The sequence below is a fragment of the Asterias amurensis genome, chromosome 10, assembly GCF_032118995.1.
Source record: "Asterias amurensis chromosome 10, ASM3211899v1".
In the NCBI taxonomy this organism is placed as follows: domain Eukaryota; kingdom Metazoa; phylum Echinodermata; class Asteroidea; order Forcipulatida; family Asteriidae; genus Asterias; species Asterias amurensis.
Genome location: NC_092657.1, coordinates 9,223,602 through 9,288,932, shown reverse-complemented (window position 1 = coordinate 9,288,932; position 65,331 = coordinate 9,223,602). Strand labels below are relative to the sequence as shown.

The window sequence follows — 65,331 nt, the reverse complement described above, 5'->3', positions numbered from 1 at the left end:
AGAAACAGGCGTGTCTTCAAACGGCTAATTAGGTACAAATTAGTGAACCGATTTAGCTTCCTCCAAATTCAAGTGTGCCGAGAGGTATGGTCTATTAGAAGGGTACATTTACTTTACCGTGAAGGCATTCTTAAAATTAAGATTACACTGCACAGGGATTATACGGTTAACGTATGGTAGAAAAATGCGTGTATTCAAATGGCTAATTAGGTACTAATTAGGTACTAATTAGTGCACCGATTTAGCTTCCTCCAAAATTGAGTGTGCCCAGAGGTATTGGGTTGTGATGTTGAAGACTTTTCACGAAAATGTTCCTGAGCACCTCTACAGTTTGATTGAAGTTTGAACTCTACTATAGATTTGAAGTCTACTATAGATTCTCAGGAATTTGACAGTAAGCAAACATCCAGTATAATTAACCATCCATGGTGTGGCCACTAACGTAAACTGAAAACAATCGTTCTAGTTCAGGGTCAACGATTCGAGATCTTTTCAACAGCTGGATTGTGATGTATATTCTAAGGTTTTCCTCATTTACCACACTGTAAAATTGGTTTAGAGCAGCAAAGTTTTTCAGCGAACAAACAGCAAAGCACACCACAGCTTCCGGAGTCATTTTGTTGTATGCATGATGCTTGTGTGATTGGAAATTTTTGTTGTTTCTCAAAAACACTTGGCATGTGGTTCCAGTACCGATTTTGTCTTCCATTTTGGAAAAAATCAAAGAATGCATTTCCATGGGTCACCATCTTTTGCCGAGTACCCCGACTTTTACAGAGTGAATCAAAGCACATTTGCTTTTTGTTACAGTTGTCAATAACATAAAAAGTAAAGTGTATGTTTTCAAGAAGGGGGGAAAACATGACTTTTCAAAACTTGCCAGTCTGGAAACATGCTTGTGACACTGACTTGAATGTTTCGTTTGAATGTTGTCTATTGAGTATTTTGTTGGTATCATTTAACATTGCATAGCTCCAAACTTTATTTTTGTAACTTCCTCGTTAGAAATTTCACACAGCTGGGTGATATAGAAATCGACCACTGACTCACTCAACCATCCACGGTGGTAGTCTCGGTATATCTTTTTCAGGCGTTTTACAGCTGGTTTCAGATTAGAGCAAATCATGGCCAGTTGGTGAAATGAAAGGAAATCTTTAGTTCTAGTATCACGCAAGGCAATGCTGTGAAGGGTTGCAATCCACCAACAAGATGCGTTGTTATTTGAAATACCTCTTGGTAGTGACGATGAGTAGTGATTGACATTGCTTTTGACATCTTGTTTCTCCTTTGAAGTGTTATTTTTGGTGGAATGTTTTTTTTGTTTTTTTTTAGGCTTTATACTCTCCTCATCTGATGAGTCTAGAGTTATGATGGGTTTCCTCTTTCGCTTTTCTCTAGCGACTGGCTTAAAAATTAAACCCTTTGATGGAGGAGTTAAATATACTCCCTTGTTGTTAGGGTTCTTGTTTCTGACTCGCTTACTCCAAGTTTCACTGCTTAGCTTGATTGATTTGGCATTGATCCTTTTATTATTAGTTTTAAGAAAGCCTCGCAGAATCTCTACGAAGGGGCAACATGTCACGCTCATAAATAAGTACAAACTCGTCGAGTCTTCGACACCTGTTGTTAGCCAGTTTTGTCCTTTTAACTTCTCCCATGCTTTTTTTTATAATCCCTTGAGTACGGTTATCAGATGTGATTTCTGCAGTGATTTGTACATATCTGAGAAAGTTGCATATGGTTGAGAAGTACCGTGTCTACCTAAGTCAAAGATCATTAGCGAGGACCAATTCGGTATATTTGGCAGAGAGAACTCAAGTAAATAATTTATAAAATCTTTGCCATAATATGCATTACTTGTTAATGTTGACCTGTCTTTGTTGATCATGTTTATGTTTACCTTGGCAATAGCATTTTTTACAATTTCTTGAAAATGAATTTTGAAAGGAGAATTAGGAGCTCTTGAAATGTACTCGTCCTGGGTTATGTTCATGTTGTCAATTTCATTCCCTAATTGTGATTCAGAATGGAAATCCTCTTCAAGTGCGTCATCGTCAAGCAAACTACCTTCTGGTGAATCTTGATTGGTTTGCTCTACTTTATGTTTGAGTTTTTGATAATGCGTTTTGACAAGGTCTGTAGTAAATTTTGCACATGTTAAGATTGATACAGATTCAACAATTTCATTAAGGGCACTGATATTTGTGGCTTGAAGGAGCAATCCCATCCAAAACATTGCGTCACGAAAGTTTGTTCTGTAGTACTTCCTACATGCCTTAGCGGCATTTTTCATAAAATGACTTGCGCAGCACTGTACAATTGTCTTGGTTTAATCGGTATCATTCGCTGACCCATTAACGATCCTGTAGCACCCATGGAAATACTCCAAAACAGTTTCAGTTGTAAAACTTTTTAGAACAGAAAGTAAGAGAGTGGAACTTCCATCTATCATAAGCATGAGTGGTTGTTTGGTGCCATTGTGGCCATAAATACGTTGCTCTAATTGTACACAAAACTGCAACAAATGTGAAAAAGCGCTATGGTCTGTAGTCAACAAGAGATGCAATAACAAATGGTGGGGACCCTTTTACTGGATGTCTTATTACAAGGTCATACAATTGATATTTTTTTGAACCAGAAAATGTAGAGTTTTTCCGTATAACCGAACCTGTTGCATCAATATATATTATGTCCCTTGCTGCAATTCGATGGTAAACTCTGATACTGTGCTCTGAAAATAACATCACAAAGGGAGGACAAACTGAAAAACCTCATTAAATCCCCGGTATTTGACTTTTAGAATTACTTTGCTTGTCGTCAATATCTAGCAGACCATCTACTTCACTTTGCGATTTTGATAATTTTTTAGCCTCGCTTGAAATTTTTTGAAGCACTTGTTTCGACGGCGCGTTGTCCCGACATCCTGACAGAAATTGGCGATCACTTAAAGATTTTAGATTATCAAGGTGCTCGCGTCTTGGCATTTTATGTCGGAGTCCTTTTTTTAGAGCTGCCCTCTTATTAGTGCGAATATTTCTGGCCCGTCTCTCATTTTTATTATGTTTAACTTTTCCAGTGAATACATTATTTACTTTCAAATCACTTTCTGAATCCATTGTCAAGGTAAATGTCACAGTGCAATGAATGAAACTACAATAACCGCTGGCTTGAAACGTGTGTTTTGATGTCTTTCGACACAATTTTGAGGAAACGTAATGACGTCTAAACTGAAAGCAGCAGAATGGGTGTAATTTACTTAGTTCTTTACTAAATACATTTAAGCATTTCTTGGGGAAGGAATTGTTCTGTTGCTCCTTTCTAAGGTCTGACCATTCGGATTTATCAATATAGAAAAAACATTTCCGAACTTTAGGCAACTAAGTAGTTCAGAAATGACTGTTGTTCTCGAGAATGTTCTTATTTTCTGTGCACATATCTACACGGTCAACTTCAGGTATGAGGTGGTGCATATTCTCCGTCTCACTTGAGTCATCGTCAGAAAGTGGATCCATATCTACGTTATCTGACATTGACTTTGTTGTTTTGTTGAATTGTTTTTGAAACTGATCATCAATGCTAGGTTTATTTGGAAGTGAACATTCTGACAAATGGGTCAAACTCTGCTTCTGTTTGTTGCTAAACAAAACATCCTTAAGGAGCCATCCGGAGGATTTCGTTGATTCGTTTGATTTCACATGCACATCTGACAGGGACGAGTTATAGTGAATATCAGGTGTATAATTGAGGATGGATTCGAATCAGGTTTCACACTCTTTTTGTCCAAGTAAATAGAGTTTGTCCATCTAATTACTTTTGAAAAGTAGTTTGGTTTATCACTTGGTAACTGTGGTAGCTGCAGGTGTTTGTCACTTTCAGTTTGGTCTGGTGTGACCACAGGTTTGTATGTAGGCTGGTGCAGGGACCACCTTCCTCGCTGTTCTTTTCGCTAATATAATTCTCTCTTTTAACCCCTTTCCCTTTCTTTGGTGAGCACTATACTTTTGTTTTCGTGGGGGTTTAAATACTAATTTGCATTCCACTATATTTGTGTAACGTTTTAACCCTCTGGTTTGAGATACCATCAATTGGGTCTTCATAGTAACGGTTTTCCACAATTTGATTAAAATAAAGAATCTTCTTGTCTTTTAATTGAATTCACTTACTTTCTTCGTCCTGTGTTTCGAGTGGAAATGATCCAGGAATGCACTGTCATCTGGGCAAACCTTATCACACATGAATCAGTTCACCCGCAGTGCACACTTGTGCAAAATGTTTTGCCTGTTTATTATAAGCAGCTCTATAAAACTGAGCCACTCAACCACCAGAGAAACGTCAGCATAATCAAATCTCTGCTTTTGTATTCCTGTCAAAGAGTTTTTGTTTGTCATAGTCTAATTTCCGAACGTAACGTGAAACACTGGAATTAGTTTAGTCAAATGGTCAAGATCATGACGTGTCCAGCCCTTTAAAAAATATTGCTGGTTTCACACATACTTTTGGAGGATCCTTAAGTAAACATACTGTCCTGGCATCCAACTGTGATAATCCCTTAAACAAACAACCTGCTCTGGACGGGCCTGACTGGATGATTTCTGGAAATACTTTTAAAAGCTACATGAAATGGCCATTGGCAATGGCAATAACTGAGCAGTATGTGTATTTTAAAATAAGTACTTTTTACGTAATTCTGTCATTAATGGGTAAATTAAGCTTATTGTACATTGCTTCTAGATTTTGATCAGGCATTAACACATTATAAACATGTACAAAAGTGTTTTTTTTTTCTTTTCTTTCTTGGCAAAAGATATTGTAAGCAGTTCAAAGCCCAGTATGGAAGCTATAATTGCAGCTTTCTTGCAAACTGTGACTACTTTACAAGACCCATGCGCTCTTGGCTAGCTTTTATTAAAAGCATTCTAAGTTTACCAGGGAACGATTTCGTCCAGTATTTCTGCATGGACCGTTACGAAATTTTTTTTTGTATAGCAAAATCAAAATTTGCATAGCAGTCCATAAATTTTGTATCTAACAGCAAAATTTTAAAAATCTCTTAAACTGCAGACACATAAATTTGCGAAGCGGGCTAAAGTGTTAGGGCAAACATAGTACAGCCTATAGTAACTTTAGTCGTTTTTTTTGCCTTTTTTGTGTGTAAAAATTTAGGGCACCAAGGCAATTTTCAAAAATTTCAAAGGGCATCAAGGCAATCATTAAAAAAAGTTGCAAAGGGCCCGACGGCAATTTGGAAAAAAAGACAAAAAAAACAGTTCTTCCAATTTGTCCATTTCAATTTTCAATCAATTGCCTCCTAATTATCGTATTTATTATACCCAATATGCACTGAAAACTAGTCCACAGAAAAAGAAAGCATTCATCTAACTGAACAAAATAAACAAAATAAAGAACAAATCTTACAATACACAATGAAATAATATTTTTGTTCATACGGCTACTATTGGTCATGCTGGTTGTGTAGTTTGTCGTAGAGACGCTAAAATTCCCACGCAACTGCTCGGTTTTGGGCGATGTTGACAGAAAGATATATATCCATGTGCGCGACGACTATGCTGTACATGATGTATGTATGTACGTTATGTACGGTTTACTATTATGCATGCATCGTGGGGGAGCATGTGCAGACACGTCAAGTCGTTTTCTCAAGGCGTGTGTGTTTCTAGTTCGCGTAATTTTACCAATAGAGGGCGTTTAATCTCATAGACCTTATCGCAAATACCAATGCGCAAGCGCAGACTGTTGAATGAGGTGCATTGTGGGATAGATACGCATCAAGTTTTGCTACCAGCTAGACCACAATGCACCTAATTCCAAGCTTTACGCGCGCGCCCCAGTATTTGCGAAAAGGTCTATGCTATCGCATTGTTCTGAAGCGCCCTCTAGCGTTCAAAGTTTCTTGTATTTTTATGTTGCACGCAAAGAACAACGACTAGTGGGCTTGAAATCTGCTGTTGTGCGTGAAATCTGGTGCTATTTCTATGCGTGTTTGCTGACGTTCGAGGGCCAGTGCAGCGGTTAAAAAGACAAGTTATTTGTCACTCATAGAACTTCTTCCAGATGTTTTATTTTGTAAAATTAATTAAAAGAACAAGTTTGCCTTTAAAAAACGTTCGCATGCATGTTTGTCACTGACAGGGCCTAGCAGCACTACTTTATCTATAAACAGTATTAGTGCGCACGTACGGCGCAGCCGGCGGAACGAAAGTCGACACAAACAATAACCGTTCTTTGCTATTCATGGATGGATTTTTACCATTCAAAAAGAAAACCAATTAACTTTTTACAATTTTAATCATTTTAAATATTGTAACAATCAATATCTTAGTCTTCAATTGAAATAAATCCACATGGCAGGATGGCTTTGTCAAACCTTATCGGATTAGTGGTGATAACGATCTTAATCCCCCAACTCCCAGCTGATTTTTCTCACTTTAAAAACCTCCAAAAGTATGCGTCCCGACCCGACCCGACCAGATACAAGGTTTGGTCGGGTCGGGTTTTAGAGGGCCGGACACGTAATGTGACTTTACCCCTGACTTTATAAATAATTCCAAATCCCAGGCGGTCTATTTTCGTCGTCCACGCTCGTCGCCTGAAATGGACCCGGTCCACGACGCACCATGCTCAGGCTTGTTAAATTTTGGGAACAAGTTTAGACTTGTGCTAGTAGGTGACCGTAAGAAATCTATGTATATTGAACAAAAAACACCGGTCGAAAATGGAATAAGGACTTGGTCAAGTTAACAATTTTACAGTTTTGACTATTCAAATGAAGTTTTACGCCGTACCAATGATCTTTGAAAAAACTTCCCCGGAAATACAGGTTTTTAAGAATAATTACACTGTTTCTATAAGTTCTGATGCTTTTAAAATGACCATCAATAAAAGATATAATCTAAAGCAGTTTTGGGAAGTGTACAACTTGTTATTTAATTTTAATCGAATAAATCTGGGTTCATACGGTCCTTGAAAGTCCTTGAAAGTCCTTGAATTTCACTTTTCATTTTCAAGGCCTTGAAAGTCCTTGAATTCCGAAAAAGGTCCTTGAAAGTCCTTGAATTTCAAAATGTGCTCCCCCAAAAAATTATTGATATTATATTTTAACCAAAATGGTAATAAAATGTGTTTTTTTTATTCCCTTTTTCCTTGTTTCAAAACCCGTTCCGATTCTAAAATCGTAAAGTGAAATTGCACATTTTTATTTTTATTACACAACGACCGGCTGGACCAAATGTGAATTGGCGCATGTATGAGGACTTTGGTACTGAATATAAAACTGAACTGAAGCAAAATGTACTAAACCTTGGATCATGTGGTTTGCACATTGTCAATGGCGCCTTTGTTACAGGAGCAGTAGCAGCAGATTGGGATGTAGAAAGTTTTCTGTCGTCATTGTTCTATCTCTTCAAAGATTCCCCAGCAAGAAGAGAAGACTTTCAGAAGAATACTGGCTGTAGTGACATGCCTCTTAGATTCTGCAAGACTAGGTGGCTAGAAAATGTTCCCCCGGCTGAGAGGGCCATTGAGATCTGGGAGTCTGTAATAAAGTATGTAAAAGCAGTGGAAGGGAAGAAAATTCCCAAACCCACAAACAAGTCATATGAGGTTGTACAGAAGTGTTCAAAAGTTGTGCTGTTTCCTGCTAGACTTCACTTCTTCTTGTCAGTGGCAAAGATGGTGAACCCATACCTGACTGATTATCAAACAGACAAACCCATGATGCCATTTATGGCAGATGACCTAACCAGAGTGTTATCCAGTATCATGAAGAGGTTTCTGAAACTAGACAAAGCAACAGTGAATTCAGCTTACAATTTGATCAAGGTTGAAGTAGATAGTGAAAGCATTCAGCGGCCTGTTAGCACCATAGATATCGGATTTCATGCATCCAAGCTTGTCCAAGCGTTGAAGGTAAAGAAGAAGATCAGTGAAAGGCAGGCATTAGAGTTCAACATGGACGCAAAGAAGTTTCTTTCGACTATGACTAAAAAACTCATTGAAAGATGTCCGTTGAAGTATTCGCTAGTGAGGAATCTCTCATGTCTAGACCCAAAGCAAATGGTCAAGAACAAGGATGGAGCAACTTCAAAGATGAAACGTGTGATGTCTGTACTGCATGATGCTAAAAGGGTTGAAGATCATGACATAGATGATGTAGTCAGGCAGTATGCAGAGGCGTGTGACTCTGCAGCCAGTGACCCTGCCATGGCAAACTTTGACAAGCAGACAGAGAGACTGGACGTAGTGCTCTACACCTTTTTCACAAGCAAGCCAGCATTCAGTAGTCTTTGGGAGACAGTAAGAATGTTACTGATTCTGTCCCATGGTCAAGCCTCAATTGAAAGAGGATTCTCAGTTAACAAGCATGTTGAAGAGGATAATATGCTAGAACAGTCTCTAATCAGCTTGAGAGCAGTGTTTGACCATATCAAATATGTTGGCGGGATCAAAAACATTTCTCTTACAAACAAGTTGATTGTAAATGCAGCAGCTGGAAGGCAAAGGTACTATCAGTATCTTGATGAAAAGAAGAGGGAGAACGAGAAAGCTAAGAAAGATAATAAGAGGAAGGAAGCAGTTGATCAATTAGAGGAACTCAAAGCAAAGAGAGTCCGACTACAGAATGATGTGAAAAGCCTCCAAAAATCAGCAGATGAATATGCTGACAAAGCAGAGGCAAGAGGTCAGATAACACTTATAACAAAGAGCAACAGTTTGCGACGGACTGCTAAAGACAAAAGTGCATCCATAGAACAGTTGGATAGACAGATTGAAACTCAGCTGAATGCCATGAGGAATTCATAGAATTCATAAACTAACTACATTGTAGGTATGTAACTAGTGGATAATAAATGTATCAACATGTTCTACAAGTAAGTGGTTGAGCTAACAATATGTTTTAAATGTCCCAATATGGTTTTGAGGTAGGCAAATAGTATGATTGTTTAAAAATTGGTTGGTACATTATTCTAGAGAAGGTCCTTGAATTCTTCTATTATGGTCCTTGAAAGTCCTTGAAAAGTCCTTGAATTTGTTTGCTCAGAAAGTGTATGAACCCTGTAAATGATGTTTCTGAAAGCTGGGTTTGTTTGCACTTCAAGAGCCATTGTGTTTATGCACAGACACAAAACGTGCATTACATGACGTCATGGTGACGTCGTCCGAAATTTGGTGTCAGAAATGACATTAACAGGACCTGACTAGTGTATAGCTGAACAAAGTTTTAGGATCGGCGGTCTACTTTTTGAGATATGGTGTTAACTAGGTTTGCTAATAAATATTCATAAGCTTAATTAAGGCTTATTAATTAACAATTTTAATTTTTTTTACGATAAGAATTAAGCTTATGTTCTAAGCTTCAATTTGGTACAATAAACTCTTTCGTATTATGGTTTAGGAGATTAGGCTGCCACAAAAACGTGTACAAACGCTATGGGATTTAGGGGGCAACAAAGAATAACTAGACATTAAGTGTTTGTGAACAAACACGAAGCTGTTCCGTGTTGTTTTGCTTGGAGTATATGCTTCATTGCCCAAGGAATATATAACTGAAAAAAGGTATTAAAAAAGTTGTGTAGCTCTTATTATAAGGTCTTACTTCCCGGTTGACCCGTAAGTAAAGGTCAACATGGGCCCACAGCTACCAAAGACTAATCTGCAATGCCAAGGAGTCTATAAAATCGGTTGTGTAGACCTTGATATATAGTCCCACTTCCGGTTGACTCAGAAGTAGAGGTCAACTTGGGGTCACAGTTTTCCAAAGCTAATATTTATTGCCTTGGAGTCTATATAACTGAAGTTTGAACATTTGTACTTTTTTAGATATGGGCTCACTTCCGGTTGACCCGGAAGTAAAGGTCAACATGGGGTCAAAGTTGTTTCAAACTAATCTTGAATGCCCAAGGAGTCTATAACTGAACAAAAATTGATAATCTGTTGTATAGTTCTTGAGATATGGTCCCACTTCCGGTTGACCAGGAAGTAGGGGTCAACTTGAGGTCAAGGTTTTTTAAAGTTAATATTTTATGCCAAAGGACAACTGAAAATATTTTGAAAATCTGCTGTATAGTTCTTGAGGTATGGTGACACTTCCGGTTGACGCGGAAGTAGAGGTCAACTTGAGGTCACAGTTTTTTCAAATTAATCTCCAACCCCCACGGAGTCTTTAACAACAAACCGTTGAAAAGTCGGCTGTGAAGTTCTTGAGATATGATGCTGCAAAGATTTCCTAATTAATATGCAAATGAGGGTCACTGGTGGTTAAATAATAAATAATTTTAATATTTTTTATGATAGGTATTAAGCTAAACATCCTAAAGCTACCATTTGATATTATTTTACGTGTTTAAAAATACATAATTAATTTGTAGGATACTCCTTTATTTTCCTACTCCTGCCGATAGGGGGCGCTCTTATGAGACATTTCAATTGCACGATTTCTGCACCGTAATGTCTGTATCTGACTCTGTATTTGTATGTGTACGTCGCAGAGACCAAAACTGTCATAAAATGTCAAGCTATAATTTCCCCTATAGAACACGGCCCAGTTTTATGGCTCTGTCTGCTTCAACCAAACTCTGCCCATTTATTATACAACCACCATTCTCCGCTTACTGTGCAGGCGCTGAAATATCTGTGCAATTAGTTCAAAGCAAAGATTACATATGATAAGTTTCCCCGCGCACAAGCAAAAATATCTCTGCTAAGCTGTGAAATATGCTTTATGTAAGCGATAATATCTGCGCTTCGGATGTGTCAATTCTTTGCTTACGCAGTGAAGCAGAGTCAAATTGGACCAGTTTCACAAGATTTACCCTCATATGCTAACAATCTTTTTTGACTTTACATGTTTGAAGTGTAGGCTTTACCAAACCTACTTACAGGGCAAAATTACATGGTTGGCAACTACTTCCTTCAACTGGTTTCAACAGGTTATTTTGCAACCAGTTGAGCTACCAGTTGAATCCAACAGGTACCAGTTGGACACCAGTTAAATCCAGTTTAAACCAGTTGAAACCAGTTGACTGTTTAACTGGTTTCAACTGGAATTTTCACCTGGGTTTACTCTACGCATTGCAGGCAAAGTCTGCCTCGATTGACTCCACAAAAGGGGTAGGCGGAGTCAGCCCCTAAACAACTTTATCCATTTTTCAACATATAAATCGTGACAAACAATTACTAAAAAAATTGTTTTATTGTTCATAAGCATTATACTCTTATGTTTGAAAAAACAAAAATTATATTTCCAGGTGACTTTAAAAGTCTGGTTCTTCAAAATATGCACATAATCGTCATTGATCTCCATTATACTGATATAGTTATTTAAGTACAAGGGACTAGGAGCCACGCAAAAGTTGAACAGCTAAAAGAATGGCCCTGGAACATGAGTGGAACATTTCCAAATTAACGACGGCCGAAAAAATCACAAATTCTGATGATTATTACCCTTTTTCTTCGTCAGAAGTATTTATTAATGGCAATAACAGTGTGGGTAGCTGGTCTTCACTGCATGGTAAAGACCTTGGTTGATGGCTGGCCGCTGTTTATAAACCTCGCCTTCGGCTCAGTCCATTAACAGCGGCCAGCCAGCAACTTGATCATTACCACGCAGTGAAGCCCGGCTGCCCGCACTGTTATTCCCTAATTAATACAACTAATTTATCCTTTTTTTCCAGATCCTTTACAACGCTCCATTTAAAGTATCGCAAGAAACCGAAAACTCTTTCTTTCATGCCAACGTCCACACACTGCAAGAGGCAAGTTCACTACCAAGGAACACAAGAATCAGTGTCAAAGGCACTATTCAAACAGTAAGTTTACAAAATGATAGCCTTACCAGTGTATTTACTACTGTATCAACTATTATTTCATTCTGAAACATTGCTCTTGTAACACTCTATATTTTCTACTTTCATTCATTTTCTACCCAGGTGTCCCCTGTCAAACAAGGTGCATCATACCAACTACAATTTTGTGACATACAAGATGACAACAACAAAAAGGTACGGGTAAACCTGTGGGGGGATAAGTGCCAACACAACATCCCAGATCCTGGGACTTCTGTGTTAATTGAAAATGTTGTTACAACTGTCTACCAAGACAACATGGTTCTCACTGCAACACCAGAAACCGCCTTTTTGGTAAGATACTCCTCAAGATTGTAACTTCCTGCCACAATATAACACAACCTCAAACAAATTTATCCTGCCAATATTTAACTTCACATTTCAACAATTTCCTTCAAAATACTTCATGTACTCTGCAATTAGACTGACAGTTACTTACAACTTTTCTTTGCTAAACTTTCTGTTTTCTTCTTCCATACAGGAATCAAAAGTGCCTAGTACCTCGGACAACGTCACCATCATTTCAATCAGCGAGAAAAGGTATACAACTCTCTCTCCACACACTATTTCAATCTCAGCTCTTTTCTCACATCCCCATATCTTCCCTCCATCTCGAACTCTCGTCATCATGTACCTCTTCAGTCCCGCAACATATTATCAAGTCCTATTTCTGCATTACCCCTAAACCTTATATCATGATTTTTTTCCTGTAGGGGTGATGTCACATTCTTCGACCAACAAGACAAGGAGTATGTTACTACATTAGATATTGTCTCTACTAACATCCACTGCAAAACCATCAAGGACATCGTTCCTCTCTTGCCTCTTCCAGTAACAATCACCATGACAACGAAAGCGGGAAAGAACATCGTCACGACAATTACTGTTGATGACAGGTCAGTTTTACACTCATTCATCCAATTCTTAACTATTACTATAACCTCCCACAGCAGTATGAACCTAATTTGTCACTGAAACCAACCCATTTACCTTTCTTTCTTGATACTGTTTTCATACAGGTCTGAAGACAACTTCAACGATCCCCTACATGAGTAAACAGCACCTCCTATGGAACCTCAACTCTTCAACATATTTTTCTTCTTTTAAAAATTTGTTACATAATTAAACACAACTAAAAAAAAACCATATATATAGCCATAATGTTAAAGTTCTGCCTGTGTTACCTTTTTGAACAAACCAATACAGTTTTTGCTATTTTACAGCTCCATTACATTTACTTATTAAAACTTATATATACCATGCTATTTTTACAGTTGTAAGTTGTCAACTATGTTGTTTTTTTTCTAACCATGTTAAAGGGTGTGTACAACAATGGTACTAATATAAAAATACTGTTCACAGATTTACAGAAAACTTCCATGATATCAGGCCCATAAACAGAGGTTATTTAAGGGGAGCCAATAAAGTTACAATGCAAACCTCTTTTTTTTTTAGGGGGGGGGGTAAAGAGGGGATATTTTATTTATTGTTATTTTTGGGGGGCCAGACTTTTTGTCGTTCCTTTATTTTAGGGGGCTTTTAATTATGTCTTTTGTTTATTATGAATATTTTTTCTATTTGATGGGGGGGGGGGGGCAATTGATGAGAAGATGGTCATGTTGCAGAACTTCCCTTGGAATAGTTTTACTTGAAATTCAATAGTTTTAGTAAATGAGTAAATCAATACTCTATCCTGCTGGATAAATCTACTGTTTGAACAAAAGGTAAAACATATCTTGGGGTTTTTCCCTGTTTTCTCATTACTCGAAAAACCAACTCGGCTTTAACTTTCACAGGTTTCTTATTTTATATATATGTTGGGTCACATTAAGTGTGCATACAGATATTTGGCAATAACCAATGCTGTTCACAACCTTCACTTCAATTTATATTTGTTTTATTTATATATATACCTTCCTGTGGCATTTGCTTCTTTTCATGCAAAAACACTTCATCTACTGATTTTACTTTAAAAAGAATTTCACACTATATATATAAAAAGTATATACAATGCATAGGTAGTAATTCAAGTGCCCAAATTCTTTCAGCTACCTTGCGAATGACAAAATTACTTGAGCCAAAAACACTTCATAACATGTTCCATCTTTGGTTGATTTCCTGCCACTTTTTGTTCAGCAGAAAATTGTTCTGCAATATTTTGTGCCTTACTACATGTAACTCTATAACATTCGACCCAGAAGTAAAAGAACATAACACACAAAACTATAGAGTGTTATAATAATTTCAATAGAATCTCAAGACAAAAGCATACATTTGTAATCATTGATCTGTTTTTGAGACAGACATTGTCAATTATATATCACAATTTGGTGAAGATTTTTATAAATACTTCATGCAACGTTTCAAGTGCTAATCACAAACACCATGGAAGTAAACACAATACAAAATTCCTTCCAAAATATTTCCCCTGGAACTGATTTCTTTCAGACAAATGCCACTTAATAATTTGCAACATTCAAATATGTAAATTCCCTTACAAAAAAGTCCCATGGGATTTCCATGGGTTCCCATGGGATTCCATGGGAACTCCATGGGATTCTGACTTTTTCCCATGGTATCCCATCGAGAAGACCATGGGATCCCATGGGGTCCCATGTGAAGACCATAGGAACCCCATGGGATTCTGATTTGTTCCCATGGCGTCTCATGGTGTCTTATCGATAAGACCATTGGATCCCATGGGATTCCATGTGAAGACCTTGGGGTCCCATGTGAAGACCATGGGGTCCCATGTGAAGACCATAGGAACCCCATGGGATTCTGATTTGTTCCCATGGCGTCTCATGGTGTCTTATCGATAAGACCATGGGATCCCATGGGATTCCATGTGAAGACCATGGGGTTATGTGAAGACCATGGGGTCCCATGTGAAGACCATAGGAACCCCATGGGATTCTGATTTGTTCCCATGGTGTCTCATGGTGTCTCATCGATAAGACCATTGGATCCCATGGGATTCTGATTTGTTCCCATGGTGTCTCATGGTGTCTCATCGATAAGACCATTGGATCCCATGGGATTCTGATTTGTTCCCATGGTGTCTCATGGTGTCTCATCGATAAGACCATTGGATCCCATGGGATCCCATGTGAAGACCTTGGGGTCCCATGTGAAGACCATGGGGTCCCATGTGAAGACCATAGGAACCCCATGGGATTCTGATTTGTTCCCATGGCGTCTCATGGTGTCTTATCGATAAGACCATGGGATCCCATGGGATTCCATGTGAAGACCATGGGTTATGTGAAGACCATGGGGTCCCATGTGAAGACCATAGGAACCCCATGGGATTCTGATTTGTTCCCATGGTGTCTCATGGTGTCTCATCGATAAGACCATTGGATCCCATGGGATTCTGATTTGTTCCCATGGTGTCTCATGGTGTCTCATCGATAAGACCATTGGATCCCATGGGATTCTGATTTGTTCCCATGGTGTCTCATGGTGTCTCATCGATAAGACCATTGGATCCCATGGGATCCCATGTGAAGACCTTGGGGTCCCATGTGAAGACCATGGGGTCCCATGTGAAGACCATAGGAACTCCATGGGATTATGATTTGTTCTGGTTGGTCACAGTTGTTCCCATGGGGTTCCCATGGGTTTATGATTTGTTCACATTGAGTCATCAGGGTTACTATTGGGTCCCAGGGGAACACCATGGAAATACCATGGGGTATTGTGCGTTCCCATTGGGGTTATGGGATCCCATGGGATCCTACATGGGATCCCATGGGATCCTACATAGGCCGTACGATTTCAACTTAATTAAGAATATAGACATTAAATAAAAAATTGTTTCATCAAGTAAGAATTTTGCAAACAATTCCTCAAAGAAGTTTCAGAGAAAAACATCTTGCTCATTTCTTACTTCAGTAGAAACAGTAAGAAACACTTTGTGACTTAAGTAACAAACAGTAAGAAACCATTTCTTACTTCTTCAGTAAGAAACCATTTCTTACTTCAGTAAGAATCTGTTGATAAACACTTGTTGGTTTCCCTCAGGGCCGGCGGGAAGTGTAACTTGATGCTGTCAAATACATAACACTTCCTGTGTGTGTGGGGGGGGGGGGGGGGGGGTAGTTTGAATTCTAACTGACACTCATAGTCATTCATACTGCAAGCTGCTTGCACACACATTATTGTGTGTTGGTTTTTACACCAAAATGGAAGATATACTCTTTATTCAGTGGGAATGAAACATTACAGTAGGATCAACAAGCATGTCTACAACATGGACATCAACAGTAGCCAGAAAGAGATAAACATGGTGAGCTGTTTTCTGTAATTTTCTAAATGTATACGTTTTATAGTCAATGAGAATTGAGAAGCTAGTGTCACTTTATACAATGTTCAACAATGGAGGTACCTCCATGGTACATGTACAACCAAATGGAGCATAGCTCCATGTTTATAACCATAGTGTACAACAGTGTACAGTGTTTTAATTTCTTTTAGTTGTGAAATCAATGGAGTAAATTTTTTTGTTTTCAGATGCAACAGTTTTATTGATGGTCTGTCAGTTCACGTGGCTCCAAGCCCCAAAACTATAACATGCCGTGTGATGATTGCAAGATTGGTTACTCCTGGTGCGAGTGTAATTATTTCCGAGTCAAGATTCTCAACCAAGGCTGAACTCTTGTCAGGATTCTCAGGAACACACATCAGAAGTTTTACCAAAAGTTGATTTAAAAAGAAATGTCTTTATGTTAAAAAAATAAAAAAATAATGTATTTTGCAAACAAAATGTGTTCCTTCAAGCATCTTCAAGTCAGTTGTTTCAACAATGTGCTTGTTTACTCAAATCAAGGTGTGTACACATGTGACACATTTGGTTTCTTTTTATTCAACTCTGTTTCTTTGCATGCTGAACAAAACCTTTCATGCTCAAAGGTCTTAGGAAATTAAAATGCAATTGTTCAGTAAGTACAATGTATACTCCCCTCTGTCTTCAATTGCTGTAAATTTGTTGTTGAAAGTTTATTTTGCACACTTCAATGGTAGTGACAAACAGATTAAACAAATGTTTGTTTTGTGATATGTTTATGTCAGACTAATTATGATTGCAAATAATTTCTTTGTGATGTAAAACTTTATATTACATTGAATACCTGTGTTTGGTTTCCAAATTCCGGTTGCAATGTGCTCATGAACATTTTACATTATTCTGAGTGCATTGCATGTTAACTTAATACACGAAAGGTTTTCCTCCATTTTTTTTAACACCATCTTCATTGCATAATCAGTTGATATTTTACACACAAAAATGTTTGTTTATAGGGAAGACTGTGTAAGGAACTGTAGGTAAATAATGAGACAAAATTTAGCCGAAAATAATGTATTCAATGTATGCACCATCTTGAGAAAAATTTAAATGCATGCACAGAGAAAGGTCCCTCCAGCAATCAGTTTCTGCTGAATATCCATTTAAAGATTTATTTGACACAATTATCGTAGTATCAGACACGTGTTTAAGCACAATTTATTTTCTCTATTTGAGTGTCTTGTAGCCAGTCCATGTACATGAAAACTACTATATTTATTCGTTGTAAGCAAAATTGTATGCAAAATAAATTTAACGCTTCATTCTTAGTACAGCCTTTCAAGTTTAAATTTTGTTCGGTCTTAAATCTGTTAAAAGGTTTGGTTTGCTTTAGGCTCATCTAGCTCTGAGCACGGAGCTATCAATGACATTTTAATAACACTTTTTATTTAAAATTAAATTTATATATTCTCATAACGTTCAGATTTCTTTTGTGAACACTACTTAAAGATTCTTATAATATTCTTATAAGATTCTTATAAGTCTGCTCTTAGCAGCTCAATACAGGTTCTTATAAAATTTGAATAAGATTCTTATAATATAAGATTCTTATGAGAGTATTTCGTACAGGCCGTGGACCCCATGGGATCCTCCATGGGACCCAATGGGATCCTCCATGGGATCCCATGGGATTCTACATGGGACCCCATGGGAACCTACATGGGACCCCATGAGATCTTCCATGGGATCCCATGGGATACTACATGGGACCCCATGGGATCCTACATGGGACCCCCATGGGATCCTACATGGGACCCCATGGGATCCTACATGGGACCCCATGGGAACCTACATGGGACCCCGTGGGATCTTCCATGGGATCCCATGGGATCCTACATGGGACCCCATGGATCCCATTGGGATCCTCCATGGGATCCCATGGGATCCTACATGGGACCCCATGGGTTCCTACATGGGACCCCATGGGAACCTACATGGGACCCCATGGGAACCTACATGGGACCCCATGGGATCCTACATGGGACCCCATGGGAACCTACATGGGACCCCATGGGATCCTACATGGGACCCCATGGGATCCTACATGGGACCCTATGGGATCCTACATGGGACCCCCCCCCATGGGATCCTACATGGGACCCCATGGGAACCTACATGTGACCCCATCCATGGGATCCTACATGGGACCCCATCCATGGGATCCTACATGGGACCCCATCCATGGGATCCTACATGGGACCCCATGGGATCCTCCATGGGACCCCATGGGATCCTACATGGGACCCCATGGGAACCTACATGGGACCCCATGGGATCCTACATGGGACCCCATGGGATCCTACATGGGACCCTATGGGATCCTACATGGGACCCCCCCATGGGATCCTACATGGGACCCCATGGGAACCTACATGTGACCCCATCCATGGGATCCTACATGGGACCCCATCCATGGGATCCTACATGGGACCCCATCCATGGGATCCTACATGGGACCCCATGGGATCCTCCATGGGACCCCATGGGATCCTCCATGGGACCCCATGGGATCCTCCATGGGACCCCATGGGATCCCATGGGATTCTACATGGGACCCCATGGGAACCTACATGGGACCCCATGGGAACCTAAATGGGACCCCATGGGATCCTACATGGGACCCCATGGGATCCTACATGGGACCCCATGGGATCCTACATGGGACCCCATGGGAACCTACATGGGACCCCGTGGGATCTTCCATGGGATCCCATGGGATCCTACATGGGACCCCATGGATCCCATTGGGATCCTCCATGGGATCCCATGGGATCCTACATGGGACCCCATGGGTTCCTACATGGGACCCCATGGGAACCTACATGGGACCCCATGGGATCCTACATGGGACCCCATGGGAACCTACATGGGACCCCATGGGATCCTACATGGGACCCCATGGGATCCTACATGGGACCCTATGGGATCCTACATGGGACCCCCCCCCCCATGGGATCCTACATGGGACCCCATGGGAACCTACCTGGGACCCCATATGGGACCCCATCCATGGGATCCTACATGGGACCCCATCCATGGGATCCTACATGGGACCCCATGGGATCCTCCATGGGACCCCATGGGATCCTCCATGGGACCCCATGGGATCCCATGGGATTCTACATGGGACCCCATGGGAACCTACATGGGACCCCATGGGAACCTAAATGGGACCCCATGGGATCCTACATGGGACCCCATGGGATCCTACATGGGACCCCATGGGATGCTACATGGGACCCCATGGGAACCTACAAGGGACCCCGTGGGATCTTCCATGGGATCCCATGGGATCCTACATGGGACCCCATGGATCCCATTGGGATCCTCCATGGGATCCCATGGGATCCTACATGGGACCCCATGGGTTCCTACATGGGACCCCATGGGAACCTACATGGGACCCCATGGGAACCTACATGGGACCCCATGGGATCCTACATGGGACCCCATCCATGGGATCCTACATGAGACCCCATGGGATCCTCCATGGGACCCCATGGGATTCTACATGGGACCCCATGGGAACCTACATGGGACCCCATGGGAACCTAAATGGGACCCCATGGGATCCTACATGGGACCCCATGGGAACCTACATGGGACCCCATGGGATCCTACATGGGACCCTACGGGATCCTACATGGGACCCCATGGGATCCTACATGGGACCCCATGGGAACCTACATGGGACCCCATGGGATCCTACATGGGACCCCATGGGATCCGACATGGTACCCCATGGGATCCTACATGGGACCCCATGGGAACCTACATGGGACCCCATGGGATCCTACATGGGACCCCATCCATGGGATCCTACATGAGACCCCATCCATGGGATCCTACATGAGACCCCATGGGATCCCATGGGATTCTACATGGGACCCCATGGGAACCTACATGGGACCCCATGGGAACCTACATGGGACCCCATGGGATCCTACATGGGACCCCATGGGAACCTACATGGGACCCCATGGGATCCTACATGGGACCCTATGGGATCCTACATGGGACCCCATGGGATCCTACATGGGACCCCATGGGAACCTACATGGGACCCCATGGGATCCTACATGGGACCCCATGGGATCCTACATGGTACCCCATCCATGGGATCCTACATGGGACCCCATGGGATCCTCCATGGGACCCCATGGGATCCTACATGGGACCCCATGGCATCCTACATGGGATCCCATGGGATCCTACATGGGACCCCATGGGATCCTACATGGGACCCATGGGGTTCCTCCATGGGACCCCATGGGATCCCATGGGATTCTACATGGGACCCCATGGGAACCTACATGGGACCCCATGGGAACCTAAATGGGACCCCATGGGATCCTACATGGGACCCCATGGGATCCTACATGGGACCCATGGGATCCTACATGGGACCCCATGGGAACCTACATGGGACCCCGTGGGATCTTCCATGGGATCCCATGGGATCCTACATGGGACCCCATGGATCCCATTGGGATCCTCCATGGGATCCCATGGGATCCTACATGGGACCCCATGGGTTCCTACATGGGACCCCATGGGAACCTACATGGGACCCCATGGGATCCTACATGGGACCCCATGGGAACCTACATGGGACCCCATGGGATCCTACATGGGACCCCATGGGATCCTACATGGGACCCTATGGGATCCTACATGGGACCCCCCCCCCCATGGGATCCTACATGGGACCCCATGGGAACCTACCTGGGACCCCATATGGGACCCCATCCATGGGATCCTACATGGGACCCCATCCATGGGATCCTACATGGGACCCCATGGGATCCTCCATGGGACCCCATGGGATCCTCCATGGGACCCCATGGGATCCCATGGGATTCTACATGGGACCCCATGGGAACCTACATGGGACCCCATGGGAACCTAAATGGGACCCCATGGGATCCTACATGGGACCCCATGGGATCCTACATGGGACCCCATGGGATCCTACATGGGACCCCATGGGAACCTACAAGGGACCCCGTGGGATCTTCCATGGGATCCCATGGGATCCTACATGGGACCCCATGGATCCCATTGGGATCCTCCATGGGATCCCATGGGATCCTACATGGGACCCCATGGGTTCCTACATGGGACCCCATGGGAACCTACATGGGACCCCATGGGAACCTACATGGGACCCCATGGGATCCTACATGGGACCCCATCCATGGGATCCTACATGAGACCCCATGGGATCCTCCATGGGACCCCATGGGATTCTACATGGGACCCCATGGGAACCTACATGGGACCCCATGGGAACCTAAATGGGACCCCATGGGATCCTACATGGGACCCCATGGGAACCTACATGGGACCCCATGGGATCCTACATGGGACCCTACGGGATCCTACATGGGACCCCATGGGATCCTACATGGGACCCCATGGGATCCTACATGGGACCCCATGGGATCCTACATGGGACCCCATGGGATCCTACATGGTACCCCATGGGATCCTACATGGGACCCCATGGGAACCTACATGGGACCCCATGGGATCCTACATGGGACCCCATCCATGGGATCCTACATGAGACCCCATCCATGGGATCCTACATGAGACCCCATGGGATCCCATGGGATTCTACATGGGACCCCATGGGAACCTACATGGGACCCCATGGGATCCTACATGGGACCCCATCCATGGGATCCTACATGAGACCCCATCCATGGGATCCTACATGAGACCCCATGGGACCCTATGGGATCCTACATGGGACCCCCCCCCCCATGGGATCCTACATGGGACCCCATGGGAACCTACCTGGGACCCCATATGGGACCCCATCCATGGGATCCTACATGGGACCCCATCCATGGGATCCTACATGGGACCCCATGGGATCCTCCATGGGACCCCATGGGATCCCATGGGATTCTACATGGGACCCCATGGGAACCTACATGGGACCCCATGGGATCCTACATGGGACCCCATCCATGGGATCCTACATGAGACCCCATCCATGGGATCCTACATGAGACCCCATGGGATCCCATGGGATTCTACATGGGACCCCATGGGAACCTACATGGGACCCCATGGGATCCTACATGGGACCCCATCCATGGGATCCTACATGAGACCCCATCCATGGGATCCTACATGAGACCCCATGGGACCCTATGGGATCCTACATGGGACCCCCCCCCCCCATGGGATCCTACATGGGACCCCATGGGAACCTACCTGGGACCCCATATGGGACCCCATCCATGGGATCCTACATGGGACCCCATCCATGGGATCCTACATGGGACCCCATGGGATCCTCCATGGGACCCCATGGGATCCTCCATGGGACCCCATGGGATCCCATGGGATTCTACATGGGACCCCATGGGAACCTACATGGGACCCCATGGGAACCTAAATGGGACCCCATGGGATCCTACATGGGACCCCATGGGATCCTACATGGGACCCCATGGGATCCTACATGGGACCCCATGGGAACCTACAAGGGACCCCGTGGGATCTTCCATGGGATCCCATGGGATCCTACATGGGACCCCATGGATCCCATTGGGATCCTCCATGGGATCCCATGGGATCCTACATGGGACCCCATGGGTTCCTACATGGGACCCCATGGGAACCTACATGGGACCCCATGGGAACCTACATGGGACCCCATGGGATCCTACATGGGACCCCATCCATGGGATCCTACATGAGACCCCATGGGATCCTCCATGGGACCCCATGGGATTCTACATGGGACCCCATGGGAACCTACATGGGACCCCATGGGAACCTAAATGGGACCCCATGGGATCCTACATGGGACCCCATGGGAACCTACATGGGACCCCATGGGATCCTACATGGGACCCTACGGGATCCTACATGGGACCCCATGGGATCCTACATGGGACCCCATGGGATCCTACATGGGACCCCATGGGATCCTACATGGGACCCCATGGGATCCTACATGGTACCCCATGGGATCCTACATGGGACCCCATGGGAACCTACATGGGACCCCATGGGATCCTACATGGGACCCCATCCATGGGATCCTACATGAGACCCCATCCATGGGATCCTACATGAGACCCCATGGGATCCCATGGGATTCTACATGGGACCCCATGGGAACCTACATGGGACCCCATGGGAACCTACATGGGACCCCATGGGATCCTACATGGGACCCCATGGGAACCTACATGGGACCCCATGGGATCCTACATGGGACCCTATGGGATCCTACATGGGACCCCATGGGATCCTACATGGGACCCCATGGGAACCTACATGGGACCCCATGGGATCCTACATGGGACCCCATGGGATCCTACATGGTACCCCATCCATGGGATCCTACATGGGACCCCATGGGATCCTCCATGGGACCCCATGGGATCCTACATGGGACCCCATGGCATCCTACATGGGATCCCATGGGATCCTACATGGGACCCCATGGGATCCTACATGGGACCCATGGGGTTCCTCCATGGGATCCCATGGGATCCTACATGGGACCCATGGGGTTCCTACATGGGATCCCATGGGGATTCTCCATGGGACCCATGGGGTTCCTACATGGGATCCCATGGGGTTCCTTCATGGGATCCCCATACGATTTCCCATGGGATACCCATACAATTTCCCATGACAATTCACCATGGGTTTCCCATGCCCAATTCACCATGGGAATCCCATGGGAAAATTTCCCATGGGATTCTCATGGGACATTTCTGTAAGGGTTATAAACCAAAACACCTTGCAATTAAAACCTGTTATTATATTTGCTAATATTCTACAATAAATGTTATCACTTAATTTCCTCTGACTCAACGTTTCCAAGGTTTTATTAGGAGTACTAGACAATAAAACTAATAATTGGTAACCTTTACCCCATGTTGACCTTTACTTCCAGGTCAACCGGAAGTGCCACCATATCTCAAGAACTACACAACCGAATTTCAAACTGTTTTCAGTTTTAGACTCCTTAGGCAATAAAAATAATCTTTGAAAAACCGTGACCCCAACTTGACCTCTACTCCTGGGTCAACCGAAAGTGGAACCATATTTTAAGAGCTACACAACCGATTTTCAATTTTTTTTTCAGTAGTACACTCCTTTGGCATTAAATGTTAACTTTGAAAACCGTTACCTCATGTTCACCTTTTCTTTCGGGTCAACCGGAAGTGGGACCGTATCTTAAGAACTACACAACCAACCGGTTTTCAAACTTGTTTCAGTTAAAGACTCCTTGGGCATTCAAAATCGAGCTTGAGTTACCGTGACCCAGTATTGACCTTTACTTTCGGGTCAACCGGAATTTGGATCATATCTCAAGAACTACACAACCGATTTTGTGACATTGGTTAAATTTATTCCAATTAATGACCATGATGCCATGTTGACCTTTAACTCTGGTTTTAAAGCTCATTTCGATTCAGTATCAGATAAAAGACACGGTAATCACATGTCATAAAGCTGTTATGTGTGGGTTTTATTAAACCATGGAAAACTTTTATTAACAAAACATTCTGGAACAGCTGTGTGATTGTTCACAATCTCTAGTTATTATTAGCTGTTCCGACGTAGTGGTCGGAACAGCTATTGAAATCGTCAAGATTTTTATTTGTTATTAGCTGTTCCGAACTTTCAGTCGGAACAGCTATTGTTCTTATCAAGATTTTTATTTGTTTTTATTATTATTATTATTCTTTCCTTCTCTCAAAAAGCCATTGGATTAGTACACGCATTTTGTCAATTCGAAAAAAAATACTTAGCTTAGTACAAAAGAGTCAGATCTTATATCATATTAAAGCTTAGGTTATGAAGTTATAAAACAATCTAATTAGCTAATTAATTCGTAAATTCGAAATAATTAATTCGTTTAATTAGTTATAATGTCGTGAATATTTAATTAGGCAATCTTCAGACCACCATATCTCAAAAAGTATACAACCGATCGTCAAACTTATTTCGATTTTATACTTGTGGGGTACTGTATAACTATTTGATGGCATAACATTCCGGACGACGTCACCATGACGTCATTTATTGCGCGTTTTTGTATATGTGTACAAAACACATGGTGCTCAGATTGTGCTCAGATTACACAAGTTTTACTGGTCAAAAACACAATGCTTTTAAAATAAGTTTCCTAAAGTACTCAAACTGTTTTGAAAAGTGAAATACTTTCACTAAGAGTTATTCCAGACCATTAAAACTAATCAAGGTACAATGTATTTCCAAGATAATTAACGATGAAGTGACAAATCGGACCCCCATGGCTAGCTGGCACATTGTGCGTCAAAGATTGCCGTGGTTGGAATCCTATCCGAGAAAGGATTATGGATTATGGGTATACGTACGTTCTATTCGTTAAAAGGCATTTGAGACAAGTTACAACCATCGTTTACCTTATCAAAATTCCGAATTCCTCCATGGAAAAACGTAGTAGTCCTATTTTCTGTGTGGTTTAACTAAATTGTGGCACTGTACTAGTTTTTAGATCAACTTTAACGTATAGCGATCTCCGTGTGCTTGGCCACCCGGCCGGGCATGCAAACTGCAGTGAACACGCTGACCGGGATTGCCGATGTTGACGTTAACGGGCCTTACACTATTGTTTGTCATTGCAAGTCATTATTCACCCGATAACCACAGATCAGTTTATCAAAAACCATGCTATTACTTTGTTTGTCGACACGGGTCAATTTAACAATGTTTTTTGTTCCTACTTTTCTTTGTCGAGAGTGACGTTAAAATTAAATGCAATGCAAAGAAAAAGTTTGTGAATCACGCAGACTTTAAAAGTTACAATACGTTTTTAATACAATAGCATACGGACCAAAATTTAAATAATCCACCCAAAATAATTGTATGCCAATTAACCCGGACAAAAGTCTCCTTCACGCAAACGCAAACGCAAACAATTATTATTATGTTATAAAAGAATCACAAATTTGAAATATCCCGCGTGGTGCAATGGATAGTGCCCCTTCCTGGGAAAGGAATGGTACCAGGTTCGAGGAACGTGATAAATTAAGTTTTTTTCTCATACCAAAAATTAAGAATACTGGGTTTTTTTTACCGATATAAAATGCTTCCCGTATTTCAATGGATATTAAAAACTTTCTTCTTTTTCAAATTTAACATAACACACCAGTTTACATTAAAAAAAAAAAAACTTTTAAATAATAAACAGTGCATGTGCAGTAAAACGAAGCAATGTGACTAACCAGAAATAACACAGTTTGGAGCTGATTATTTATTTGCCAGGCTCACTTTATTGTGACAGTTCATAATCCAATACAATGTCTCTCCAACTATGATAAAGAGTAATGGTGTAGAACTACTACACATCTGGGCCCAGTTTCATAGAGGTGCTTAAGCACAACAATAAGCTAAACAAAACGAAATTATGCTAACCAAAATAAGGTTACCTGCCAAAATACCATGTCACATGTACGATTTGTGACTTGTTTCGTGCTTATTATTGCTAAGCAGGGAGTTTTTAAGCAGTATTTTCTGCTTAAGCAGCTCTATCAAATTGGGCCCTGCTGCAAACTTAAGTAGCATTGTCTTATTAACACGTTCTGTATAATTTACTTTATTTACTGGCAGTTCGTAATAGCTCATAAACAAATCCAATGTCACATCATATAGATAATGTATGTTTTTAGAAATGCTAAACATATTTTCTTTCTGCAGGGTTTACCCACACAATAAACAGTGAAACAAAGTGAAGCAAAACGTTCCTTGTTTGTTCTTTATTGTTAACTGTTTTAGATGAAACATAATTACTAGTTCTTAGTGTGACCATCAAAAAAAAATGTTCAAAGAAGATGTCTTTGCTTTATTTTAAACAAGCATTTGTTACACAAATGTCAGGTAAATGCATTTGGAATGAACTTCTGATATTTTGAGTCATTCTTTGCAAGTGACCATATTATAGTATGTGTACACTGACTGAAGACCAAGACCAGTCAGCATGGTTTTAAAGTACAAACCATAGGAACCTCTACATTAAAATAGCTAACACATGCTTAAAGGCATCGTACACGTTTGGTAATTACTCAAAATATATATTAGCATACAAACTTACTTGGTAACGAGCAACGGAGAGCTGTTGATAGTATAAAACATTGTGAAGTAACGTAGTTTTTGAGAAAGGGGTAATTTCTCACTAAAATATTAAAAGACTTCAGGCCTGAAGCCTTTTTTAGGCATCTGAAAGCACACAAATTTGTACAACAAGGGTGTTTTTTCTTTCATCATTTTGCAACTTCGATACCCAATTGAGCCCAAATTTTCACAGGCTTGTTATTTTATACATTAAGTTGGGATACACCAGGTGAGAATACTACACCAAGTGAGAATACTGGTCTTTGACAATCACCAAACGTGTTCAGTGCCTTTAATCCAAAGATATACACATACATTTTACTTATACTACGTGTGCTCTAAAACCCATGCATTTAGTGTAATAAAATAATAATAAAATAATATGCCTATTGCTGTTATAAAACAGATTTGTCAATACATGTTATTCGTCCTAAAAGGTTCTCAGTTAGGGATTTATCTCTGTGAAGTTTCAGCCTGGTACTCATCATTTGAAATACACATTATAAGGCTTTTTTTACTACTGGCCTTTAATTGCTTAGTGTGAAATTTAAAGAAGCTTAAGTTAAAATGATTACATACATGTCTTGAATTGAAGATACACAGGAACACCATGCTATATTTCTCTTAAATGAATGCATTCAGTGTACTGTATATGTATTTCTAAATCAAATTCCTTTGACAAAAGACTGATTTGTGCATTTTCTTTCACAGCTTACTTTTTAAATGACAATTTTTAACTATTAAAAAGGTGTGTCCAAGGGTAAATCATATAGTATAGAAAAAACACTTGATATATGTTGATATCATGTGTCTTACCAATGGCATCGTTGACATTTTACTGATTCTTAATTTCAGTAGTGCTGAAAACATGTCATGTCATTTGTCTTCCAGTATCTTTTAACTTACTTGTAAAGATCGCACTTTAAAATTTCTAAAATCTAGCATCGTATAACAAAACAGTCTAGCGGGATGAGCAACAACAAGGTACAGGGCACATAGTCACTCGCTGCGTGACTATGGATGATGATCAGGTGGTCAATTGTATATGTTGCTCATGAACACAAATGGCAAAGTTGCACACTGCAGTTGACACTATTCCTGTAAACATGAAAGAGATGGAACACCACAACAATTATTAAGTGTACAGTATTCTATGAAGACACTTTTACAATAATCAAGTCTGTAGCATAGCCCAAAATTTAAGGAAAGCCTACCTTTTTTGAGAATCTCAACACCAAGAATGTACATCCTTTAATATTCTTAAATATAGATGCAAGATGTAAACAGTTCACTCAAACATGATCATTACTTTAACACTTTCAAATCCTGTAGATTGACAGTAAAGTTGATTTCAGACATGTATGATATTTTACACATGTGCAAGATTTGTTAACATTTATTACAGTTGTAGCCCTTTCAACATCAAATGGACCTTGTGGACAGATGACATAATCTATATGCTGTAACATGCCATATTTTTAAGCTTGAACATCCAGTCAAATGCTTTATTTGCAAAACATATCACAAAGGACACTTACCAACAGCATGATATTCACAACATGTACAACTGTGAGATGACATGGTCCATGTAGATCATTGTAACAATCTAGCGCTGAGGTTCATCAGTACCCTCGGCATACAGTTCTAATAATAAATAGGTAAACAAATCACAAGTAAGCAATTGGTACATTAAACAAACATGGAATTTTCAGCATTGTCTCTTGCCCATGTAATTGTGCACATGGGTATATTTTTCCTCTTTGCTAATTTTTTGTAAATTGTTTATATCAAAATCAGCAAATCCCTAAGTATTACATACAATTTATTGCTGCTGAAAATGATTTCATAAGAGTCTTTTTTCAACTACAGAGTGTTGTATTCTCTGCTGCATTTTGTAAAGGGATCTCACATTTTGCAAACACGTGTAAATTTAATTTTGAACTTTGTCATTAGTACAATCAATCCAAGCACTCGCCTGCACATGAGGTGTTGTGTTTGTGTTTTTTGTTCTCAGTATAATTCAAGAACACGGTAGTGGAAAGATACACCTCAGTTCTTAACACATACAAATATTTGTTAAATGAAATAAGAATTTATGTTTAACAGTGAACAAACAACACTTGATCAGACATCTACTTTTTTTACACTTTTTGTTTTTTGCACTGAAATGATTATATACTTTTACTGTACCTTGTAATCACAGCATCTACACACATATCGTATATCATTCTAAATTTTGTGATTCATTTTTTTTCATGAAGAGTACTCGCATTTAAGTTTACTGGATGGGTGATGAAGACTCCTGGTTGAATATACAGAGTATGTGATGAAGACTCTCAGATCAGTATGGGCATGGTGTCACCCCACTGTCACACAGTAGACGGAGTATGTGATGAAGACTCTCAGATGAGTAGGGGCATGGTGTCGCCACACTGTCACACAGTAGACTGAATAACTGATGAAGACTCTCAGATCAGTAGGAGCATGGTGTCACCCCACTGTCACACAGTAGACTGAGTTTGTGATGAAGACTCCCAGATCAGTAGGGGCATGGTGTCACCCCACTGTCACACAGTAGACTGAGTATGTGATGAAGACTCCCAGATGAGTAGGGGCATGGTGTCACCACACTGTCACACAGTAGACTGAGTATGTGATGAAGACTCTCAGATGAGTAGGGGCATGGTGTCACCACACTGTCACACAGTAGACTGAGTATGTGATGAAGACTCCCAGATGAGTAGGGGCATGGTGTCACCCCACTGTCACACAGTAGACTGAGTATGTGATGAAGACTCCCAGATCAGTAGGGGCATGGTGTCACCACACTGTCACACAGTAGACTGAGTATGTGATGAAGACTCTCAGATCAGTAGGGGCATGGTGTAACCCCACTGTCACACAATAGACCGAGTTTGTGATGAAGACTCTCAGATCAGTAGGAGCATGGTGTCACCCCACTGTCACACAGTAGACTGAGTATGTGATGAAGGCTCTCAGATCAGTAGGGGCATGGTGTCACCCCACTGTCACACAGTAGACTGAGTATGTGATGAAGGCTCTCAGATCAGTAGGGGCATGGTGTCACCCCACTGTCACACAGTAGACTGAGTATGTGATGAAGACTCCCAGATGAGTAGGGGCATGGTGTCGCCCCACTGACACACAGTAGACGGAGTATGTGATGAAGACTCTCAGATCAGTAGGGGTATGGTGTCGCCACACTGTCACACAGTAGACTGAGTATGTGATGAAGACTCCTAGATCAGTAGGGGCATGTTGTCACCCCACTGTCACACAGTAGACTGAGTACATGTATCTGATGAAGACTCTTAGATCAGTAGGGGCATGGTGTCACCCCACTGTCACACAGTAGACGGAGTATGTGATGAAGATTCCCAGATGAGTAGGGGCATGGTGTCACCCCACTGTCACACAGTAGACTGAGTTTGTGATGAAGACTCTCAGATCAGTAGGGGCATGGTGTCACCCCACTGTCACACAGTAGACTGAGTATGTGATGAAGACTCCTAGATCAGTAGGGGCATGTTGTCACCCCACTGTCACACAGTAGACTGAGTACATGTATCTGATGAAGACTCTCAGATCAGTAGGAGCATGGTGTCACCCCACTGTCATACAGTAGACGGAGTATGTGATGAAGATTCCCAGATGAGTAGGGGCATGGTTTCACCCCACTGTCACACAGTAGACTGAGTTTGTGATGAAGACTCTCAGATCAGTAGGGGCATGGTGTCACCCCACTGTCACACAGTAGACTGAGTATGTGATGAAGACTCCTAGATCAGTAGGGGCATGTTGTCACCCCACTGTCACACAGTAGACTGAGTACATGTATCTGATGAAGACTCTCAGATCAGTAGGAGCATGGTGTCACCCCACTGTCATACAGTAGACTGAGTATGTGATGAAGACTTTCAGATCAGTAGGGGCATGGTGTCACCCCACTGTCATACAGTAGACTGAGTATGTGATGAAGACTTTCAGATCAGTAGGGGCATGGTGGCACCCCACTGTCACACAGTAGACTGAGTACATGTATCTGATGAAGACTGTCCAATAATAGGGGCATGGTGTCGTGACTAATGTGTTCATTATGTTGAGTGCTACTCTATCATCGTCTCTGTTTGAAAAATTAATAAAAACAACTTTCAATTATTTACCTTCATGATAAAGTAGTTATCTTAATATGTTACTGATATTTCAGTATCGATTTCCAGAAGCAATTCATTTTACGGGCAATAATTTTACAGGATTTTATTCCAGATCTTTTCATGTACTAATAGTAATTCATTGATAACTTCACAAATACTTGAATGGTAACACTCACATACTTTTCCCATTGAAATATAATTAATACTTTATTTGTGATTCTCGGTGACAATTTCTTTGTGCTTAAATTCTTACTGACAATCTTTTTTTGTTGCTTAAATACTTTTTGAATTATTAGTGCTCATTTCATATTGATGTTTTTAGTATTGCTCTTGCTATGTTTCTCTCAGTTACTCATTACAAATTCAATCTTAAATCAGTCATCATCTTGACTTCTGCCAATTTCTCATTACTGGAACTTTAACAACCATTTTCTGTTTTCCTACAAAAAGATGATCTTGTTTTACTTTTTCCTGATCTTTATTTCCAATCTGTATCACCTTCATTTTTGATTTTATTTCCCCCTACTGTTTTACCATTGTGAAACACTATTGGCTTACACCTGTTTGTTTGATTAGCATTAATTAAAGTAGGCTATATCAGTAATAAAACATCTTATTTGGAAGTGTGTAATTTAATTTTTCATTTTTTGTCACTTACTTTTAGTTTTCCTATGCTCTAATAATATCAGTATTGTATACTTAAAATTGTTCCCTAAAATAATGTTAACAAATGTTTTTGATGGCTTGTTGTCTTTCAAAATTGAAATTTAACAGCCTCATGGTAGCTATAATATGTAGGAATTACTTCAGATTCAACAGATTCTAAATCTCTCACATAAACATGATCAATCAATGTTCCCTTCTCAGTTGTAGCATCTTCAACACACTGCCTATAACCATGCTCACTCATCATATTCACAATGCTTGATTTACAATTACTCTTGACACTCAGAATATTTTCATTAAAGTCTCCCATTATTATACACCTGTTGGATACCTTGTGGAGTTCATTTAGAAGGATTTTCATATTAGATATAAATTCCCTGAGCACGTATGATACTGGTCGATAGATAACAACAACTACTAACGATACATTACAAATGATCTGAAAAGCAATATATTCAATGTTTTGGACAGGCAACATAATTCTACTTGTTGCTTGATTTGTTTTATTGTACACAGCTACCCCTCCATGACACTGTTGATGTAAAAATTGAGTCAGCTCACTGGAATTATCATAAGAAAGACATCTTGGTTGATGGTAGCTTTTGAAGTCATTTAATTGCATGTCATACTGTAATTGATCTTCAGTCCATGTTTCTGTTAGACATATAACATCTGCTTTCATCATATCATTGTTACATTTTAAATCCATATAATGAGCTTGTAATCCCTGGATGTTATGCATCATAATGGTCATACTGTCAGGTTTATTGCCTATACATTCTTCATCAATGAACCTTGGCAAACTATTCAATGCTTCAGCAACCGCATCGTTACAATATATATATTTCTCATCAAAACCTTCAATTACCAAACCTTCCAGTGATGTAACACGACTCAGACTCACATAAGCTTGTCCTGAAGCAAATGTTTTATCAAGAGAAACAATAGCTCTGTCTGTTGTCATTCCCTGTACTTTGTGTGCTGTGCATGCAAAAGATAACTTGAGTGGAAACTGATGTCGTACACATTTTTTACCAATTCCTTCCTCCTGAATCTCAATAGATACACATTCTTCATCATTTGAAGATGAAGCAGATTTTCTTCTCAGTTTCATTCCTACTTTGGCATTATCAAACTTCACTTTAATACACTTGGCTTCATCAGGTTTATCCTGTGACATTATTATCTGTGATACAGTTCCAAACACTCCATTAACAAGGCCATCAGATACATCAATATTTTTAGTCAGCATGACTGTAGCACCAACTCCAAGTAACAATGACTGTGGTAGGCTTCCAGATGAGTTCTTCAGCGGTTTTCCTCGTCTTATCTTAGCATTTCTTGTGTCTGTCTCATAATCCTTTGCTTCAATTAACACACAATCAGAACACTTTGAATGCAAGATCTTTAGATTTTGTTTATCCACTTGTTTGTTACATGGGTATACATGAAGAGCCTCATTCCATTCTTCACCTGTCTGACGTCCTTTCAACATTTTTATATCATCCTTCTGCAAGGCTTCATGTTTCTTTCTGACTCTTAATCTATTCAGTGTCTCTGCAAAGTTGACATCTTCCTTCTGTCTCATTATTTCATTCAGTTCAACAATCTTAAAATTGTCACTCCACAGATCACAAGTTACATTACTATGGTACAGAGATTTTGCTTTCACTGGAGGTAACTGATAGAAGTCTCCAACAGCTAAAATGCTGACATTTCCAAAAGGACTTTGATTCCGGCATTGCTTGATCTGACGCAAACGTCCATGGATATAACACAGTAATTTCTGACTAACCATTGAAACCTCATCTATAATCAATATCTGCAGCTGACCAAGTTTATTACGTAGTGTACTTATCTTTTCTTCACCAAGTGGTTGATAAGGTAATCTCATTTCTGTTGGAATTGATAATCCACTGTGAACAGTAGCACCATTGACATTAAATGCAGCCACACCTGTTGGAGCTGTTATTAATACAGGTACATCATCAGGGTTTTTCATCATTGATCCAAGTATTCGTGTTGCTTCATATTTTATACACTTCACTAACAAAGACTTTCCAGTTCCTGCACCACCAGTGAGAAATACTTGAAATGCATCTGGGCTTTTACCATTAGCCTTGTCCACGCACCACTGTCTTATTTTATAGAATACCTGTTTCTGTTTACAATTTAATAATCTCAACATTTTGAATGCATTTAACTTTAAAGTTCTTGATGAATGAACTTTAATATCACATACCCTTTCCTCTTTCTTATCAGGTTTTAAGTCTGGGATGTTAAATTCATCTTCACTTTCATCTATGACAGGTTGCTGTTGCTCGTTACATTCATCTCGTTCCTGTTCAGTTTCTGGACTAATTAATGCCCATGCATCTTCCTGTGCACCAAAATTCCCAAGATGTAATTCCGCTGCCTCCAGTGACTCAATATCTACTTCAAAACTTGAACGATTGCCTTCCACTACACATTTCACAGATTGTAAACGTCCAAGTATAGTAACAAATCCTTTCTCAAAGAATTCCTGATAGGTTTCGAATTGTGATGGTTTCAATTGCACATCAATACGGTATGGAAGAAATAGTTGTAAAATACTTTGATAGTATTTCTCTGCACATTTGGTGACTGAAAATCTGGGATACCTTACAACAGCAGGATCAGTTCTGGAGCGTTTCTGTACACATCCTAAATCATTCTTCAATGCATAGACAGGTGACTTTCTGTTTCCAGTGGGCACATTACAATCAGCCTGTCCATATATTACTCTGTACTCTGAACAAAATGATGCTAGACACATTGACTCAAATGTATTTGTGTCTGGTCTTGCTTTGTAACGATCATTCTTACTAATCATCCACACACTATCTTCATTGTCATCACTACATGTATCATCACGTGATTTGTTCTGAATTACACTCAAAGGCAAACTCATTCGCACAGGATTCTCTCCTAAAGGTATGAACTCAACCTTTCTAGAACACTCTTGAAGTCTTAATGTACAGCAACGATAGACTGCTTCTTGAGCTGACACTTCTCGGTTCTGCAAATAAACACTTCCAATTTGTTTCATACTCTGCTTAGCATCTGGATTGCCCTGTTCAGCTTCATTCTGTGCATGCTTCAATAATTGTACCATCTCACGTTCTGCCTTAGACATGTAGCCCACTAAGTAGCATACACATGCATATACATCAGTAACATATTGAATGTCCATGTTTGCATTCCAACATCTTAATAAATCAGGATTGTAGTGATTAACCCATGCATCTTGGGGATCTCTTTTTAACACAATGTTTACTTTTTTAGTAAGCACATCATTTGCTTCCTCAAAATCATCCTGTGTAATTCCAATCTTTGTGAACAGTTCATCAGTTGTCATGTGTTGATTTACCTCATCATTAACAGCAGTCCATACAGATTTCAACAATTCCTTTGCATCATCTTCAGTCAGTGTATTATCTAACTTATCGTCTTGATCATCAATATCTAATGGTACTGGATTAGCAACAAATGTCATTGATGGTGGCCTTGGAAAATTAAATCGACACTGGGTACCCTTCTTTCTACATGATTTTGAGTGTCGCTTACTATGTTGCTGTACACTACTTACAATTTCATTCAACTCTTCATCTTCTTGCTTTGGTGGCAATGCACAACTTACATACTTATCAACAAACTCTGCCACTTCATCATCACCGGATGTACTCAACTTAGGTGCATCTTCAATCCAAAATAGACAATGAGTATGTGGTGAGCCTCTTTGCTGGAATTCTACTCTGTAGAAATAGTCTTTCACTTTACCTATTGGTGCTGCACATGACATTATCACATCTTTCAAAAAGAAATGAAATCGTTTGTCAAACATTCTAGCAACAGTTACAGGGTTACTTCTCAATAACAGACATTTGTCATTCCAGTCCAATTCATCTATACTCCTTGGGTCACCTTGTTGTCTGAGTAGTGTATTGAGTAATTCAGGCCATCTCATATCTGCTGCAGAAAATGAACAAAACCATGTAGGTATACCAAGTTGTCTAACCATTGCTAATATATTTTTCTGACATGCACTCCAAAAAGGTGGTGTTCCTCGGATAGGCTTTAAGAACTTATATCCCTGGTCTGATTTAAGCATATCTTTCAACTTGTCTTTGTCATTAAGCATTCTAGCAGTGACCTTACTACCATCATTTGTTTTGCCTGAGCCTTTCCTTAATGCAATTGAGACACTGAATATAACTTGCTGAATTTCAGACAGATATTGAGCATAAAAGATATACTGCGTACTCTTGGCAAATCTGTTATCGACATTCACCAATCTATTGTTGAAATATCTAGAGAGTGTTAATCTAACTGCACGCTCATCACTAAACACTGGTTCACCACTTGGAAACAATACCGGGAAACATTTGGCTTCATTGCTTTCTTCCATCAATACCCTGATTGGACTATTCCCTTCACATGGTGCAACACAATACACATCATCAAAATACTGATCAAGAACTTCTTGTCCAATATTGGCAGGCTGTAAGCATGTATCCAGTGGTATTCCTCTTAATCTTTCTTCATCTGTTTCATCCTTTTCAATGTCATTACTGTTTTCAACTTTCTTTATTATTTCATTATCTTCTTCCACATCCTCCTGTTCACACAAAGAGTTATTCCAATCTGTGTCAATTTCAATATCATGATACCACTTATTATTCTGCTTGAGATAATGTAAGGCAGTTTCTACATGTTCCTTGTTCACAAATTGATATTGGAAATATCCTTTATAGGCCAGTTTCCTCTTGAGCTTAACACGGATCATCTGATCTTCATTTTGAGGTCTTGGTAAAGTTTTCACCGTTTCTGAAACATTTGATGGTACACATACTACTGGGCCATGCACACCATGTTGTCCACCTTTAGGCAATGCTATCAATTTTACAAATGGAATATTGAGGGCAATTAGATTCTCTTCTAACTTGTTCAAAATTGCCAACTCTTCTGGAATTTCTACCAGTTGTAAATTATTACAAAAAGCTTCTGCCGGTATCTTTCCTCTCAGTAATTTGCGATCACATGTATAACATATCCACAGACAAGACCTGCTTGATTCTGACACAGTACACAACAATCTACAATTGCCATCACATTTGTGTAGATAGTTCTCATTGATACTATCTGTATTTCTATATTTACTTTGAATACATTTGACAACTTGTTTACGAAATAAAAGTCTCATACACACAGCACAAACATACTCAGGTCCATTTGATATTTCCTTCTTGAAATCTGAAATCACATTATTTATGTTATGTTTCTTCCCTTTCTTCATAACTGCACGAGTGCTATTCTTCCTTTTAAGATTCTGCCTAAAATTTGCATCATCCTGGTACTTCTTTTTTGTCAACCCAATAACAGTCTTCCTAAACTGTTCATTGTTGTGATACTTGGATGCTGAAGCCTTCAATACTGTATTTCTATAATAAATGTCACTGTGGTATTTTTGAGCATTTCTGCGAATCATTGCACTTTTGTAGGCTGGATTATTCTGGTATTTCAATTTGTCGACATTAATAACGTTCTTTCTGAACGTTTCATTGTTGTGGTATTTCACTTTACTAGCTTTCTTCACACCACATCTGAATTCGTCATTTTCCATATACTTCATTTTGCTTCTGGTCTTGACATCAAATCTAAAATCATCATTTTCTTCATACTTCACTTTACTTCTATTCTTCACATTAGACCTGAATTGATCATTCTCCTTATACTTTATTCTACTTGCATTCTTCAATTCCTCTTGAAACTTGACATTAGTCTTGTATTTCTCTTTGCTTTTATCAATTTGACTCACCCTCTTTTCTTCACTTGCCCAATACTTAACTTTGTTGGTGTGTTTTTTGGAAGCAATTACTTGTTCTTTATATATTTCATCATTCCAATATTTCCTCTTCTGATTTTCGCTACTTTTAGCTTTCTTCGACTCTCTGTACTCAGCATCATTCTTGTACTTTTCACGTTTCTTTTTTTTACTTTTTTCACTTTTATTCATATCATCCAACATCAAACTTCTACTTTCATTACGTTTTCTTCTCATGTTTTCTTTTTGCATTTTTCTATTCTTCACTGCATTGACTCGTTTTCTTTTCTTTGGAGGACATTTTTTCAGAGGTTGTTTTCTACCTGTAGGCTTACCATTATCGTTACTTTTCATCTGCTTTCTACATTGTTTTGACTGCTTAATATCACCCTCTGCAGAGTGTTCAGCACACACATCAGATTTGGTAAAACAAGCTTCTTGTTCTTCATCAACACGACATGCCTCAAGTGACAACTCTTCAACGGATACAACTACATCATAGTGAACTCTATGTTTATGATTCAGATATATACCCATTTCAGAAACTACAGCACTTCTCTCAACATTCTCTGCAGAAAATCTATACCACTTGGATGATTCATCATATGTGTATATATCAATACAAAGCATATGTGCCATTGCCATAATTTCAATCTCTGTAGCCCAAGTACCACTATCAAACATTCTTTGTCTCATTACATATTCTGCAACATTACAAAATCCACGTCTCAAAAAACCTTCAAATTTATCTCCATTCTGCATCAAGTGACTGACACAACCAAATCTTATCTGTGTATGATTATCTTCGGTTCCTGATATTGCATATGAAACAGCTCTGAAGAAACAATTACCATCACCTGTAATATCTCCAATAATGCTGGGTTTACCCATGGCTTGACATTCTGCACTTATTACGCTACACATCAAATGTGATGATTCCAGACCAAATGTTCTACAAATAGCCTTCTTAGTTTCTTCATTCAATGGAATAAATTTCATTACACCAGGTCCTGATACTTGAACTATTTCCACTTCACTAGAGTCATCAAAAGTGCCATCATAACCCTCTTCTATTATTACAAACTTGCTGCTTCTCATGCCAACATCACATTTGCCCAATTCCTCATTATATGCACCTTGGTCAATAGTGTTCTTTGTTTTCCTCTTCATGTTATATTTTGCTGGTACACTACATGTAGGTAAGCCAAAGTCATTCACATCAAAACATAAATCCACAGTTTCTGGCATGCCCTGTGGCTCACTTTCATTTGCTCCATCTGTACTTGTACCTGTAATAGCTTCACCGTTAATACAAAGGGTTATACCAGTTAATTCATACTGTTCATGATTTGATAGATTAATAGATTGAGCCAACTTGGTACAATACCTGTACACACCTTGCCAGGTTCTTGCTTTCATGACAATACTCGTTCCATCTTGAACCATACAGCCTTGGGTACTTCTGGAATGTGAATCAAACACATAAAAAGTTCCATCTTGAGCAATGACTGCAAATGTATTTCCATTGAAACTTATAAAGCATGCATGATACTCTTGGAGATGCTGTTGTAGTGTAGCTCTCAATGGTAGCATATTAAATTCATTCAAGTTATGAGCATTTTCATCGAATGTACCTGATACAGACTCATGATACTCCATGCTATAATGTGTGTCAAATACATCTAACTCAGTTGGCAATTCATTAATCAACAAGTAATCATTGTTCATCATTGAGCTCTCTTGTAAGAAACCATACAATTCATTCCCAGTCCTGAGAATATTATCTATGTCACCACATTTCCAATCTTTGACTTCCTTTTTCATGCAGTACATAATTGACACTAGACTATTAGCAACACACTGTTTACCACGATGTACTCCAAATCTTTGATCTCCTTGATGAAAACTTCCTTGTGCAAATATTGTTTCATCTAATTGTCTTAATTGGGTTATTGTCTTAACCTCCAACATTTCCTTACTTTGATATTTTACAGACCTGTTATCAGCAACCACTACATTATCATCAACATTACGTGCCAAACTTCTTTTAAATTCACAATTCTTATGTTTCATTTCTTTATTCTTCATACATCTTTTCTTAGTAACTGTTCCTTCACTAACATTCTCCACATTTTCTTCAATTCTTCTCTTAGCAGTCTTATTCTCATCACCATCTGTTTTATTAACAAATACTTGTGCATTTCTAGATGGAAGAGTGCATCCCAAGTTACATTTCGTATCAAACGCCACTTTACCGTTATTTTTGTCCCTTCTTCCTTGGCTCTCCTTTATATCATTTCCATCATGTTTGTCTTTATTTTTCTTGTTTCTTAAATTATACCCACCAGTTTGCTGGACCAAACTTTGCTTTGTAGCTACAGCGAGACATGCATATGTGCTAGTCACTTCTTCCACACCTACATCATGTATCATGCGAACATCAATTTGTGCCTCACCTTCAGTTGCATTGACTTTCAAATCTTCAGCAAGTGACTCTCCTTCTTCCAAGTTGCTTAGTATCTCAAAAATGCTTTCATCTGTAGGAATTGCAAAATCATAAAACAAAGACACAGTGTAATTACATTTTCCACATTTGCAACACATCCATGATACTGGCTTGTTTACAAAACAAAGTCTCACTTTTGAAAATCCCATACAGTTTACATGATACACTGCATTACAACCACCACATTCTACAGCTCTTTTCTCTGGACCAGTTTTTTGATCACATACCCAACACTGACTACTTCCTTTATTCTTCTGAGTGCATCTCACTGTGTCCCCAATGTTTTGATTCTTACAGAAAATCCTTCCTCTCCTATTCTGCTTTCCTGGCTCTGATGCACTTTTCTTGCATGAAGTATGTCTGTGATGTTTTTTCCTCTGCAATACTGTCTTAGCCTGCATGTTGTTTACAACATAACTCAAACTTCTTCTTGTGTGACTTTCAATATTCTTTTGTGCCTTCTCACATTTCTGTCTCTTTTCTTTAGACATACGAATTTCCACTACTTTACCATTCTTATGCCTTTGAAATATCTTCTTCCGCTCATTTCTTCTCATTTTCTTTGTATTGGGTTTTGAAATTTTCTTCTCATGACAATATTCTATTACACATTCCAGTACCTGACTTCTGCTACAACAAGTTTGTTTCCTTGCCTTCAACACACCTACTGCTTTCCAATTCATTACTCTTCGTCTGTTCATTATGTTCACTCTCAAACTCCTCAGCTTGCTCACTTTTCTTGCATGCTCATGACAACCACTACTGACATTATTCACTAATCCAGCATCTTTGTCACAGCTTTCTTTATCAACGTCTTCCATATCTCTTCTCTTACTACCCTCTCCATTATCTTTCACGTTACCTTCTTTATGATCTCTCTTGTTGCTTTCACAATTGCCTTCATACCTTGCTTCTTGTGTGTCACCATCTTCAATTTCAAGCTTGCCTTCAGCATCTCCATCATATTGTCTTTCAGCAGTTGTCTCAGATTTCATTTCAGCTTTATATTCAGACTTTATTTCAGGTTTATATTGAGAGCTTAATTCAGAGTATAGTGCACCTTTTGTTCTAATAGCAAGTGTACTGCCTTGAGGAGGTTTCAACCTCAAGTCAGGTGCATCTTTTGGGTATACTTCCCTTCCTTGAGGAGGTGCCAACCTCAAGTCAGGTACACCTTTTCTATTGCTCATACTGCCTCGAGGAGGTGCCAACCTCAAGTCAGGTACATCTTTTATTCTGTCAGCTTTACTGCATTGGGGAGATGCACAAAACCCCAAAGCAGCATGAAAGGGAGATGAAATGTCATATGCTGGATGGGAAACATGGAAAGACATACAACGAGAAGGATGAAATGTACAAATGGAACAGGGAGTGAAATGAGACATTACATCAACAAACAGGTGACACATACATCCGTCCTGAGCTTTCACACAGTAGTTCGCCATCTCTGCAGAATAAAAAAAACATAATATGCAAACAGATCAATATAAGAACAAAATCATGTGCATACAAGCTCTAGTAAAAATAGGTTATATATCAAACATTAAAATTTGCCACCTTTCTTATCAAAACTATTCCCAAAAAACTTGCATGAATACAGGGTTTTTCTTGGGGTTTTGATTTGTTGTAATTTTACGATTTTGTACCTCAAAATTAATTCTGCGAAAACCAATCCCACAAATTATCGAAAAATGCAATCGCTCTATACATTCCAACACCAACCACAGATCCACAATGGAAGCCCAGGAGACAGAACTGTGCATTGAGAAAATTGCGACATGCCAGCCCCATAGGGCCTACAAAAGGGCTGTTGTTGCAATACATAAGCATTATCATTGAAACGGCACGCCCATAATAAGAACACAATGAAAAAGCTTACCCAACAACAGCCATTTTGTGGGCCCTATAGGACTCACATGTTGCATCTTTCTCAATACACGGCTTTGCCAGGGCTTTGCCCTCCTAAAATTTAGTTGTATGTCATTCGTATGTACAGTCGTATGTCAGGAAATAGAACACAGCGTTTCTACTGTTATAAATGTTACTCAACAAATTGGCTTCCACACCCCAAACAAAATGTACTTACTATACCACTCATGGGGAAAGACCCATTCATTAAATTCATTCCATCTCTAAGAAAACACATAATAGAACCACTCCCCCCCCCCCCAATAAAAACAGAATTCACAATATTCACTGGAACACTGCCCCCTTAAAAAAATCCTGTATGCACACCTAGACACGTATACGTTCCGACACCCCCAAGTTCAATAGCTAAGGTCAATAGCTAACCCCAGTTACAACAATCTTTTGGCAAGATGACCCTAGATACATTTGGGGAAAAGTCAGAAAATTTTGCGGTGATCACACAGTGTTAAAGAATAACAGGCAAAAAATTGGTAGGGCGGCACATTATGCCCCCCAAGTCCTGATCCTGATAGCGTTAAACAAACAATAATCAAGAGACAAACACAGTGTACGAACTAATGTTAAAATCAAGCCACTCCTATTTTGTGGACACCTCAAAATAATAACAGATAACATGAATTTTAAGCATGTGTGTTAGGTTTTATATTATTTAATAACCATATATTAGCCAAATTTGTTTAGAAAAGAAATGGTCAACTGCATCTAACATTCTAAAAATAAAATACAGGACCACACATACATTTCCTTGTTTATTCTTCAACAAAACAATTGACAAAATTATGATTTAGCCCAATTTGACTGCATCCTACTATAACAACACGCCAACAATGCCAACAACAAGCCCGTAGTGCTGATAACACAATGACAACAAGTTCTATATACTTTATTAAAACCCACAAATAAGCCAACGATGTATTAAAAAATATGTTTTTATGTCATGTAAATGTTCATGTATCACTTCGGGAAAAATCACTTTGTGAAAAAAGTTACCTATTTTTAACCAGAAAAAACAGATGGAGTACAGTTTTCCGCCATCTTTACTTGAAAGACCTCCCTGGACCATACCATTACGCTACAGGTGAGATTATTTCAATTCAAGATGGCGGCCAACCATACTCCATCCTATATCCATGACCGTTTTTTTTCCAGTAATCAAATCATAACACTGTGTCACAGGTTCTAAAAAAAAACTATAACAAAAAATAATCCCCGATGTAATTACCAAATTTAATTATTTCAATACCATATATGCTCTGTGGATATACAGATAGAAGTACTTGCCCTCTCAACAAAAGCATTGCTTGTTGTCGCATTTGAATAGGCAAAGTCGAAGTCTCACAAACACAATGAATTGTGGGATTGAATTTGGGTAAACAAACCCAGCATGTGCCAATCATTTCGTGTTGGCCATTGAAAGCTTAAAAGCTGTGCGATCTTATTCAAAGTCCCCCCAAGTTCGCTGGCCGAAGCAATTTGTTTCACCTTTCTAATTCTACTGTCATATTTTTTTTTTTTCAGATAGGAGGGCCTACTGAACATGCTGAAGTACAGATCGATTGTATACCGTTTTATTTTCTATTAAAAAATGGTACATTAACTCTTAAAAAATATGAAAAAACCAACCTACAAATGGACTAACGTAAAATACGTCCATTACTTTATATGCTTGAACTTTGAAGGTTTGTTTATCCAAGAAAATAGTCGTCAAGGTGCATACGCGTCGAGACTTCGTACGTAAAGCACTAACTAACGTTAGCACTAGCTCAAACTGTCCGTGTGTTCCCAACTCTTTCATCACAAATTATTGCCATTAAATTCATATCAATCTAACTCACACCGAGTCCCACACTACACTGGAACCTCTTTATGCAATTTAAAAAGAATAATACAGTTATTATATCCATTATTTTTGACTATTTAGTGCTCAGCGTTTTCGTGTGACCTACCGTTTCAGTTCTCTGGCATTGTTGTGCTATCAATCTCGTTCCTTTCTCCAACAACGTCATGCTATGTATTCTACTGTACAGCTCCCAGTAGCCCGACTATTATCAGTCAAGCACTGCACACACGATGCCATGGCAACGGGTTGCTCGGCTATGGCCAGCGGATAAACCACCGTCCTTTTACGATCGACCTGCCAACGCACTATGGAACGCAGAAGCAGCATAAATTCCAGACTTAACATTGTGACATCTTCTTAGATCTGCTCAGTGTTTACAGCTCTATGCGAAAAACCTTAGGAAGATTTATGGGTGCACCACCTAAATAGTCCCAAATTCGTGCCCCAAGCTACTTTTCTGCATCCCACAACTATTTTGGAAAATGTTTGATTTCGCGGGTCTAAGCAACTAATAATTAGTGTATTAATGCTTACTTCACAACCTGGGGGTTCTGTGCTTCCACTTTTGGGGAGACTTGATAAATTTTGGCTTCAAAGTTGGTCCTATTTGCTGTGGAACTGGATGGATCCTTCACTAAAACTGGCAGCATGTGCATTTTCATGGATGTTTTTTTGCTTTCGGGTGCTTAACAAAAATCCTAAACGATGACCACCCAAAAATTTAAAAAGAATTTGACAAAGTAACATTCAAATTTTCATACATTGACACAATTGTACGGATTCCTATATTGTTTTCACTGTGAGGTTAAAAGTTTTTCCACTCTGGTCAATACAACATTATTTAGTGTGATGCACCCTGATTGACATTGTCACCTATTACAGCGCCCTCTGTCGACATACATTACATCAGTTAATTGAATTTTTGGTTTTGGTTTTAATTTTTTTTTTAAACATAAATAAAATGAAACAAAACAAAAGTTTAAAAATACCACAAGACAAAAAGTCTTAAAATTCCAAAAAGTTTTAAATTCGAAGTCAAAACAGTTTAAAACTCAAAATTAAAAAAAAATTCCCAAGTCAAAAAAGTAAAAAAAATTCCAAAACATTAAAAAAAAATAAAAGTCGAAAAAGTTGAAAAAATCCAAAAAGGTTGAAAAGTGAAAAAGTTCACAAATTAATATTTTTAATTTGGTGTTTTGAACAACTATGTATTTGTTCATCGAACTAACACCTAATGTATAGTTTATGTTCTAACACTTGAATGGGCACCTAAACAATGTAAGCTCAAACTTTCCAACGGCTTTGCCCCCCCCCCCCCAATCCCCCACTTAACTTCACCCCTGGACCCCCCATATCCCATGTGCAATTTTTCCCCCAACATGTCCTTTCCCTCCTTGTACACCCTCCCCCTTTTCTAATCCAGATACCAAAAGGGGTAAACACAATCCTGGTTACAAGCCTGCCCGAATACAACAGACAAAGTGTAATCTACCAACACACAATACACATCATGTTGATTTTCAATAACACATTTATTCCCAACTCATTCAATATAACGATTATAAACATACAAAAAACAACTATTTAAAACTAACCATAATTTGAAAAAAATTATTGCTCTGGGAAATTACAAACTTCAGATAACTATTATGCAAATAAACAACATACCGTCAATACTTTGCAAAACTAAAATACAACTCCAATCCATAAATATTTAAATACTTTTCAACAACTGAATAAAAGAACAGTAACAATAACAAATAATATTACCTCTTCATTACATAATTTCCAGGATTGATCAATAAAACAAAAAATCCTCTAATTATACAACAAAACATCCCCAACAACACAAATTACAAATTATGTGATCTGAAACAATTTTACTACTTCAATAACATCATACACTTACATCTTTAAAACATACAACAATAAATAACTTGCAATTTATAAACACTACTTTCTACTTCCTACAAAAACCTTGTGTTACCATAAAATATCTTCTACATATGCTATCTCCACGATCAGATTTATCAAAATATACTTTAAGTCTGTAAAAAGAAAAACAAAATAATACTAATAATACAAAATATAAAACGACAATCATCCCACTAACCACTAGACTTAATGACTCAAATGGGGAGAAAACAAATCAATCACAAAAACCCCCTACAACACTACTACTTCATCCCAAACTAAAACACACTTAGATATAAGTAAACTTCAACATCGTTGACTACAACGCTTTTTACATTAACAAAAACCTTTTATGTAATATCACTAAAATAGACAACAGAAGCAAATGTTGTCTTGTGGACTTACAAACTTCTGAGATAAACTTCTGCTTTATCTCAAACATTAACATATCAAAACCAAACACCACAATTTACCAAGAATTCTTCAATACTTTCAACAAATACATCAAATCCAAATAACACTTACAAAAAAACTCCAATTACATCTTAATCCTTACATATTCCCACATTATTTATGATTGAAATAGAAGAAACATTCTTCATGTCTTCTACAAAACATCCCCCAAAACACTGAATTTAAAATTACAACGTAATCTCAAAATATTCATCTAATAAAAAACACCACACATCTTTAAAACATTACCACAATAAATAAATGACAACTTCTCTTACTAACTTTTTAGTAAAATCTCTTGTTACCATAAAAAAATCCTAGATATATTATCATCATGTTCACATTTATATAAATGCAATATGTCCATCAAAACAAAAACAAAGTCATTAGAATCGCAAATCCTTATAAACAAGTACACACATCTTGACTCATAAAAAAAGAACATGATGTTCAAAACTTTCATGGTAGCAACCTTACACTAAAATCATTTAAGTAACAGGAAACAATGCCACAAATTACATCAACCAAACATTCAAAGTGTTCACCTCTTGTAAAAAAAACTTTCCCTAAACAAACATCAAACATTTCTGAACAAAAAAATCAACAACAACAATCCAAAACAAAGAAACAAACAACAAAATCAAAAACAATAATATTTCCACAACTTTCACATTTACAAGAAAATACCTGTTTTCATACCATTATCTCAACATGTCTATTTTTGTTCTTAAAGTGGTAACCACAGACCTCCTATATATCTTGCTATCATTACCCAAACACCAGGCATATGAAAAGCACAAATTATTTATCAATGTCAAATCAATCTACTTAAATTAAGCTGTACCTTATCCAAACTTTTAGAAAATATTAAGAAACACTCCTCAATCCTGCTATGAAAATTTAAAAATAGATATATATATGATGCAACACAATACATAATAGTGACACATATATCATCACCAATATACAATCAAACCAAACAAAAACAACTACAAACACAAACCAAAATTATCATTAAAACAAAAACACAGATTCTGAACTTAAACACATATAAAAAACACAGTATTTTTCAATCAAACACAGTGTCCAAATTAAACTACAACTAATTTCAGTCTGGAATGGAACTTTTCTTTTTCCACTTTAAAGGGTTTGGGTCTTGTAGTACACATAACACAATGTCCACAGATTTACATTAAACTTACAGAGTTCGAAGATAATAATAGTAGAAAGCTTCCCTTAAATATTACTTGCTGAGGTGCTCTAGTTTTTTAGAAATGACATAAACAATGTCACAAAAATAATTTATTTTAGCATGTAAAACGTATTAACCAGTACTAGTACCAGTACTAATATATCCATACTAGTACTGGTTAATACGTTTTACATGCTAAAAAGTTTTCGTCTCCTGAGACAAAAACTATTTCGTGACACTGTTTTACTCATTGCTCAAAAACTACAGCACCTCAGCAGGTAATATTTTAAGGGAAGCTTTCTACCATCATTAACTTCAAACCCTGTAAGTTTATTGTAAATCTGTGAACATTGTGTTTTGTGTCCTCCCACAAGTACCCACACCCTTTAAACCACTATTTAAGCCTACACCATCATATCTTAAATCATCACTCTATTACATATGAAAACTCCTATTCTGCATCAAAATGTTTGATGGTTCTGTCAAGCGATCGATACGTAACATCAATAGTCACAGGCAAAATACCTTGCAAGTCAGCAATAGTGTCCAACTCCAATCTCTCTAGAAGCAAGGCTGGATCAACCTTGTACTCTGTATTCTCTTCTGTATCCAGATGCAGAAACCCACTGAGAAATACAAAACAAAAACACACATTCAATTCAAATTAACAATAACAAACTACATAACAATACAATTTCACAACCTTCAAACACTTCCCCTGAAAACTATTTAAAAAACCATAAAACAACAACTCAACACTATTTCCGTCCCTCTCACCATTCCAATCCCAAAACAATCCCAACTCATCTTTCCCCAAGCCCAGCCATCACCTATGTAGGAAAACAACTTAAACTTGTCATGTCTGATTTTGATGGTCAGACCCACCTCCCACTCAAAAATAATAAAAAACATATCACGGTTTTTTCTTCAGGCATAACAACAAACAAAGACCTCACCCCTCCCTCCAAAAATTCCTGGATCCACCCCTGATTACAGTAATCAAGTACATTAGACAGACACCCAGAAGAATACAAGCAAATACAAAAGTACAACCATTTGGACAGCCAATGTTAGCAAAAGCAAAACTATTTCAGCCACGTTCTCTGACAATGTCAACAATTGTTCTGTTATTTCACTGTTACAATCCACATTAACACAACCACCTGACACATACCTTGAACTTCACTCTTGAAATGGTACTACACAATAATCACTGTATAAAAAAGACTTATTATACAAATATTCAAAAAATGAGTGCAATGTCGGAAAATATAATCATAAGGTGAAATCTTGACTATTTCATTTTACGAGACGCAGATGAGTGAAACACAAAAGCCAAATTTCACCAAGTGATTGTATTTCGCCCCCGGCATAAACAAAATGCATACAATATTTGTTTTATATAACTCACACATAAACCCTTGTCATTTAATATTTTTTTCACAATATTGACACAGAAACCCACACTCCAATCCACACTCTTACAATTGTACAAACCCTCTAAACAATCAGGGTGCGAAATTAAGAAAATTTGCTGGTTGACCCAGGGCAACCAACAACTGAAAATCAGGTTGCCCGCCAGTGAGTTTGGTTGCCCGAATATAATAATATGCGACTATACTGATCAGTGGTGTGAATGTTGCATCTGCAACTATAGATTCATAAAGCTTTATGTGGAAAATTCAAACGATCTTTGGAGCAAGCACAATAATAAGTAGGATAGGCTTAAATTCTTATTTTCCATAAGGTTGCCCGACGGGCAACGATTGTTTGATCACAGGTTGCCCGATGATTTTTTGGTTGCCCCGGGCAACCGGGCAACTGTTAATTTCGCACCCTGAACAACTTTACAAAATCCACGCTCAATACCAACCTTGTCACTCATAACATGAACTAACCTCTTTTACACAAACGGGCTGGGGAACAAACATTTTGGAAACAAAGCTGATAACATGGGTTCACTGACCGCAAAGCGTCCAACAATTATGTTAATATTGCACACTATCCAATATTAAATTTATGAACTGCATCAGGAGAACAAGTCCGTACACGTTGCATTAAATACATGGCAAAATAATGGATGACACGTGCAATATGTTGCACCAATCAAATGACAAGGATCTGTCTATGTGGTATATAAATATCAAATATAACATTGTTAGACACCCCAGCAAAAATACAAGGCACCACTCACATCATTTGCTGTCAGTCCCATGGGCTTTTCAAATTCTCAATAACAAATACATGACAAAAATGTTATACTTACTCATCACCAACATTGAACCCATCAAACGTCAATGTCACTCTCTGATCGGTGTCAACAACCTAAACAATAACAAACACATTGTTGTATTCACAGAACCACACAACTCATATATAAAACGATTGAAGTACAGCACATCTAACTTAATATAAAGAATACAATCAAACATTGAAATCTTTCTTGTAAAAATGGTGATAAATCTGATTTTATCCTTAAAATTGTACATTCTCCCTTTCCACTTTGTGTTCACAAAGTTTTCTATCTTGCTAGAGCCGAAGTGTTTCACAGTGTTTTCACACTCCTATGCTGCTCAAAACAACCCAAAACATTAGGTATATGTGTACCGAAGGCCCCCTCAAAATGTATTCATGAAATATCCAAGGTATCCTTTCCATAACAGACCTTGATACTTTACCATTTACTGAGGGTAATTTTTCAACTTTGTGATTTTACCTCATTTCAGGTCAACAGTATTGGTTATCATAGACCAATGATTACATTTGGAATACAGAAAGTAAAAAAATACTTCAAGAAAATACATGTTATTCACCAATTTCAAAGTGAATTTCATACACGCCAATCGCTACTCTAGATTTCCCTTTTCGAGGTGGTTTACTATAACTAAACTCACTTAAAGCGATATCAAACAGAAAACAATTCCTTCAATTCCAGCCAAATCCTGAATTCAAAAAGATCTAGGGTAATTTCAGAACGAATATTTCCAGTGGTACCACCATCATTTTCACAAAAAACCCTGACAAACCAACAACCAAGAACACACAATTACTGATAAACAATGATAAACTACTAGAAACTAACTTGCATGTAGAAAAGTAAACAAATATTTGTCATTTGTACTTAGTTTACAAACTACAAATATTAATGTACAATATCAAACAGATACTCACAAAAATTCCATAAATCACAACACCAGCAACCAATTGCATGATGATGAACTCTGATACAGAAACATTTGTCACAATTATCAAGTACGCCCCCCCCCCCACAAAATATTTTTTATACCAATTGTACACTACAGCAAACCTACATCATCTCTAACGCCCACCAAACCTCCTCCCTAAAAGGAAGGACAATTTCCTTTTATCAATATAATTGCCATTATTTATTATTTGTACACAATACAGAAGACATGTGTTGCATAAAACCACACATTTGTTTCCTAATATCTCTACATATTTAACAAAAACTTAAAAATTTTGCATTTATTCACAAGTTCAACCCAAATCTTAATTAAATAAATTTTAATGTAAATTTCAATATAAAACCAGTTTTCTTGTTTTTGTATTTTTCAATCTTAATCTTGTTACTGCATATTTTTGCTTGTTCTTTTTGAATGAGCTCCTTTTAATTGTACTATTGTTGCAATTTAACCCTATGGCTGCCAAAGGCAATATTTTTTTCATAAATCACTCAATAACGATAAAAAACAAGTTCAGCATAAAGAAAACACAACATCACAGGCATAATATGTCAAAAATATCAACATGACAACATACAATAACAAAAAATCACACAAACAAACACAATAATTTGAAATCCACAACTGTAATTACCTCAAGTTTGGTATGTTGGGTGGAATTGAAGTTCAAAGTGTTGTTATACATCTTACAGTACACGTTCTTGACCACAACAGAGGTATCTACTTCACTTTCACTTGACCGTCGCCACAAATTGACACACAACTTCTTCTTCTTATCTTTCAGATCTTCTAACTCTACTTCCCTTCTTCTTGAACGACTACCTTCCTTGATTGGCGACACCTATACATGAATATTACAAAATACATATAATCACCATGCACGTTAGATTGTTCCATCTACCATGAAAGAGACAACCATAGGCAATGTTCAAATTCCCCCAGAATCACAGACTGCAAGAAATGCTGCACTTGCTTTCATGTGTTTATCGTTCAAAAAACAGAAGTGTCAAAGTCTCTAGTGCCTGAAAATTGTGGAGACTTTTCATTAGTTTCACATGAAAATGTCTTTGCTGATAGTTTTACTTGCGACTTTCATTCCAACACGACTGTAATCACAGCATGTTTAAACTGGCCTGCTCCGGCTCCTTTCCCAAACGGGCACAACTAGCACTCCCGATCCGTCACTAGCTAGCTCGGTTCCCTTCTTCAGCCGGCGACATTGATATAGTATACAAATATTGACTGCTTCGAGTGCTATGGTTAAACTACGATGCCCGAGGTGATACCCGGCGCATGCTATTTTCCCGAGGCGCAGCCTCGGGAAAATAGCACGCGCCGTGCGCCTCACGAAAATACCACGCGCCCGGGATTACCAAGGGAGTCGTAGTTTAACCGTAGCACGAGTAAAAGCAGTCAATATCTGTTTTATAACACCCCAACAGACTATTTATCATCCTCGTACACGTAACGTAAATTCGCGCATTTCAAATAAACATTTTCCGTTGTTTTTTTTTCTCTCTCCAGTCTTTTTATGAATGGACAGCTGGGAAAAAACAAAAGTTGAGGGGATTTTTTTTTAAAACCAGAATTCAAGGTTAAACCGGAGAAGTGGCATCTCTGATACTACCAATCTACCACATTGCAAAAACCACCATTTCAAACTACAACAACAAACATACAATGTCCCTAAACCACAAAACTTCTATGTATAAAATTAGATAACCCCAAAACACAGCTTAAAAAGAACATAACACATAGTAAACACTACAAACATCAAAACCCAACATTAAAAACCCAACCTAAAACTGACTCAAACCTAAATGACCCTACTGACTACATGTACATACACAAAACATCAAAAAACAAATACACAAACAAATAAAACCATAGACTTCATAAACTCACAATACAATATAACTCAAGAATAACTAAAAATACCATAATGGTCACATACCTTCACGACTACACCAGTCACTGAAAATCTTTCATAAGGACTCTTCTTCAGCGCATCACTAACACCTACAACAGGTGAATTCATGAACTCCTTATAGGCATCACACTCAAAATCAAAGACTTTACCGCTGTATATCTGTGCATCAAATAAAATAAAACATTTTAGTGTTTTACAATATATTTCAAAACCACAAAAACAAAAACAAAAACAAAAACAACTAGAGCTGAGTTGTATTCGTGAACGAATAACCGGCTGTTTCACTAATTGCCATCTTCTGATTACGTCATAATGATATACCTTGTTTTATTAAATGAATTGAATCATAGGCTACATTGCTACAACATGATTTAGCATTTGAAATATTATGACATACGCTTCATGATATATGATTTTTTAACATTAAATGCTTCAAATTACGTAATTTTAAATCTGATGACGTCAAGATGACGTAACTTGTTTTATAAAATAAAGTGAATCTTAAGCTACAATATGAAGTATCATTTGCAGTATTATAACATTGGCTTCATGAGATATAATTGTTTTAAACATAAAAGGCTTCAAAAATTCAAAAATACATAAAAAATCACAAGATGACGTCTACTTAACGTCATTATAATATGCACACTATTACATCATTGCCTTTAGTCCCTCTAAATTTCATTTGAATCCCAATTAGGGAACTGTGCAAAATGGCCGTGACAATGTAAACGTGTAGAAAATTAATGGCTTTTTTTGCTGACAAATTAAAAAGAAAGAACAAAAGAAAACAAAGAAAACATTTTTTAACAAAAACTATAGCTGTTTCACACACTTCGCGGCGAAACAGCTAAAACAAAACAAAACCACACATCATATACAATAAACCTTGCTAAGTCAAAACCATGGCTATGTGTCACAAATACACTCATATATCACAAAATGAGTACAAACCAACCAGGATTTTTCCATTTATTGAGCTTACAAAAGTCCAGTTTTCCCATCCAGACAGCACAAGGGTATTAAAATACTCAGAAAACACAAACGACAAAAATTTGAAAATCATAATTTTCAGGTAATTATCACACTCATTTCCATATTTAGGCAACGTCCTCAGCAACAAGATAACTGCACATGTATGATCACACACAAATAACGAATTGTTATGCACTGACACCATCATGTACACTTTCCCCTCAATTTTTGCAATACTCACCTTTGTTTGCGCAGCAAGCTTGATAATCTTCTGATTACTTGCGGAACAAGTGACTGTCGCATTCGTGAGCTTAAGAAAAGCATCTGCAACAAGAAAATTCAAGTGCCGCTCCTCACTTGTATACAATTGACGCACAGATTGATCCATTGTCACAACATCAATACAATGACAGGAACCACGCTGCTCCACTTGTCCCAGGGTTCTCACAAAAACCGTTGACATCTAAAATATAAAGACAATAAACAAACCAAATTATACAGGTGATACATTTCTACTCATCACAATCTACCTCACCGAAAACAAAACACAATAAAATCATCTGTTCTACTACCCCACCCTACAAACATAATGTCGCTTCAATGTCCACCACCAAAAATTGTCAATTAGTCCTAGGGTACATGTAGATTTCTTTTTTCAAAATATACAAATCAACATTCATATCCAGTAATAGGACCATTTTTCAGACCACTATGTAGTGTTTGGGTGCCAAACAAAAGAAGAATGCAAGAAACCTTCATGAAATACAAAAAAGCATAATTTTTTTAGTATTTGAGTTAACAAAAACAGCCCTACAGGTACATTTGTACCATCTAATGATGTCACCCCAAGACATGGAAGAATTCCCAAATGATTTCTCCGGCATAAATATTTATATACCAAATCAATAACTCACTAATCTCCATGTATCCAGTGAACAAACATGTGAAAACATCAATGCTGAAATCTTTCAAATATTTGAAAATATAGCATGAAAAAGCCACCAACATTCATCTTGCACCATAGACTTGTAGACAAATTACAACTTGCAATTTGAATACTCATTAGGCTTTTGTGAATTTCGTAAAGGTTCCTTGCATTCTTCTCTTTTTTTTGACAGCCAAACACCACTGAGTGGTCTCCCCTCTCCAGTTTAAAACCTTTCTTCAGAAAAAAAAACCTTGAATAGGAAAAAAGATGATTTTTCAAAGTCCAACGTGTCAACCCTATTGCATAATACACTAACATCCGCAACATCAATATGAAGTTTCCCCTGAGAGACCAAATGATTACAAAAATAATACAAGATGGTGATATCGTGACACAGCTTAACGTTATGGAAAAAAAACATAAATACGTGCACATAATCATGTGATATCTTTTTTTTTTACATATGATTAAAAGACATAACGTTAGACTTCTTTTGGGCACTTCTGGTACATCCGCCATATAGACCCCCTACCCAAATATTAAAAAACAAGTACAGTGCCCAAATTATTTGGTCTATAGACCCATTGCACAACGCGCAGCGCACATACACGCGCATCTCCTGTCCACCATTTTGGGTGTCAAACGTGCACAAAAGGAATGGACTCCCAAAAAGGCAGAAATGGTAGACGCGCGATGTTTGAAGGTGCGTAAACACATGTACCATCATTTTGTACATTTTTTGACACCCAAAATGGCGGACAGGAGACGCGCGTGCAAGTGCGCTGCACTTTGTACAGTGGATCTATATCATGATGTAAACATGCATTACCAATTGACACGATGTAACGTTACATCATGTACAGTTACACAACACAAATGTAAGGAATAAAATGAAGTACAATCATGTAGTACACGATTTTTCTAAATGGCCGTGAAATTTGCAATCAAAGTAACACGCATTTTGCGACCTTTGTCTGTCTGAAAGCGTTTTGGACATGGGCAGTTCCACGTCATGGACATTACGTTTTGAGACATTTTTAGAACTTTGTTGGTCAGTTAAACACACCAAGTAGCTTTGATTTATAGTTTTGTGCTTGATACTAGTATCTTGTGTCCTAGTAAGTCAAATGATACTATGTATTTGGAAAAGTTCAAATTAATTAAGGAGTCAGAGCACAGCTAACGAGCGTCATGGACATTACGAAAAACGGAAGTGGGTTTTGGGTACAACACACTCAATTCCAAAACTCTGTGAAGTTAAAGTTCAAAATTTTTAGAATACCTTTTTATTTGCTAAACAGGGAAGTAGTTAACATGAACATTGATAATATTTTTAAGAAAACCTGTCAACTTTCTTGTTACACATCTTAATAGAGCGTCATGGACATTACATTTTGGGTTATTTTTAGCGTCATGGACATTACGTCAAACTTGTAAAATGATGCATCATGCTTTTACCCTGAATTTGTAAACCCATGTGCTGCCTTGCTCTTAATATGGGTTTTAAACTATAATGAATGTCCCTATCTTAATGTTTAACCTCTTCCAAACATTTTTAAGAACCAAACCTCCCCCAGAATCTCACTTAAACCCCGCCCCTCGGTAAGTCCCCTTTTTGCACTTTCCGTCCACATCCAACCAGGCTGGCTTCTGCCTTGGAGTAGTTATGATAGACCAGAGATGTAGGTATACATGAAGTAACCTTTTTTCTAATTATCTTTAACATAATTCCCTTTTATGTGTTTCTCACATGGTAATTGTTCATCTTGAGTAATATACTGAACATCTTGCGTCAACATTTTGTGACGACAGTAAATGGAAGTTAAACATTAAAGGTTTCTGTAATTTTCAAAGTTGATCTGGATACTGCTATGTTCAAGACTGGGTGAACAATTCCCAGAAGATCAGTTAAAATGAGTTGGGAGGACTTCTTGGGAGGAACAGGTCAAACGTAGATGCTTCCTTAGTTTTCCAAATACGAGACAGTCATTGAGGTCATCCTCTACACATTCCACCTAGATTGACCTGCAAAACAAGAACAGAGAACAACAAATGAAGGAAAGATTGGCTGCATAGGGCTTTGTTTATCACAATCATGTTTCCATGGTTTGTCTTGTTTTCTCTCTATACTTTTTCTGCCTCTCTACTCAAGTCTTAGCCATTCTGAAATTATGTAAAAATAAAAAATTACTTTATGTATGACGTCTTTGTATCCAAGCTATACGTAGATGTGTACAAATCTGCACTACGCCTAGGCCTTGAGAAGTCCTCTTTGATGATAAAGTCTGTTTATAATGTCCTACATTCATCTAAACATGTCTCACCAACAGTTCACATACATTTCAATGTCACTTGAATGTTTTTAGGAAAGAACAGTTCCATGAGAAAACTCACCTGAAAATCTCGGATTTGAGCTGTCAGTTTGTAGAATCTGTGCACGATGTTGCCACTAAACGCGCTGCTAAAAAAGAGCTCGAAACAAATTTCTGATGAGGTCTATGACAAATGTTCTCTTTGACTAGTCCAGGTTTACCTACAATAGGTCCAATTGATAAATTGCAGCATTTACCTTCAAAAAGGTAAGTTTCATGTGACATGTAATGTCCATGACGTAATGTCCATGACGCTAAATGTAATGTCCATGACGCTCGTTAGCACAGTTGTAATTAATTTTTTATGAATTTTCTTGCATTATAGGATTAGCCCCTAAAAACTAGCTTTGCGTATGAAGTCTCATGAAAATATCTCTTACTGGCTTTAGAATATAAAACTAAACACCATATAATGTCATGGACATTACATTTCATAATTGGTAATTAAGGGCTAATTAAAACGAGTGGCAGCACCCTGTGAATAAATTGACAATGAAGTTTCTTTAAAATTGTGAATACTTACCACCAGTTATATGTTTTAAGCCAAGAATAATTGAAATGTCATCTAAAATGTAACCAGGAGAGCATTTTAGACAATTGTGCCAATCATTTCCCAAAAATCATGAATTTGGCTAAAAAAAAACTTTTTTAATAAACGATGAAAAACATGGAAAACCAAGGAAAAAAAATGAAACAAACATAGATTTGAAATCACTGGGTATCACTCTTTCTTGCTACTTTAAATTTAAATCCACAAATTTGACTTCAATTTTTTGGGCCGAGGACACTTTTTGGTGGAATTGCCCACATGTATCGAAGGTGGCCTGTAATAATGGCAACTGATGAGACCATGGAGGTAGAATAGACTGATTTTAAAAGAGAGCCATTTATTTACAGCTCAACAAGGTGTACTACTACTAGGACTCGAGTAGGCCTACCCCGCCGCACAAATTTTTGAAGATTTCATCGGCGGGTCTCTACACGTTGTAATGGGCTGGATCTGGATCTGTGGCTAAGCCCAAGGATCAGGCATCAACAAGTATTTCAAAATCCATCAGCCACACTGGGGCAACACACACGCCAATGCTCACAGACATGTCATGCATGTGCTCCCATTCCCGACATCTTCATCAAATATTATTGCCACTGCACTAAATTCATATCGATCCAAGTCACACCGAATCGTACACTACACTGAAACCCCTTTATGCAATTTCAAAACAATAATTCTCAAACTTCCTCACATATCCGTTATTTGTAACCATGGTCAACGTTTTCTTGTAACATGTCAACCTTACCGTTTCAGTTGTCTGCCGTTCTTCGGTTCTGCTTTCATTCAATCTGGACCGGTCAATCTGGATCCTAGTAAAACTAAGAGTATGTACATCGTCATGCCCTGGTGATCATGCATGTATTATGTGTGTGCTGTACATACAGTACTACTAGTAGCCCAACTATTTTTAGTCTGCTGCACACACGTGTGTGCACCAGACAACACGCGGTCGGTCAACCAAGAAAGAGACCTATGGCCGGCTGGTAAATCAAGGTCCCTTTTACGATCAACCTGCCATAACGATGGAACGCCGAAAAGACACAAACTCCAAACAAAACATTATGGCATCTCCTAGCTCTGCTGTATATACATGACACATGTTTATACAATATATATATACAATATATATATATCAAATAATACACAAGGGAAACTGACTGGGTATATTATATACATGTGTGCAATGCAAATAGCCTTAGATGAAAAGTTGGTTTACATTATCACTTGTTACAGCGCCCAGGCGTCCACATACATTATATCTATTAAATTCAAATAAAAAATATACATACAATTTAATAAAAAACATAAAATACAAAGAAAAACATAACAAACAATAACAAAACCAATCAGAAACAAAACAAACGCAAACAAAAACAAAATAACGTAAAATAGCATAACATAATAAAATAAAACACAACAAAATAAAAATAACACTAGTTAAGAGTTGTTTTAAAAAATACAACATGAAATGAGACGAAAGATGAGATAACATGACATGACATCTCATGACATCTAATGACATTAAATGACATCTCATGACATAAAATGACATTAAATGACATCTCATGACATTAAATGACCTTTAATGACATTAAATGACATTAAATGACATTAAATGACATTTAATTACATTAACCCTCTGCTGCGTTAGACTACCAGTTTCAAACTGGCTAATTATGCGGTTTTGTTAATTACCCTAAGTGTGAAATCAGTAGAAATCTCATTTTTCTTGACTTTGTTGATTTTATGCTTGGAAAACATATTTTAGAGTTTGAGTGGCCTGGGTAAGTTTGTTCACCTGCTGTATCCATTACAACCGGCCGGCAACGGCTGCCCCTTGGGAATTCTCTATGCGCATGCGCAAAGAAATGTTTAGCCTCAGGGGAATTGATACCCCAGGCCGCCAACTCTAGGTAGCTGAAAATAAGGATTGACAGGCCTGCGGTCCTATGAACGGATTATTTATACTCTGTAGTCTGGTCTGTGTAGAGGATTGCTGTTGACAAGCTGTGCCCACAAGCGGTGCCTTCGAAGTGCCTGGTTTTGAAGTGCTTTTGAAGTGCCTGGTTCTTGAGCAATATCTGTATTTTTACTCATGTCGGCGCATATTGAGCATTTTGGAACTAAAGTGATGTCTGTAGTCAATTGTTTTGATTATTTACAATCTCTACTCCCCTCTAGACCATCCGAAAGAATGGGGAAATGCTAAGTAGCATGTTTATTGGGGGTATAGGCCCCGTTCATTGAGTTACGTACTTCCAGTTTGAAACTGGTAGTCTAATTCCCCGGGGTGAGGTTTGTTGCTACTGCGCAGCCCAGAGTTAAATGACATTAAATTACATTAAATGATATTTAATTACATTAAATGATATTTAATTACATTAAATGACATTAAATGACATTAAATTACATTTAATTACATTAAATTACATTAAATTTAACATAAAATAGAATCACATCAACCCAAGCCAGGCAGGCCAAACTTCAATAAATTAAATTAACTCAAGTTCAATTGTTACATAATTAATTTAAATTGAGTTTAATTACATAAAACCCTTCTAGCATAATGTACATTTCTGCTTTATTGTAGTTACCCCATAATGACCACTACTTTTAGAGTTCAATAGCAACTTCAAAAACATTCTTTGTTTTAAGAAGCTACATCAGATTTTCTGATCATTTGACCCACAAATTTTCATTTAAATTTTAAATAACTATTTTAAAAAATTATAAAGTATTAACCTTAGATTTAAACTATTGCACGGAAAACGGCAAATAGTTAGTGATAGTTAATTACAAAATAAATGAATTATTATCGGGATCCCGACAATAATACACGTGGCCTTTAAATTCTCAATAATTATCCACACACGCATGCGCAAGTACTTTTTGAAAAACAGTTGTGCACAAAAGACATCACGGAGTTGTTGAGCAGAAGATATTTGCCCATCCAATGAGGATTCAGTAACACAATCAGAGTGTTTAAAAAACGTTCCATTTCATATTTCTTGGAAATAAAAGTTGAAAGTCAATATTTTTTCATTACAACAGCGTCTAAGCATTCAAAATTTGTTCGCACACGAAATTCCATTTTTTGTAAAAATCAGCCACAAATCTGTCCTAGCACCATGATCACACTTCCTTTAAAAAAAAACTACTTTACGTTGGCTTAACAAGGGTTAACAAGGTTTAACAAAAGACAACATATCCCCAAAAGTCAAAAAATTAAGAAATTCCAAAACCCCACAAAATAAGAAATTCGAAAGTCAAAAAAGTTAAATTCCAAAAAGTCTAAAAAGTTAAAATTCCAAAAAGTCAAAACAGTTTTTTTGTAGGTTGTTTTAAGGCGTTTTAAAGGTATTTTTAAGTAGTTTTAAGATGTTAAAGGGTTGATTGAAGGTGTTTTAAAAGTGTTTTGAGGTAGTTTAAAGTTGTTTAGCGGTTGATTGAAGGTGTTTGAAAAGTGTTTTGAGGTAGTTTAAAGTTGTTTAGCGGTTGATTGAAGGTGTTTGAAAAGTATTTTGAGGTAGTTAACGGGTGTTAACACGTTGATTAAAGATGTTTTGAAGATGTTTTCAGAAATTCTTACAAGTTAAACAATTTCCAAAAAAGGAAAACAAAGTTCAAAAATTCCAAAAAAGTCAAAAAATTAACAAATTCCAAAATCGTTTAAAGGTTTCTATCTTGAGATTGTTTCAAGAAGTTTGAAAGGTGTTTTGAAGTATTTTAAGGTGTTTCGGAACAGCTTTGTGTTAGTTCACAGAACTAACACCTAATGTCTAGTTTATTAATATTATTATTCATTTGAAATATTGTTTTAATCATATTATTATTATTTTTCTTCGTTTATTAATTTCTTTTTATTTAAGTGTAGTTATTGGTTAGTAATTTTAAAATGTATTTATTCAATTTCGACTATCTGTACTTATTTTGTTGTATTTTGTATAGTTCACTCATTTAAAACAATAAAACAAATGAGTACTACATACCGGTTTTCACTGATTCCTTTCGGTATTTGGAGGCTTCCTCCTTCATCTTACTGTTCATGTTCTGCCATTTCTTCTGAAGTTCCGGCACATCTCGACGGACTGACGGGAAACTTGAGTTAAGGGCCTCTGCAATTTGTCGCCATGCTTCGTGCTTAATTTGGGACGTGACCTTTGACGAAAATTTCGGTCGGAGCACATCGGCCCGCTTCTCCCACTCACTAAGAAGGAGCAACTTCTCCTTCTCGGAAAAATTTGGTTTCCGGACATTTTTCTCCTTCAAGGTTGCGGCCATTGTTGTAATACAATTCGTTACAACTGTCTAAACTATGTAGTGCTAAAACGCGCGCGTGTAACATTTTTTTTAAGTGTTAAAACATACTATTTTTCTAGCATTAATACATGCCTAAATTCATATTGTGCGTGGACGCGCGCGTTCTAACATGAGGCCAACGCACAAAATAACAAAGAAAACACAATTAATTTGTTTCAAACTATCCACTCCCTCCGTAATTTGTGGCACCGTTGTCGTGAAAAAAAATGTATTATAACATTCTCCGTCTCGGGGTAGGCCTAATGAAAATTGATTGATTGCTCCCGAGTCATCATGGTAACCATTGATGACGTATGCTTCGTGCGCATGTGCACTTACTTGATCTAAACAACTTAACTTGTTTTGATTTAAGTGGGGTACTAAGATAAGTGGGGTACTTAGAAGTTTTGTGAATAGCTACTTAAGCGCCCCACTTAAGTTAGCGGGGTGCTTTTGACTTAAGTGAAAACGTAAGTACTCCACTAAGTTAAGGTTCGTGAATACCGCCCCAGACCTCAAACATCCTACGCCTTGTTGGTACCACCAGCCCTCCTAAACCCGAAACAGCTTGCCCTGTGGAATGACAACACCAACAGCCCAATCAAATGTGTCACCAAAGAGAAACAACTTTCTACAAATGATGTTACTGTCAACAACAAGGGACACACACATTGATGTTTGTACCCACCCAGCTATTGTGAAATAAATACATAATTATATGTTAACCGAAAACAACACAAGTTGTTTTAACACTTTTTCGCCTAATATTTTACACTAAAACTATAAATATAATTGCTAAATTTTGCCAAACTGTCATAATTAGACATTTATTGTTTTTTGTTTTTGTGATCATTTGCAGCTCATTCCACAGAAATCAACAGAGAAGAAGACTGGAAATAATCACAGTTGAAGACACAACAGACACAACAATCGCATTCATGCGCCAGTATGAGAATGATATCTGCAATCTCAACATGCAGAAGACACTGGCTCAAGACATACCAAATATCAACAAGTACAGCAGACATTCTCAGTGCTCTAGAGGACTACTCAGTTTACACGTTTGTTGGTACCACGTCCAGCCCTCCTAGACCCTCCACTGCTGCCCAACCTGGACGGTTCACTGCTGGGAAACCTAAAGCCCCCACTGACAAACCTGGGCCATTCATTGCCCCATCAAAAGTTTCCAAGATATTGTTCAGAACATTATTGGTCATTCCTTTGGCCGACCCTCTAATGCATAATGATTATGTAATGATCACCGTATGAAGATAATCCAGTGACCTATTTCAAATGTGAGCGTTCCTGAAGACTATTTTTTTTTTTAATACAAATTATGACAAACTTGTAAATTGTATGTAAATTTTATTTGGTCCAATTGTAAAAAGAATCATAGTACACAATTAACCTATAAGATCACGGGCTTCGCCCACCCCTAATTATTTAAACCTTAAAAAACTATTCAGTGTATTTGAAAAAAACACGTTTTTAGAAATTGTGTATTTTAGTAGTTTACACATATCAACATCTGCGACTGAGAGTCAATGACAGCCGACTTTTTGTCTATGCTTTTGTTTAATCAACTGACAACCAGCAAAGCCCACAAAAATAGCCTTAATCCACAAAATGCATTAATAAATCAACTACATACCATTATTTCGTGTGAAATTCAATCGCTTTTTCAGACAAATTGTTTGCCAATACAAAAGAGAAACGTATGCGCCTTCAAAACCTAACATTGTAAATGGTTGTACTGTGTACAAATTGCTGAACAACTAAAAAAAAAAAACAATGAAACAATTGTCAAACAAAATTAAAATATTAGTTACACACTTGAGTTTAATTCACCTTGTTCTTGTATGTTGTTTTACTGTAAAGTTATAAAATGTTTTTATTGTTTTACTGCAAGGCTTTGTAAAATGTTTTGAATAAATCGAACAATTAAAATGTATAAATCAACACGTCAAACAGTATGTAGATAATGAGCAAAACAATTGTAACATTTTGAGAATCACAGGTCATCTCTCTTTCTCTGTTATTAAACATTTCTGCCACTCGGAATGACACTTTGTTCACACCAATGTGTTAAGGCCAATGATGATAAAACTTGAAACTGGCGGAAGATAAGTGCCGGTGACAAATCTCTGAGGCCTTACATCATACATGTACATTTAGCGTGTACGAAGTTATCTATCACTTCATAAGTTCTTCTCCGGCCATCTACGCAAATAATAGTTATTAACATTTATCTTTCATTAGGTGTTCGGCCAACAGCCGAACAACAAGTGTTATTGCTCTGTTTTTTTTCTTTCTGAATTTTCTTCTTCACAAAAAGAAAAGCTTGTATGAACTTGAAACTTACCGCGTGCAAAGATCTTAGTGACTAAATGAATCCACAACTTCAGTGGAATGATGACGTAATTGATAACGTCATTACGTCTTGAGAACCATATATGCTACATACAGGATCTTTGATGCATAACAAAGGTTTTGTAATGTTGTAAACATTGTATGCAAATTGTGACCTCATTTAACCTTTACCAGAAGTTAAAGTTTTGGGGGCTCTAGAGTCTAAGTGAGTAAAAATATGAACAAACTTTATCAACGCATATTATTTTGTTTAGCTCGTGAGCATTCTAGAAATATGATATATGATGTCATAGCTACGCCACAACGACAATCGTTAACTATGTCGACATTTTTTTAATTTTTCTGTCTCCAAAACTTGTACACGGACGTGAAACTTACAATATACCTAGACCACAGTGTGTACATGACAAAATACATTTGTTTTTGAATTACGACGTCATCAATGACATCAATACATTAAATTGAAGTTTTGTATTGAAAAAAATAATATCTCAAGAGCCATGCTAAATACATATGTGCACCATATGAAAGCTCTAAAGGTATTAAACAAATCTTAACCACATTGTGACCCCGTTTGACTTTTACTAAAGCATATTTTTTCATCATGACGTCATCGGGTGCTTGATACTTTAAATATCATATCTCCTGAACTGCATGTCATAAAGTCGTAATATTTGTGCTGTTTTGAAGCTTACAACACTGGTGATGTTTTGTTCAAATGCATGACTCCACGTTCACGTTTCCTTCTAGTCCAAACAGGAAGTTCAAATATTAGAAATCATATTTCCTGAACCAAATGTCATGAAATCTTAAACCTTTGGGCTGCTTGCTAGCTTAAT

The 65,331-nt window shown here is 38.3% G+C and overlaps 4 protein-coding genes and 1 long non-coding RNA gene across 5 annotated transcripts; 2 read left to right on the top strand and 3 right to left on the bottom strand.

Moving 5' to 3' along the window:
• Positions 1-4,696: 4,696 nt before the first annotated feature.
• On the top strand, positions 4,697-8,915 carry LOC139942626 (uncharacterized). Its single transcript, XM_071939473.1, has 2 exons — positions 4,697-4,700; positions 7,199-8,915. The coding sequence occupies exons 1-2, from the start codon at positions 4,697-4,699 to the stop codon at positions 8,818-8,820; spliced, it is 1,626 nt and encodes a 541-aa protein (XP_071795574.1). The 3' UTR covers positions 8,821-8,915.
• On the top strand, positions 8,868-12,946 carry LOC139942625 (uncharacterized). Its single transcript, XM_071939471.1, has 6 exons — positions 8,868-8,888; positions 11,691-11,825; positions 11,946-12,155; positions 12,343-12,401; positions 12,575-12,757; positions 12,881-12,946. The coding sequence occupies exons 1-6, from the start codon at positions 8,868-8,870 to the stop codon at positions 12,915-12,917; spliced, it is 645 nt and encodes a 214-aa protein (XP_071795572.1). The 3' UTR covers positions 12,918-12,946.
• A 14,688-nt stretch (positions 12,947-27,634) lies between these two features.
• LOC139943212 (uncharacterized) lies at positions 27,635-30,371 on the bottom strand. Its single transcript, XR_011786771.1, has 3 exons — positions 29,533-30,371; positions 28,881-28,986; positions 27,635-28,440 (listed from the first exon to the last, which is right to left on the bottom strand). It is a non-coding gene; the product is annotated as an uncharacterized lncRNA (long non-coding RNA).
• Positions 30,372-30,803: 432 nt separating this feature from the next.
• LOC139942624 (uncharacterized) lies at positions 30,804-44,065 on the bottom strand. The gene is made up of 3 exons (XM_071939470.1): positions 43,454-44,065; positions 39,426-41,981; positions 30,804-31,486 (listed from the first exon to the last, which is right to left on the bottom strand). The coding sequence occupies exons 1-3, from the start codon at positions 43,524-43,526 to the stop codon at positions 31,470-31,472; spliced, it is 2,646 nt and encodes an 881-aa protein (XP_071795571.1). The 5' UTR covers positions 43,527-44,065; the 3' UTR covers positions 30,804-31,469.
• A 4,176-nt stretch (positions 44,066-48,241) lies between these two features.
• On the bottom strand, positions 48,242-58,787 carry LOC139943493 (uncharacterized). Its single transcript, XM_071940300.1, has 6 exons — positions 58,569-58,787; positions 54,212-54,433; positions 53,020-53,154; positions 51,700-51,906; positions 50,129-50,187; positions 48,242-48,488 (listed from the first exon to the last, which is right to left on the bottom strand). The coding sequence occupies exons 2-6, from the start codon at positions 54,431-54,433 to the stop codon at positions 48,314-48,316; spliced, it is 798 nt and encodes a 265-aa protein (XP_071796401.1). The 5' UTR covers positions 58,569-58,787; the 3' UTR covers positions 48,242-48,313.
• Positions 58,788-65,331: the final 6,544 nt, after the last annotated feature.

Excerpts from the sequence above, each read along its gene's own strand:
- LOC139943493 (XM_071940300.1), bottom strand. The coding sequence starts at position 54,433 with ATGTCAACGGTTTTTGTGAGAACCCTGGGACAAGTGGAGCAGCGTGGT. Across the intron at positions 53,155-54,211 it reads AGCTTGCTGCGCAAACAAAG|ATATACAGCGGTAAAGTCTT; the intron begins GTGAGTATTGCA and ends TTTGATGCACAG. Across the intron at positions 48,489-50,128 it reads GGGTTCAATGTTGGTGATGA|TGGGTTTCTGCATCTGGATA; the intron begins GTAAGTATAACA and ends TGTATTTCTCAG.
- LOC139942624 (XM_071939470.1), bottom strand. The coding sequence starts at position 43,526 with ATGGTCCAGGGAGGTCTTTCAAGTAAAGATGGCGGAAAACTGTACTCC. Across the intron at positions 41,982-43,453 it reads TTTTTTCTGGTTAAAAATAG|AGATGGCGAACTACTGTGTG; the intron begins GTAACTTTTTTC and ends TTTATTCTGCAG.
- LOC139942625 (XM_071939471.1), top strand. The coding sequence starts at position 8,868 with ATGTATCAACATGTTCTACAA. Across the intron at positions 11,826-11,945 it reads TCAAAGGCACTATTCAAACA|GTGTCCCCTGTCAAACAAGG; the intron begins GTAAGTTTACAA and ends TTTTCTACCCAG. Across the intron at positions 12,156-12,342 it reads CACCAGAAACCGCCTTTTTG|GAATCAAAAGTGCCTAGTAC; the intron begins GTAAGATACTCC and ends TCTTCCATACAG.